The 72,089-nt window shown below is 45.0% G+C and overlaps 1 protein-coding gene across 1 annotated transcript; it reads right to left on the bottom strand.

Moving 5' to 3' along the window:
* Positions 1 to 17,664: 17,664 nt before the first annotated feature.
* On the bottom strand, positions 17,665 to 63,450 carry CMTM4 (CKLF like MARVEL transmembrane domain containing 4). The gene is made up of 4 exons (XM_089661411.1): positions 63,036 to 63,450; positions 38,536 to 38,712; positions 23,807 to 23,905; positions 17,665 to 18,487 (listed from the first exon to the last, which is right to left on the bottom strand). Exons 1-4 carry the CDS (start codon positions 63,201 to 63,203, stop codon positions 18,314 to 18,316), a joined length of 618 nt encoding a protein of 205 aa, XP_089517537.1. The 5' UTR covers positions 63,204 to 63,450; the 3' UTR covers positions 17,665 to 18,313.
* Between the last annotated feature and the right edge of the window lie 8,639 nt (positions 63,451 to 72,089).

Raw genomic sequence — 72,089 nt, 5'->3', positions numbered from 1 at the left:
TCCCCCACAATCTCAGCGAGTTGCAGCAATCGACCCACACACACACCAACCAAGATGGAGGCCGGTCCATTAACTCGCAGAATGATTTGGTATTTCTGACCCGATCCTGATGGATTCCAAATAATCCACTTTTATTAATATAGATGAAGACTAGAGGGAAATCTCCGGGTCTATGTGTACAATAATGGAGGCCGCCGATCATGTCTGGGGCCCATCACCAGGAAGGTGGCAATCGAAGAATATACTGTGATGGGAGCCGGGAGGCAGCCTGACCGCCATGGATTGTGATACGAGCGGCAGCAGGATAACAAGGACGATCCTTTGGAATCCATACAACTCACGTCAGATTTCCTAGGGGTGCTGTCACCCCCGAGCACAGGTCCCCCCCGGGATCCCACCCTCCAGGGGCTCTGAGCGCCCCACACTGAGCCCAGGAATGGTAAGTTTCCTCTCAACTACCTGATTTCTGCTCCTAATATATAGGACACAATCGGGAATTCCCGGTCCCGGCGCATGCGCAGTTCGATTGAGATTTTACCCGGCCGCAACTGCGCATGCGTGACTCCGTAAACACGCGCATGCGCAGTTCGATCGAGATTATCCCGGTCCCTACTGCGCATGCGTGAACCTACGCATGCGCAGTTCGATCGCGATTTCCCCGGTCCCTACTGCGCACGCGTGACCCCGTGCATGCGCAGTTCGATCGGGATTTTACCCGGTCGCTACTGCGCATGCGTGACCCCATGAACCCGCGCATGCGCAGTTTGATCGGGATTTCCCGGGCCCTACTGCGCATGCGTGACAGGGTTTTTCAATCGGGATTTTTCCGGTCCTTACACTGCTCTTTAGCAGCCCCTCGGCACCTATTAGAGATAAATTAATAGGAGAATGTGGATTCGTTGAAAGCAATCCTCCTCCACCTCTCACTTCCGTATAGAGATGACTGATGACCCGTCTGCTGGCACTCATTCAGTGTAAAGTGTAGGTACCGGCAGTCCTCACATTGTGTCCGGCCCAGTTCTGTCCCCCCTCTCCTACATAATCAGCATTTTTTGTCAGAAAACGACTTTGACCCCCAGATTATGTATATGTTTAGCGGAGGCCGTAGAGAATAGAATGGCGGCGTATTTCAGTCGCGATATTTGCGCAGCGCTTTTCACATGCAAATGTATGTAAAATATAAACTTTAATGAGTCTGAATGCAGAAAGCACAACAAGACACACAATTGTTAGGTGAGATCTCTATAGGAGCCCCACATCTGCCTTCTGGCCTCCAAAGCATCTCATCAATCCCAGATCACTTCAAGATGCTGTACAACAAACCGACCCCTCCGGTGACCCCATCCCCGCTCCTCCGGTGACCCAATCACCATCCCTCCGGTGACCCAATCCCCGCCCCTCCGGTGACCCAATCCCTGTCCCTCCGGTGACCCCATCCCTCCCGTGACCCAATCCCTGTCCCTCCGGCAACCCCATCCCTGCCCCTCCTGTGACCCCATCCCTCCCGTGACCCCATCCCTGCCCCTCTGGTGACCCAATCCCCGCCCCTCCGGTGACCCCATCCCTCCCGTGACCCCATCCCTCCAGTGACCCCATCCCCGCCCCTCCCATGACCCCATCCCTCCAATGACTGAATCCCCGTCCCTCACGTGACCCAGTGACCCAATCCCTGCCCCTCCAGTGTCTCAGGTCACACAGCGGGAGGAACATCAGATCCCCTCACTGAGTCCCAGGACAAGGATGGCGTCTGCTCACATCCTTACATAAAGATGGCGGTGGAGGAGGGGACCCCCCCATCCACCCCCACTTGTAATCCAGCGGCTCTATAGCCAATCAGATTACTTTTACAGTGAAGGGAATCTCTAAACCAATATCTGAATAGTGGGTGCAGTGGCAGTGGTGATGGAGATCTCGCCTTCCCATCCGCACACATCATATGGAAGTGGGGAACGTGCTTCACTTCACTCCCAGCAACGTGCTCGTGTAGACGGAAAGACAGAAACATTTGTTTCATTATATTGTATTTATTGCAATATGTTTTCATTTATTTCAGGTACTTTATTTACCCAGCACTTTACATATATTGTACATTCACATCAGTCCCTAACCCTCAAGGGGTGTACAATCTAAGGTCCCTAACTCACATTCATACATACACATACTAGGGCAATTTAGACAGTTAACCTACCTGCATGTCTTTGGAGAGTGAGAGGAAACTGGAGTACCCAGAGGAAACCCATGCCGACACAGGGAGAACATGCAAACTCCAGGCAGGTGCTGCCGTGGTTGGGATTTGAACCAACGACCCTAATACTGCCAGGCGGACGTACTAACCATTTAGCCACTGTGCTGCCCGTATTTCAAAGTCGAATTTCTTTTCGAATTCATTTTCAAATTTGGATCATTTGTTTTGTTATGATTTATTTTGGATTAGTTGAGATTAGTTACTATTGTGATTCAAAAAACAAATTGCACATGTCTCTCACCCTTTGTGAGCATGACTCTCCAAATATTGTGCCAACCCTTTTGGAGCCTGCATTAAAGAGCTTGAGACCTTCATATTCCATAACGCCTCACAATGCCCTCTGGAGCGTCCTCAGTGGAACACGTGGCCATATTGGATTAGGAAGTAAAGGTGCCAATGGAAAGAGAGTCTGGTCTTCATTTGTTTCGGGCCATCAGTTCTCCACTTTTTTTTTTTTTTTTTAAGTGGAGACAATTCAGGTACAGTTGCCATTACCAGAGAGCGGTAAAGCTCCGATTCCTCCATATCAAGTACTTACAATTCTGAATAACAGAGCTCAATCCAACGACCAGGAAACTGAGCATTGAAGGCATGAATATCATGTAGATATCTACAGTAATAATAGTGAGGGAAGGTGAATTTAGAACGTAAGGTGGGGAAGGGCCTTAGGAGATTTACTAAAACTGGGGAGTGCAAAATTTGGTGTAGATCTGCAAAGAAACCAATCGGCTTCCAGGTTTTATTGTCAAAGCCTAAAGTGTTACTAAACCCAGGACCCTGCATTCACTATATCTGGTCTCCCCGAACCCTGCATTCACTATATCCGGTCTCCCCGGACCCTGCATTCACTATATCTGGTCTCCCCGGACCCTGCATTCACTATATCCGGTCTCCCCGGACCCTGCATTCACTATATCCGGTCTCCCCAGACCCTGCATTCACTATATCCGGTCTCCCCGGACCCTGCATTCACTATATCCGGTCTCCCCGGACCCTGCATTCACTATATCTGGTCTCCCCGGACCCTGCATTCACTATATCCATGCTCCCCGGACCCCGCATTCACTTTATCTGGTCTCCCCGGACCCTGCATTCACTATATCTGGTCTCCCTGGACCCTGCATCCACTATATCTGGTCTCCACAGTACACACAACATGGAAATGCAATTATTTTAGTAAATATAAACTGATAAATACCTTTTCTCATCAGCTGTATTTAGCAGGCTAGTGACTTCTATCAGTAATATACAGAACAGGCAGGAGGGGCCATTCCCCCCACCCCGAAAAACAGACTTACTGGCCAGGTCACAAAAAATCAAACCTAAAAAATAAAACTAAAACGCAGCCACCACATCTAAGACTTGGTAAGCTACATAGTTTGATTTGTGGTTTAATACTGCTTTGGAAGCACATGTCTGGTGACAGCGTCTCTTTAAAGCCCAGCCCAATTACACTCATGTTCCCTGTACTTACCCCACTGCAGTGTTACACCTGAGTGGGCTTTTGCGTTGGTGTCGGATCTTTCTCAGGGTTGATGATGTCACCACCTCCATGACAATGTTCTGACCTGGCAACTGGGTATTTAAGCCCATGAACTCCATCATAGAATGGGCCCGCATGGTCCCCAAACCCCATAGCACCCGGTATATAGCATATACAGTGGGGAATATAATTATTTGCTCCTCTGCAGATTTTGTAAGTTTGCCCACTTACAAAGAAATGAAGGCTCTACATTTTTTTTATCATAGGTGTGTTTTAAATGATAGAGACAGAATATCGACTAACAATCCAGAAAAAAAAAAAAAAAAACACAATACAAAATGTTATAAATTGAGTTGCAGTTCAGTGGTTGGTAGGGGAACAAATACTTTTTTTTTTTTGCCAAACAATGATTCTGGCTCCCACAGACTGGCTATGATTAGTCCTGACAACTTAAAAAGGTGCTCCTAACAAGTGGTGTATTTAGATTTTGTGCTGCCCTAGGCAACATAAAAGTCGTCTGCCCCCACAGACACCGACCAACAACACCACCCCCTCCCCCTCTGCAGAGAGAGCCTGACATTGACCAACAACATCCCTGCCCCTCACCTGTGAGAGCCTTCCATTATCTCCCCCCAGCGATAGAAAGAAAGAGACACCCATCTTCACAGCTCCGGACATCCCCGGGAATGATAGTCAGGCTTTATGTACACCATCAAGCAACCCGCAGCCTCTCTTGGATCCCACCTGGTACCCATGGCGCGTTTTTCCCTTCTTCCATCCCTTCTTCTGGGGGGAAGTGCTGCCCCCATGAAAAATGCTGCCCTAGGCAAGTGCCTTGTTTGCCTCGTGGTAAATACACCCCTGCTCCTAACAACACATAATGTGTATCAAAGACACCGCTCCGCAGAATCTCTTTCTTTCAATCCAACCTCACCATCACCATAGACAAGACCAAAGAGCTGTCAAAGGACGTCATGTTTTGCTCGGGGATCAAATACTTATTTTACTCACTGAACTGCAACTCAGTTTATAACATTTGTATCGTGTTTATGGGCAAACTTACAAAATCTGCAAGGGATCGAATAATTATTTTCCACATTGTATAGCTCAGATGGAGCATCAAAGTGCCAGTCTCCTTGAACTATAGATAAACCAACTAGGACCATTTAAAAACCAAGACAGAAGTGTATTTGATCTTTTATTAACAGATTAAAAATCATCTCCATTGTACCGACACAGAAGAAACACGAACACCCAGTCTTCATAAAATTACAAGACATCAATGATTGACAAGTGCAGATTGATACAAAAGGCACACACGGTGAGACACTTACAAAGATTTTCCATTAGAAAACAGATCTACATGAGACGACGAGTACATCCAAGAGACAAGAACCTTCATATAAAAAGGCCGTACAAATAAAAATGGAAGGATTGTGTAGAAGCACCATGTCAAAAGCCGAGTGGCGAGGAATGTGTTCATCATGTTCCCGGGAGGAAGCTCTACACGTTTCCTATCAAGTCCGTATGTGACCGATCGTACAGCCGAACATAAAAGTAGCATGAAAGTCAGAGAATCAGGAAAATGGGAAAATAAAAGAACTCTGTAGACAAGTATAGATGAATCAGAGTGACTTGCGAGCCACAGGTGTGATAATTACTAGAGGATCGCAAACATGAAACACATAACTACAACTGTGTTGGAAATATCTACAAATATATGTTGCGCTCCTAAATACTTCTCAATAAATAATAATTAAATTATTACCATTAAATTAATTCAAATTGTGATACAAATAACTAAGAAAAGTGTATAAATACCAAAAAATATTTAAATTATTTCAACTAATCAATCTCCTCCAAATAAATATCAAAATAATTCCACATGAAATACTCCTCTAAAAAAAATTTTTTACTAAGTGCTCATAAATCATCTATTAGTGACATGATGTACTTACTAATACCCTCAATTACATTTATATTCATAATACCCTCATTTAATAGAATAAAAATAGTGAACCAACTAATAACCCTCAACTAAAACGCATTTAGATGATTCCCCCATAAAAAATAACCAAATGCTTCATAAATAATTAATAGTGATTAGTATGAATCCAAATATCATCAAAATAATAGTCCCATTGAATAAACAATTGTTTATATATAGTGGCTTGGTGCTTGTTGTTCTTCAATTTTTTTAGAGGAGTATTTCATGTGGAATTATTTTGATATTTATTTGGAGAAGATTGATTAGTTGAAATTATCTATTTAAATATTTTTTGGTATTTATACACTTTTATTAGTTATTTGTATCATAATTTGAATTAATTTAATGGTAATAATTTAATTATTATTTATTGAGAAGTATTTAGGAGCGCAACATATATTTGTAGAACTCTGTAGACAAGTTTTTGTTTGGAGCCAGTTTCCAAATATTATTATACAGGATTTATATAGCGCCAACAGTTTGCGCAGCGCTTTACAATGTAAATGTATAGATCTGTGATCTGTGCTGGCTTTACACTCGGGCTCCGTTCACACCTAGGTGGTTTGAATTGCAGACAGAATTGCAATTCTACCTGCGATTTCAAAAAGCTCTTCTAAAAAAATGACAAAACTCAACGCGAATTGCAGATGCCATTAATTTTAATGGAACCTAAAAATGCGCAATTGTTGGACTGGATTATATATTTAACATTATGGACACGGTAACACGGGGACCCAAAACTACAAAGAACGGAGTGGACAATTGCGTCAGGGAGAGCTCACTGTTGGAATATCCATGCCAGGGGCTGACTGAATCCAATAGGTTTCACCTAAACCCAACTTACCACTTTGGGGTGGGCGGATTCCTATAAAATATGGATATACACTTAGTTGATCCCATACAAAATATCTTACATAAGTGCAACAAGCCTAGGTTTATTTTCATGTAGGAAAGAACAATCAAGCATCTGCTAAAGAGAACCTGTCTCTATAGCCATCCTCTGCCATATCCGAGGCTCCCATCAGGAGTTAGAGGCTATCACTGATCTGGGCTCAGGAGAGGTGCTACTTCCAGGGCACAGCACACCCTTGCAGCATCACAGTGATCTACCTCTCCTAGAATCAGGGCCACTTCCAGGAGCCAGGCAATGGAAGGCAAAAATTATCTATAGTTTATCTAACAGGAATGTGAGGTTTGGGTGCAAAAGAAGTCTTATTTATTAAGTGCTTAATCCATGTGATTGGTTGTCTGTGTGGTCACATGACTGGCAAAAGTTCATCAGGAAGACATGTAGAATTTTTTCTTTCAAGACATAAAAGGGTGCATATAGGAGTAAAGGAGAATCGGGTCTAAAGCAGACCATACTTTTTTTTTTTTCGTTGAATGAAAAAAATTGATCCGATTCTCCCATCCAGACATTTGATGTGGATGGGGGAATCCTTTCTGCTCAATTATTGTATTTTAATAATGGGGGGACATTCACAATACACTGATCAGTGCTGGCTGGCGACACTGATCGATCGGGAAAAACCCGACAGGGTGGTTGTAGAGAAGCTGATTGGTAAATCGACTTCTGTACAACCAGTATGCCCACACATGGATCGACAGCTGTCTTGTTCAGCAGGGACCAGGCAAATTTTGATCAATGTATGAATGGCTTAAAGCTGAGATCCACCCAAAAGGGGAAGTTCCTCTTTAAGGACTGCTCCCCATTAAGGATTGGCACCTTTGAGGGGCGGGGGGGGCAGGCACCCCGAATTTGACAGGTACCCACTCCCACTTCTGGTCCAATCGGCTAGGTGATCGGAAACGGAAGGTGTCCTCCTTCCCTGTAGTCTTCTGGGACACGTGACAGGTCACAGAAGACTACAGGACCATTCACAAAGAGCAGCGCTGCTCGCGCATGCGTAGTGGGTACCCGGCTGAGCAGCCGCAAGCTATCACAGCCGGGTGCGCACACTAAAGATGCCAGCCTCCTGGAATACAGGACGGCGGTGAAATGGTCTGCGGAGGACACACCACGGGACCGAGGGACAGGTAAGTGGCTGTTTTTTTAAGTCAGCAGCTACAGTTTTTGTAGCTGCTGACTTTTATTTTTTGACAGGATGAGTGGAACTCCACTTTAAGTTAATGATACGACACCATTTTGAATTTTAAGTTGGGCCCGTATGGCAGATGGTCTAGATTTTTAAAGGGGACCTAAATTTAAAAAAAAGAAAAAAAATGTGAGCAGGCAGATTTTTGTTGTAGAAGATGCAGCCCTGGTTCACACTGATGCGGTACGGAATTTGCAGCATTTTCTGTGTGAATTCCACGCCGCATCAGAATTGCATGCGAAACGCTGCGGGTATGTATGTTAACATAACAAAAGGAGTCCGCAAAATGTGGTGCGATGTGCAGAATCGGATCGCTTAGGTGTGAATACCTATGCGATCCTATTCTAGTTCGGACCCAAAAAAGGGTTCTGCACCTTTTTTGTGCGGATGCGGTGCGATTAGAGCTATACAAAATGTATGGTTCCAATCGTACCGCACACAAATCGCATGTGATCTGCACAGGAATGCGGTGCGGTTCCTGTGCGAATCACATGTGATATACCGCACTGCATATATGTGAACCCAGGCTCATACTTAAACTCCTCTGCAATAAAACAAACTAACCCACCTGATCATAATCCTCTCCTTCCATGCACATACGCCGAAGTTGGGTCATTTTTTTCCCCAGCCAATCAAGATCAGAGACCTGGCACCCAAGCCAGAGATGGTATTTGAGCGCTTCGGTCCAAATATATAGGTATAGATCGTAGATCCTTTGGTCCAATTATACATATATTGCTTCGCCTTGCAAACCCGGAAATATGCAATAATCACTCCCTTTTTTTTTTACTTATTTTTTTATTTTTTTTTTACACCCAGCACAGAAATACTTCACTTACAACATACATGCACTTTACAATTAGGCTAGGTTCACACTAAAACGTGGTTCGGAAAACCCGCGATCTGTGCGAGTGTCCTGTGTATCATTCAAAAAACGCACTGCAGTTGTGCTCTGCAGCGGGTGTCAATGTGAAGTTAACAATACCCCAAACGCAGTGCGTTTGTCTGCGCCAGATTCCATGGTACCAAAGTGCCATGTAATCTGGCTGCAGTGCATTTCCAAAAGTAGCGCATGCGCACAGCGCTAAATCACATGTGAATTGCGCAGTGCGTTTCTGTGTGATTCATAGTGTTAACCGGGGCTTATGGAGAATTTGCTCCACTGTTACCTCTTTTAGGACGTATTCTGTTACTTTGTATTTGTAGTGTTCACATAGTTTGTAGTTTTTGCATAATGGTGGAATACATCCATTGCAGGTTTTATTACTCACATACAGGGGCGGACTGACTATTTGGAAACTCGGGCACTGCCTGAGGGCCCGGGGTCAGTAAAGGGCCCCATGAGATGCCCCTGGTACCTTTTTCATAGGCTTTATGGAGTTTGGGCAAGGACACAGGGGCCCCATGATCCCCTATTGCCCGGGGGCCCCATGAGTTGTCAGTCCACCCTTGCTCACATACGTTCTGATGGAATTTGAATGATTTCAATATATAATTAGACAGCACCCAGGGCATTTGTTTATATGAGAAATACATACACCAGGGCCATATACAGGTTTTATCCCAATTACATTGTACCTCTTGGAGAGCTCGCTCTAATCAAAGCAAATTTAAACCCAGAAGTAAAAATGTCATCTGTTGAGGTGCCTGCATTCAGCTTTATTTATGGTATTTTTTTCAGCTGTTAATCCTGAAAATACCACATTTCCTGTCCCTGGGTGGCTACACTCACCTACTCCAATGTGTCTATGGAGGCAGCCATTGTTGTCAAACAGGCTTGACTTCAAACATATCTTGCTTCATCACCATTACATGGGGTGGGGGCGATTAGTAGTTTACAGAAAATCGTTTGGAAGGAAGTCAACATTGTTTGATCACTTCACAGGGACAGTAACAAAAGACACTGCACTTCTGGCAAGATGAACAGGTATTTTCTGTACTTGCTGAAATGGTTTCTGCCTGATAAAAGAAAACGAATGCAGTTGCCACATCTAAGGACTGGAAAGCTGCAATATATTACATTTTTGTTTTGGGGTTTTGATACACATTGGGGGTTGATTTAGTAAAATTGGAGAGTGCAAAATCTGGTAGAGCTCTGCATAGAAACCAAATGGCTGCAAGATTTGTCAAAGCTTAAAGCGGTGCTCCACCTAAAAGGGGAAGTTCCGCTTTAAGCCTTTGTCCCCCGCTCCCCATTAAGGTTTGGCACCTTTGGGGAACGGGTACCTGAATTTGACAGATACCAGCTCCCACTTCTGCTGCGATCGCAAGCGGAAGTTGTCGTCCTCCCGTCCCCCACCCCCGTAATCTTCTGGGACACGTGACAGGTCCCAGAAGACTACGGGGCCATTCAAAAGTGCAGCACTTCTCGCACATGTGCAGTGGGCACCCGGCTGTGAAGCCGCAAGCTGTCACAGCCGGGTGCCCACACTAATGATGCCGGCGCCAGGGTTAGAAGACAGCCAGTGAAACCAGCGGTGGTGAGGACACCACTGGACCGAGGGACAGGTAAGTGGCTGTATTTTAAAAGTCAGCAGCTACAGTTTTTGTAGCTGCTGACTTTTATTTTTTTTGTAGTTTAGGTTTTCTTCTTATATTTTCTAATATTATTAGATTTGTTATCTGTATTTGTCATTGCTTAATTAAATGGTACACCTATAAATGTTTGAGAGACTTCTCTTTGCACATCTCAAATACAACCCCCTAAAAAAAAACAAAAAAAAAAAAAAACAATCATATAACCGTGATAAAACAAAAACGCATTACACAGAATACCGGACACCCTTTAAAGATATGACTGCAAACAGATGTACAGCTAAAAAATCAACACCTGATCTGTCACCCGCATGCCTACAGAGGAAGATGGCGGCATAACAACTGGACTGGACTGCAATCTTGGACCTTGCCTAGTTCTGGGCCACCTCCAGCCAAATGAAGAAGTACATTTTTGCTGAAGTCGCTCTTTTGAGTATACCAGTTGACATTACTAGAAGAGCTTCACTAATCATCCTGAAAATGGAGATGTCTGAAGAAAGGTCTAGTGTGAAAGAGAGGACTCCAAGAACAAAATTAAGTTATGTCCCAAGCATGCAAAAGCAATGGGAGGTCTGTAGTGTAGTTAAGCAATGGAAATTATGCCCCCTCATTCATAAAATGAGTCAGAATTCCATGAAAATGGAAATCCCCTTCTAGAGCTGGGCAAAGTTTACAGAAATGGTCCAGAGCGGAGATCTGCAGTAGCAATGGTGCTACACCATCCTTTCTGCTGTCAAGTATAGATGTCCCAACACAAAGACTAGATGTTCATGACCACCTTATACAACCTCTAATATACTACCAGAGTCATGAAGGAGGTTATGACAATGGTGTTCTTCCAGTCTGTCGTTGATTTACCTTCACACTGAAAGCAAATTGAACGTCAGCAGCAGTAAGACCGGCATGGGTCCTCTACCACCAAGGAGCTGTCCTATGGAGCCATCAACACGTGAAGCTCAGCAAAGGATCCCCATCAGAGTTCTGCCACCAAGGAGATGTCCTATGGAGCCATCAACATGTGAAGCTCAGCAAAGGATCCCCATCAGAGTTCTACCACCTAGGAGATGTCCTATGGAGCCATCAACACGTGAAGCTCAGCAAAGGGCGAATTTTAGGATCATAAAAGGTAGAATCAAACAACCTCCATCTCCAAAAAAGTAGGACAAGCCCTGCAATGCACTACAGTGTGGAAGATATATAAAAACTATACCAAATATAGGGGTTTACCTGTTAAAACTCAAGGGTTGTTCTCCCTCCAACTTTGTATGTCTAAGAGATTCCACCCTGAATGTTTCCACATAGTAGAGTGCATCTCTGTCCACCTCCTAATGCCAGAATGATAGTGTCACTGTCCTGTAGTTAGGTTCAAGGTAATGGTGTACTCTTCATGATGAAGACTCTCCCATTACTGGAACCCCCAAAAACATGCAAATTAGCACCTCTGTTTCCATACAAAATGTTTAACCCGAAACAATACCTGTAATAGAAAAGTGAACACTCAGCTTTCCTGCTGCTCACACTGCTGAACTCTGTTCCAACCCTGAGAAATCATCTAAAGCAGGGGTCTCTAAACTTTTCAGTATGAGGGCCACATTGTATATTCTACAAACAATTATGGGCCAAACTCACTCCTGATCAGAGTCCACTTTATACCAGAATCCCCATCAGAGCCCCCCTTACATCAGGGCCCCCATCAGTCCTGCCTTACATTAGGATCCCCATCAGAGCACCCCTTACATCAGGGCCCCCATCAGTCCTGCCTTACATTAGAGTCCTCCTTTACATCAAGGTCCCCATCAAAATCCCCCCTTACATCTGGGTCCCCATCAGTTCTGGCTTACATTAGTATCCCTATCAGAACCCCCCTTACATCAGGGCCCCCATCAATCCTGCCTTACATTAGGATCCCCATCAGGGCCCCCATCAGTCCTGCCTTACATGAGGATCCCCATCAGAGTCCTCCTATACATCAAGGTCCCCATCAAAATCCCCCCTTACATCTGGGTCCCCATCAGTTCTGGCTTACATTAGTATCCCTATCAGAGTCCTCCCTTACATCACGGCCCCCATCAGTCCTGCCTTACATTAGGATCCCCATAAGAGTTCTCCTTTACATCAAGGTCCCCATCAAAATCCCCCCTTACATCAGGGTCCCCTTCAGTCCCACCTTACATTACGATCCCCATCATAGTCCTCTCTTACACCAAGGTCCCATCAAAATCCCCCCTTACATCAGGGTCCCCATCAGTCCCGCCTTACATTAGGATCCCCATCAGAGCCCTCCCTTACACCAAGGTCCCCATCAAAATCCCCCCTTACGTCAGGGTCCCCATCAGTTCTGTCTTACATTAGTATCCCTATCAGAGTCCTCCCTTACATCAGGGTCCCCATCAAAATCCCCCCTTACATCAGGGTCCCCATCAGTCCTGCCTTACATTAGGATCCCTATCAGAGTACTCCCTTTTATCAAAGTCCCCATCAAAGCTCTCGCTTTCATCAGAAGCAGAGACCATAGGTAGCCTTTGCTGAGCTTAACCCTTAACCTGTGCACATTGAGGATAAATCACTTGACCCCATCTGCGGGCCAGATAAAATCTTGTAGTGGGCTGATGTGGCCCGTGGGTCATAGTTTGGAGACCCCTATTCTAAAGCCTTCAGGGAAACGGACACTTCAGGGAGTATCAATCTACATTTCACTAATTCCTCCTACTAATCTCCATGTCACTATTGTAACCTGTAATGGGCAGAGATCAGAGGAATTAATCAAGGAGACCTATGGGCCACCCAGGGGATCAACACTTTTGGAAGTGTTTTTTTTTTAAATGGAGATTTAAGTAGATTTCTCAGGATCGAGGCAGCAGCAATAGTGACTTTAGTCACTTTTTCTTGGTTTAAACATTTTTCTATTGTGACATGGTTGCCTTACAACCATAACTGGGTGTCAGGAATTCCCATCGCAATTCAAATTTGGTATAAACAATTAATGGCAACTGCTACAGACGTGTTCAATGGACATCCTTACACCATATGGTAATGAAAGTTAGGAACTGTCAGTCACTAACCACCTTCACCGTATCGAATTATGATCACAAATCACCTTCACCGTATCGAATTATGATCACAAATCACCTTCACCGTATCGAATTATGATCACAAATAGACGTCTACTGGCACATCACAGGTCAGTTTGTCACACAAATACTGGAATAGAAGATGGTGCAGATGTCACCTTGTCCTACACTGTAGACTGTATATTGTGCTACGCAATGAAGGAGACCAATGGTGGAGCAGGGATACCTATAAAGTACTGTGAGCTAAATACATTATATGATTGTTAGAATAAAAGACCCATATTGCTGTCCAAACAGAATAATCTGCATAATTTGAACCAGGCCTTGTTATTCACACATCAGCAGATTGGGCAGAAGCTCTCTTTAGCTTGCAATAAAAAAAAAAAAAAAAAAAAAAAAATGAACATAAGAACCCCTTTTAAAGTTTAAATCCCAGTTGTGGTTGGGATTAAGCCCGTGAACCATTCTGCAGGGGTAACACCCAATTACTAGATTTATATCTCTCCAAGAATAACACTGGAAGATTCACCTATGATTAGCACGAGTCTATAAAAAAAAAAAAAAAGACTCAAAGTCGGAGTTTTCCACTCATGTCCACAGCACAAATAGACCAAAATGTCTGTTTGGGAGGACTTGATAATCTATATGACCAGTAATGACCGAAGCAAATGGCAACATCATCCAGGGGTCCAACATAGCCCTTTGACTGTTCATAACATCACAAACATTAAAGTGGTGGAAATGGCAGAAGGTTTTCTACCTTTGTGCATTCTGTGCATGAAGGTAAACAACCTTCTATGTGCTGCCCCCCCCACCAATACCTACCCTATCTTAATCCAGTGATGTGCACAAGAGCCTCGGCTGTCCTGGGACTCCTTCTCCTTATTGGCTGAGACAGCAGCGGCTCTCACTGCTATCAATCACAGCCAGTAAACCAAATGAGGAGAGATCTGGGGCTGACTCTGTCCTATGGAAACATATATCCAGGCTCAAGCGTGAGCATGCACCAGTGCGCCCATAGCAAGCAGCCTGCTATTGGGAGCACTGATCAAAAGGGAGGAGCCAGGAGCGCCAGCAGGGGACACAAAAAAAAAAAAAAAAAAAAGAGGAATGGGGCTGCTCTGTGTAAAACCACTGCATAGAGCAGGTAAGAGTAACAGGTTTGTTTTTTTTAATCTGAACCTTTAATATCACTTTAAGGTACAATTAAAGGCTTATTTGTAACAGTCTAAACAAGTACCAGATCCAACACAAAAACCTCATAAAGTAAACAAAAAACTTCCTTTATCTGCCCTGGCTGAGCAAAATCCTGCTTCATTTGTATCTCACCTGCTCCCCCTCCTAGACACTGCAGCTCACAGTCAATCCAGAAAGTGGTGGGCAGGACTAGGGGTTCCGAATGACAAGTTACAAGCCGGTGAATCAGTGCTCTCTGCAACATCAATCATCCCACTGTAGTGCAAGCAGACACAGCCTCCATGAGAGTGACCATGCTGCTCTGAATTCAGGAGCAGTGCAGCATCGTTGCCACACCATCACAGGAAGCTGAATTAGGTGAACTTTACTGGCAGGATCAACAGGTGTTTGTGGGACTTTGCAGAGGGATTAAAAGAAAACTGTGCAAATGCACATGTAATTAAGTGCTTAACTGGCAGACCATAGTTCTACTTAACTCAGCTTATTCTAATTTACCTGCTATAGTCAGAATATACATTATTGTTAATGCCCAGTACCTATTAACAAAATTAAAATATTTTTCAAAACAAAATACTTGTATTGGTCCATTCTGTTATATACTCCATGTGTGTGATGTGATATTAGTTTGATCACCATGTTACAAAAGCAACACTACACATTAATGCCAATAGAATTCCATTTACACTGATTTTTAAAAAGGTAAAAAAAAACCTCAACAGAACCTTAAAAAAAAAAAAAAAACAACCCCTATCTATTATTACAGTGGGGGTCTGAGATCCATAGACATCTCCGGCCCACAGATAACTAGCCAAAGATAAACTGCCATATTTGACACCATTGTCAATGTTTAAAATCTTACAGTTTGTTTTCTTGAGACAGCGTCTACAATGGGTAGAAAAGCCTCTCCTACGCCAGCAGTAGAGATAGACCCTTGACATGTCAGACCTATAACACTGCAATGGGTAGAAAAGCCTCTCCTACGCCAGCAGTAGAGATGGACCCTTGACATGTCAGACCTATAACACTGCAATGGGTAGAAAAGCCAATCCTACGCCAGCAGTAGAGATGGACCCTTGACATGTCAGACCTATAACACTGCAATGGGTAGAAAAGCCTCTCCTACGCCAGCAGTAGAGATGGACCCTTGACATGTCAGACCTATAACACTGCAATGGGTAGAAAAGCCTCTCCTACGCCAGCAGTAGAGATGGACCCTTGACATGTCAGACCTATAACACTACAATATGCAAAAAAACTCATGCTCCCTGCTGATTGGAGAGCTCTAGTTCTTACTTCATCAGAAGTGTGGGATCAGCTGCAGAGAGACCACTGCTTCCACACAGAGAGCAAGGATCCTTCTCTGTAGCACGCTGGCAGGTGACAGGCTTTTCTAACCATTGTGGATAAGAAATGAGATAATGGTGCAGGACAGGTTAAAAAGAGAGCAGGTACCAATAAAACAATAAAGTCCTTGATAATGTGTATAGAAAGTCCAGTGGTGGATTGTAGCACCACACTAGTGATAGCGCCACACACAGACTGAAGTTATAACTGCGGATTGTGAGAAAGACAAGAAAGGGGGCGTCAGCTAAGTATCGTGCTCATCTCATATTTGCCATCTTCCCACTGGAGCCTGTGGTGAGAGATTACTGGGCTGGAGCCGCTCCTACAGACGGCTGCTGTAGGAACGCTGAGGACTGGAATCAGATGTATAGGAGGCTGCTTGGAACACACACGGTCAAAGACTGTGTCACGTCAGGGCGGATCTACAGTGGGGGGCGTGGCTAAGCTTTGTGGATCAAAAAAGACAAAATGAAAAAGTGAGCGCTCTCCCATCAGCAGCCAATGCACCAAAGGTAATCTCAGCAAAACCTTCAAAAATACACATAGATAAAAAGTGCGGCGCTAATACATGAACACATATATATCTCAGATGATCTGAAAAACACTGTGGTATATAGCACTAGACAGAGGAAATAACTAATAACTAATGCATCAGGTAAAATCGCTGGTAAATCAGGTAAAATGTCCAGACAAGTTGTCGCAGGATCCTACATAAAAGCTTAATCTGCCAGGATCAGATAGTAAAATTGCGCACTCACCGGACGCGCTATGGATAAGCGCATATGTTGTATGACCCCTGGAAATCCCTCATCTAGTGGGGAAGATGGATAACCATCCGGGAGCAGATAATCCTGATGTAATAGGCAGCTTCCAGATCCAGGAATCCCCTTAAGGCTGAATAGGTAAGGAACTCCCTCCGGTGGTGAAGATGAGTAATAGGATGTCCTAGAATTTATTAGCTCCTTGCTGTTCTTGTTTCCTTCACATGTGTGTTTCTCTGTGCTCACCTATTAGTTATTTCCTCTGTCTAGTGCTATATACCACAGTGTTTTTCAGATCATCTGAGATATATATGTGTTCATGTATTAGCGCCGCACTTTTTATCTATGTAAGCTTTGTGGATGGCTTGAGATGGGAGCTTGATGCTCCGAAACGCGTAGCCACACCCTCGCTGTAGATCTGCCTTGCTGTGACGTCATCCTTGGCCGTGTGCATTCCAAGATGGCTCCTGCGCATCCAGTTCTGGTCCTTAGCGTTCCTCAACCAGCTGGCAGCTGTAGAAGCGCCTCCAGCCCAGGGATCTCTCACCGCAGGCTACAGTGGGAACATGGCGAATAGTTACAGTGGATGAGTGATTTGTTTTACTTCCAATTGCCTTTTTTTTTTTTTTTTTTTAAATAAATTTGCTACTAACCACTACACTTAGCTGGCGCCCCCTTTCTTATCTTTCTCTAACCACTTTGGACACTGCCTAAAAAAATGAATTTCTTTTGATGCGTAAGGAATGTATTTAGTGGAATTAAAGTACAGTTGGGCTTTAGAGCGGCGGATAAGATTGTGCGTCACTCGATCTCGCTTTCATTTATGCAGACAGAGCAGAAAAACCAAGCTGTCAGCTGGGTTGGAAAACTCAGCTGGTGTGCAGAGGATGAAGGCAGTTGAACATAAAAGTAGGAATACAAATAATTACATGTAGCAGTTTAAAATATCTTTAGCAATTTTCAGCAAAATATTTATATAGAATAAATGGAACTTTTTACATCTGCCTGGAATACATCTTGAACCGTTCCAAAGTGTTCCAATCACGATTAGTCAATTTAGACTTATGAGCCTTCATTGCAGCAGAACTATTATCCGAATAGTACGAAAACTGATCTTTAAAAACTAACCAATGTTAAATTAAAAATGTTTACATGAAAATCAGTAAAATGTCATCATTAAATAATGCATGATTAAAACGTCCTAGGCGAGGATTTAAAAAAAAAAATTGTTGATTAATTTTATAGACAATAAAAATAACTTCATTTTCCTCCTTCTCTGGTTTAATGAACGTGCTGTGCAGCCCTTTATAAACCAAGACGACTGTCCCTTCATGAATCCTGTTTAGCAGACCTTCTGAAGCAAGGTATATCGACGACATACCGAGGAACTCCGCGGCTGTGCCACAAAAGGTTTGTCACCTACCTTCCCTTACAATATCAGGAATGCAAGACCTAGTCCAGGAATATGAACAGATGTCAAAGTTGGGAAACTTTTCCCATGCCTGCTGCCTTCTTACAAAACTGGGCCAATCCCAGGCCTTTGGTGAGAAGTTACTTGGTATTCATCGTTAAAATTCCCACTGGCCTTGCCCGCTCAAGCATCCAGACGTTGAATCTCAGGGCGGCAGTCTACGTCACGGGACTCGCTGCGTGCCCTCATGTAGTCGCTGGACTGGCGCATATTTTGGGACCGGCTGCCGAATCTCCATTTTCGCAGTGCCAGGTAGGTGTTGACAGAGTAAGAGAGGGTGGCTAAAAAGCCAAAAACCTATAAATAGACAGATAATCCTAAAATTACCGATTTAGATAACACAATATAAGATATATCATTTTATTTGAAAGAAAAAAAGCAAAGTACAGATGTTTGTCTTAGAAAAGATGTGTTTCCATTAACAATAGAAGAGACTTTTCACGATGGGCAAAGTGAAAAATGGCAGCATGTGCAATCCATCAGAAAAAATCCAGTCCACTGAGGAACACAGTTGTAATAATAATTTAGCAACCCATTTCTCCTGTAGGTGGCAGTATAACCCTAGATTATATATCATCAAGCTGTGTCCCTTAAAGGATAAATTCACCTTTTAACAAAAAATAATAAATACACTTTTTTTGCAGGTAAAAAAATGTGCATTTATTATTTTTTTGTTTTTGGAGCCTCTAAAGTATTGAACCAGCGATCAGCAGATAGCCGGTGCCAAGCAGGTATCCCCCTGACCTGTTAGTAGTATCTGCTTGCTTGTATGGGATGTGCAAGAAAGCAGATATACTGACAGGAAGGCTCAATGAACAACCATGGCGCTGTGTAAAAGAAAATAAAAAGCACCCCTGTTGTCATCCACACACACCTGAATGCAAATGCACACATAGGGTTTTGTTCATGTATGCAAACAGCGATTGCGCCACATGTGCGGTATTTGCCATGAACACTGGAATGGGAGCTATACAAATCTTGAGGCTTAACATGTTGGGTATCCATTTACTCGATACAGCCCCAACTTTTAAATTTTACTAAAAAAAATATATATATTATATTGTGTTCGTGTGCACTAAAACCCATTTTATTGAGTTTTTGCCTGAAAATATGCATTTGATACACAATTTTCACGCAATGTAAAGAAAAAAAAACTACAACCATGGACTTCATCAGGGCTTTTGCAGTTAGTAAATATATTACTTTTGGAGGAGTTAAAATAATTAAAAATTAAAGATTGCCCAGGTAAAAAATGGTTAAGTTAGCGCAGTGCTTCTCAAATAGTGGGGCGCGCCCCCCAGGGGGGGCGCGAGGCTCCGTCAAGGGGGGCGCGTTTGACCTCGGGGAACAAACCGTATTTTCCGGCGTATAAGACGACTTTTTGACCCTTGAAAATCTTCTCAAAAGTCGGGGGTCGTCTTATACGCTGGTATACGTTAGGGTGGAACTTTTTAGGCGGCGCGGTGCCGCCGCCGCCCCCCCCCCTTCCGACAGAAGGGACACTAAGTACAGGGGTGGGCAGAGGGCTGCTGTCTCTTACCTGGCTCCCACGATGATCCATCCAGGAAGCGCTGCTCCTTCCGTCACTCCGGCCACTCCCTCACTCCTGCCGCTCGGCTCCGCCTCCCCACCGGTGATTGGCCGCCAGAACTGTAGCTCAGGAAAGGTACACAGGCGGCCAATCACGGGCGAGGAGGCGGAGCCGAGCGGACCCGCGAAAATTGAGTGAGGGAAAAGCCAGTAAGTGTGCAGTGCAGAGGTGCTGCTGCAACCACATATGCTGGCTGCAGCAGCACCATACTGCAACAGGGGTCAGCAAGTGTCATTGGTGTCAGTGGGAGGAATAGTGCCGCATCATTGGTGTCACTGATACTAATGATGGGGTATTATTCCTCCCACTGACACCAACGATGGGGCACTATTCCTAAGTAAATGTTGGTGATCGGTTTGAATTCATTATTATTTATTGATTTTATGGATTTTTTCAGTATCATATGGTTTGACATGTCCAATCAAAAAATGTTTATAGTTTAATTAAGGATTTAATTTTTTTTGAATTTCTAATGCACTTTAAATCTTTTCTGCTACAGTTAATAAAGCTATTCTTTGTTGTAAATTGATCCACATTTCTTTCTTTTTTTATTCTCTTATACGTTAATAAGGATACAGTGTTATGCAGAGGTGTACTTATAACAATTTTATAGACAAATGATACTATTTACAGTCGCGTGGGGGGCGCAAAATGTTTTCTTCTTCCTAGGGGGGGCATGACAGAAAATAATTGAGAAGCACTGAGTTAGCGGATGACTGCACTTCCAGTAAACTCAAAAATGACTCCTTTATTCATACAAATCCAGGTAAAAACAAAAAAGAGGCCTCCAACACGTTTCACAACAAAAAGTGCTCAAAGTTTAATCCAATGGTTTCCCAATTCCCATACTTGAACTTCTACTGCAGGTGAGCTAAAACTGTGTTAGTAAGTGGAACTTTTGTCAGAAAATTAACCCCTTGGCGTTGGCGCCTTTAGCCCTCTAAGGGGTTTGTGACACTGAAAGTGGGGAAGGGTTTAGGGTCATGTGACCGCTGTGATTGGCTGTCACAGCGGTCACATGATTGGAAAGCTCCCAATCGCAAGTAGTGATTGGGACCTTTCCGTGAGGCGCCGGTAAATGTGCCGTGAGTACGCAGGGTGTGCACTCTTGGCACGTTTCTTTACATTGGGTACCAAATATGCAGCCTCTTGGTGTCAAGACCCAGCCGCTGAGAGGCCGCATACTTGCGTACTGTTGGCGCCAAGCAGTCAAGTTCTGCTAGATCCCTTCAGGCCCGCCCATTTTGCAGGTCTAGTTATGTAAAATATTACAAATAAGTGTCTATGCAGTTTAAAATCCAATAATACACTGTCTCACCCTGCTCTGCACATGCTCAGTTGCGCTCTATTTTTGGCACTGTGCCGAAAACCTAGAGGCCAATCTGAGACAGCCTAAAAATTTACTGCTGCTCGAGGGCTCTGGGCTTCAGCAAAATGGCAGTCGCTAGCAAGAAGTAACAGGAACAATGCTGGAGGCAATTTACAGCACACACTAATTTTGGTAGCAGAATTATTTTTAGCACGTTGCTATGGGTAAAATGCCACTTTAACAGCCTTGGGTAGCATTGGTCTAAGAAAAAAAACAAAATAAACCATTAGGGGGCAGCAGAGACCCTTGTATCTGGCGTATTACAATGGAGCTGTGTACGGATAAATCCAGAGGGGAGCGGATGTTTCAAGTAATTTCATACTTCTAGAGTCCACTTAACTGGTTAGAGGCAAGGTCTATGAATAGAAATAGGGGGGGTTGCTACTGGTGACCTACTTCTTAAAATGCTAATAGACTATTGTGCTGTTGCAACGGCTTTCATATGTTATGGCTCTCTAACCTGCAAAAACAAGCAGAATAATCAGTAGAAGCTGCAGAATTGTTCAGGTTCAGCAACACAAAAACGATCAAAGCCACTGGGTCAGCACAAGAGCCAGGCAACCAGCATTTTCAGAAGAAAAGGTCAGCAATGTCAGCCTTCATATTTTTCAGCATATTTTTTTTTTTTTTTTTTTAAGATGCTCCAGTTGTGCCATTTACAACATTCTGCATACATACAAAATTCTGGATGCTGGCATTTGTGCGGCACCACCCGCATAGATGTGAACCACGCCTTACTGCACATACAGACTGATTTTACTGTTGTGGATTTAGTAACACTTTTGGAGGTGACAGGGTCTCTTTAACTTGGCGGTCAATGGGAAGAATATCCCGTACACTGGAGGTCAATGGGAAGAATGTCCATTACACTGGAGGTCAATGGGAAGAATGTCCCTTACACTGGAGGTCAATGGGAAGAATGTCCCTTACACTGGAGGTCATTGGGACAGAATGTCCCTTACACTGGAGGTCAATGGGAAGAATGTCCCTTACACTGGAGGACAATGGGAAGAATGTCCCTTACACTGGAAAACAATGGGAAGAATGTCCCTTACACTGGAGGTCAATGGGAAGAATGTCCCTTACACTGGAGGTCAATGGGAAGAATGTCCCTTACACTGGAGGTCAATGGGAAGAATGTCCCTTACACTGGAGGTCAATGGGAAGAATGTCCATTACACTGAAGGTCAATGGGAAGAATGTCCCTTACACTGGAGGTCAATGGGTAGAATGTCCCTTACACTGGAGGTCAATGGGAAGAATGTCCCTTACATTGGAGGTCAAAGGGAAGAATGTCCCTTACACTGGAGGTCAATGGGAAGAATGTCCCTTACACTGGAGGTCAATGGGAAGAATGTCCCTTACACTGGAGGTCATTGGGACAGAATGTCCCTTACACTGGAGGTCAATGGGAAGAATGTCCCTTACACTGGAGGTCAATGGGAAGAATGTCCCTTACACTGGAGGTCAATGGGAAGAATGTCCCTTACATTGGAGGTCAAAGGGAAGAATGTCCCTTACACTGGAGGTCAATGGGAAGAATGTCCCTTACACTGGAGGTCAATGGGAAGAATGTCCCTTACACTGGAGGTCATTGGGACAGAATGTCCCTTACACTGGAGGTCAATGGGAAGAATGTCCCTTACACTGGAGGTCAATGGGAAGAATGTCCCTTACACTGGAGGTCAATGGGAAGAATGTCCCTTACACTGGAGGTCAATGGGAAGAATGTCCCTTACACTGGAGGTCAATGGGAAGAATGTCCCTTACACTGGAGGTCAATGGGAAGAATGTCCATTACACTGAAGGTCAATGGGAAGAATGTCCCTTACACTGGAGGTCAATGGGTAGAATGTCCCTTACACTGGAGGTCAATGGGTAGAATGTCCCTTACACTGGAGGTCAATGGGAAGAATGTCCCTTACACTGGAGGTCAATGGAAAGAATGTCCCTTACACTGGAGGTCAATGGGAAGAATGTCCCTTACACTGGAGGTCAATGGGAAGAATGTCCCTTACACTGGAGGTCAAAGGGAAGAATGTCCCTTACACTGGAGGTCAATGGGAAGAATGTCCCTTACACTGGAGGTCAATGGGAAGAATGTCCCTTACACTGGAGGTCAATGGGAAGAATGTCCATTACACTGGAGGTCAATGGGAAAAATGTCCATTACACTGGAGGTCAATGGGAAAAATGTCCATTACACTGGAGGTCAATGGGAAGAATGTCCCTTACACTGGAGGTCAATGGGAAGAATGTCCCTTACACTGGAGGTCAATGGGAAGAATGTCCCTTACACTGGAGGTCAATGGGAAGAATGTCCCTTACACTGGAGGTCAATGGGAAGAATGTCCCTTACACTGGAGGTCAAAAGGAAGAATGTCCCTTACACTGAAGGTCAATGGGAAGAATGTCCCTTACACTGGAGGTCAGTGGGACCTTAACTGGGCAATGCAACTCATTCAGGTCTACCCAAAAATGAAATCTTGTTTTTGGGTGATATGTATAATAATATTTGAATATAGCTATTAATACCACACAAGAAGACAAAACAGGGAAAAAAAAAAAAAAAGTTTTTTGGAGCGGGAGACCAGGCAGCAGAATCTGGGTTAAAGCCCACATTTACTGGAAAGACTTCAGAAAGCCGCGTTCTTACCGCTGCAGAAATTTCCGCCCCAGACTTGTGGTTCAGCGAGGCCAAAATTACAGAGGCAATGAAGAAAAAAAGAGCGCTGAGTCCGGTGTTTACCAGATCCTGAAAGACATAAACACACAACAATGAAAATGACAGGACGGCACATTCTTCTGCCCTACAATTCAAGCCCTCTGCAGCCAGGCTGTGGGCTCACGTGGCAGCTCAGAAGGACTCTGAAAACACACCGCCATCGCTGGCCTTTTCTTTTCAAAATTACCGTATATTTCCTTGGCTGTTAACCTCTCTGGCTTTATAAGTCACTGACCTGGAACAAATACGTAGATAAGAGGTTTTGACTTCACTTGCTGCATGCTTAATCAGGGTCAGTGACTCAAACAGATGTCAACTTATGAGCTTCCTGTTGTGTCAAGCACATTGAATTGCAAAACTAAATCTTTACAACGTCAGGAATTCCTCTCTAAAAAGTTGCCCACACCCAAAGCAAGTCTTCTTCACCAACAATTGGATTTCACAACATTCTTTGTTTTTGCAGAAATAGCCAACAGAACGAACAGAAAAAATGTGAATCAAAAAACTTAAAGGAACACTTTTTAATCTGAGTCTAGCACCAAGTTAATGAAACTCCTGGGATATTGATCTGGTCGGTGAAGGAGCAGAGGGGGTTGATAATCAGGTTCAGCTGCTTTGTGTTAATGAAATGAACAGGTGCACTAGGTAGGCAACAATGAGACGACCCCCAAAACAGGAATGGTTTTACAGGTGGAGGCCACTGACATTTTTTTTCCCTACTCATCTTTTCTGACTGTTTTTCACTATTTTTCATTTGGCTAGGGTCAGTAGCATGAGGCGATACCTGAACCCTACAGAGGTTGCACAGGCAGTCTAACTCCTCCAGGATGGCACATCAATACGTACCATTGCCAGAAGGTTTGCTGTGTCTCCCAGCACAGTCTCAAGAGCATGGAGGAGATTCCAGGAGACAGGCAGTTACTCTAGGAGAGCTGGACGGGGCTGTAGAAGGTCCTTAACCCATCAGCAGGATCGGTATCTGCTCCTTTGTGTAAGGAGGAAAAGGATGAGCACTGCCAGAGCCCTACAAAATGACCTCCAGCAGGCCACTGGTGTGAATGTCTCTGGCCAAACAATCAGAAACAGACATCATGAGGATGGCCTGAGGGCCCGTGTCCTCTACTGGGCCCTGTGCTCACTGCCTGGCACCATAGAGCTGGATTGGCATTTGCCATTGAACACCAGAATTGGCAGGTCCACCACTGGCACCCTGTGCTTTTCACAGATGAGAGCAGGGTCACCCTGAGCACATGTGACAGATGTGAAAGGGTCTGGAGAAGCCATGGAGAACATTCTGCTGCCTGTAACATCGTTCAGCATGACCGTTTTGGTGGTGGGTCAGTGATGGTCTGGGGAAGCATATCCATGGAGGGACGCACAGACCTCTACAGGCTAGACAATGGCACCCTGACTGCCATTAGGTATCGGGATGAAATCCTTGGACCCATTCTCAGACCCTTCACTGGTGCAGTGCATCCTGGGTTCCTCCTGGTGCAGGACAATGCCTGGCCTCATGTGGTGAGAGTATGCAGGCAGTTCCTGGAGGATGAAGGAATTGATAACACTGAATGGCCCCCACACTCGCCTGACCTAAATCCAATAGAACACTTCTGGGATATCATGTTTCGGTCCATCCAACTCCGCCAGGTTGCACCTCAGACTGTCCAGGAGCTCAGTGATGCCCTGGTCCAGATCTGGGAGGAAATCCCCCAGGACACCATCCGTCGTCTCATTAGGAGCCTCCCCCGACGTTGTCAGGCATACATACAAGCACATGGGGGCCATACAAACTACTGAGGACCATTCTGAGTTGCTGCAATGAAATTTCTGCAAAATGGACTCGCCTGCTGCATCATTTTTTCACTTTGATTTTCGGGGTGTCTTTGAATTCAGTCCTCTGTAGGTCGATCATTTTCATTTCCATCAAACAATGGGGCATCCTTATGTTCCTAACACATTACCCCGTCCATATCAGTATAGAGATCCAGCAGGAGATTCTTCCCCATTGAGATCTGATAGGTTTTCAAAGTGTTCCTTTCATTTTTTTGAGCAGAGTATATTGCAGCTTACCAATCATTAGATGTGATGGCTGCATTTGTTTTCTTTTAGGCTTTTCTCCCCTCGGTTTTCACCTGGTGACCTGGCCAATACCACTTCCTGTATTAGAGCGCCCCCACACTGGATGAAGGAGCAGAGGGGGCATCTTTGGACACCAGCATTGTCAGGGGGAGGGAAGTGTTTAATGTACTAGCAGATTTAGATACACTAATAAATGGAAACCAAACCCCAGCTAATAATAATAAGCAGTTATAGCAAACAGTTTTTTTTTCCTTTTGAGATAAAGGTTTTACATAAATAAAAGCTGATCATTGTAAGCACAACTGTCAGTAATAAATGGTTTGTCTGATCTTTGTAACGGATACAATCTGCTGGAGAGCTTTACTTTTGAAAAACAGCTTTACTGGCCAGATCACCAGATAGAAGAAATAAAAGGCAAAAAATAAAACTAATGCAGCCATTACATCTAAGAAGTGGTAAGCTGCAATATAATAAAAGGTTTGCTTTTGGGTTTAATACCACTTTACGCTTTGAAAGCAAAAAAAAAAAGGAGGAGGAGGAGAGAGCAGAGAGGTTACTTCATCAGTGTGCTACTGCTCCTTCATTTTCAAATGGCAGGCTGTGGGTGACCAAGTAGAATGGTATATTTTACACAACAGAATAGTGAGATCACCAACCTGAATGTGCTGCTTGGCAGGGCTGTGCAAGTTTCAGGTCTGGATGCACAGAGATACAAATTTTTCAACAGGTAAGACAGCTCCTATGTTGGTTATTTTACGGTTTGCCTGGAGTTCAGCCTCAACACACAATATAATACTGAATATCCTTGCATTAACCCAACTCACGGCTCTAGTTGTTTAACCTCTTCCCATCCGCCCGTAGTCTGCAGACAGGAGGCTTTGCCGATGTGCACTAACGTACCTGTAAGGCCTGCCTGCATTGGCAGCTCCTGCGCAGCTCACAGAGGGCGTAACTGGAAGCCTGGCGAATGGCATGCCCCCCGGACACAGTGGATCACATTACCTCTGTGTCCAGGCAATCACATGGTGTTTTACCATGTGATTGCTGTGTCCAATCACAGTAATCACATAGTAAACTCTAGAAAGTGAAACTAAAGATAGCTTCTCTCTGCTCTCAGTGTGAGAGCAGAGAGAAGCAACGCTGCAGTCTAAGTGCACAGCAGTTTATCAGGCTACTTGTACAATCACGGGCTGCAGTGCCAGCCACCCCAGTCTCTAAACAGTGCCCCTGTGTCCCTGATCATTTCCCCAGTGCAGGGACAAGAAACAATGCAGCCAGCCCTGTCACCTGTCCCAGTGCACACAAAAACACCCCCCTACCAATGTCCTGATCACCACCATACCAATGTCTTGATTACCGCCATACTCCACACCAGCACCCTGATAACTGCCATACTAACGCCCTGATCACCGCCGTGCCCCAATGCCGGCGCCCGGATCACCGCCGTGCCCCAATGCCGGCGCCCGGATCACCGCCGTGCCCCAATGCCGGCGCCCGGATCACCGCCGTGCCCCAATGCCGGCGCCCCGATCACCGCCGTGCCCCAATGCCGGCGCCCCGATCACCGCCGTGCCCCAATGCCGGCGCCCCGATCACCGCCGTGCCCCAATGCCGGCGCCCGGATCACCGCCGTGCCCCAATGCCGGCGCCCGGATCACCGCCGTGCCCCAATGCCGGCGCCCGGATCACCGCCGTGCCCCAATGCCGGCGCCCGGATCACCGCCGTGCCCCAATGCCGGCGCCCGGATCACCGCCGTGCCCCAATGCCGGCGTCCGGATCACCGCCGTGCCCCAATGCCGGCGTCCGGATCACCGCCGTGCCCCAATGCCGGCGCCCGGATCACCGCCGTGCCCCAATGCCGGCGCCCGGATCACCGCCGTGCCCCAATGCCGGCGTCCGGATCACCGCCGTGCCCCAATGCCGGCGTCCGGATCACCGCCGTGCCCCAATGCCGGCGTCCGGATCACCGCCGTGCCCCAATGCCGGCGTCCGGATCACCGCTGTGCCCCAATGCCGGCATCCGGATCACCGCCGTGCCCCAATACCGGCGTCCGGATCACCGCCGTGCCCCAATACCGGCGCCCTGATCACCGCCCTGCCCCAATACCGGCGCCCTGATCACCGCCATGCCCCAATACCGGCGCCCTGATCACCGCCGTGCCCCAATCATACAGGCATCCTGATCACTTCCCATGCCCCATACAGGCATCCTGATCACTTCCCATGCCCCATACCGGCATCCCGATCACTTCAAATGCCCCATACCGACATCCTGAGCACCCTAATATACAGCATCCTGTACACCGCCATACCTCATGCTAACATCCTTTATCACCGCCTTATCTCATACCAGTGCCCTGATCACCGCCACATGCCATACCAGTGCCCTGATCACCGCCATACCAGTGCCCTGATCACCGCCATACCAGTGCCCTGATCACCGCCACACGCCATACCAGTGCCCTGATCACCGCCACACGCCATACCAGTGCCCCGATCACCATCATACGCCATACCAGTGCTCTGGTCACCGTCATACACCCCATGCTGGCATCCTAATCAATGTCATACACCCCATGCCAGCATCCTGATCACTGCTATACACCCCATGCCAGCATCCTGATCACTGCCATACACCATACCATATAACAAAAAATAAAAAACCCAGCAATGATCCAATACCCCCAATAGAAAGCTCTATCTGTCTCAAAAAGAAATGATAATTTCATATGGGTACAGGATTGAGTCAAAGGGCCAAAGAGTGACAGTACTGAATGCTGAAAATTGGCCTGGACTGGAAGGGGGTGAAAGTGTCCGGACTTGAAGTGGTTAAAGGATTCCGCGTACATGAATCATTCCTTTGCACCACATTGGCCGACTTTTCACCAAGATGCTGTAAATGACTGCAGATGTACAGGTAATACTGGACAGCCTTTTGTCCCAGCCTGCATACAGCCGACCCAGGATTACTTAGCACTGCCCAAACAAACAATAAAATGTGTATTTAGGCACAGATGTCATGGGGCACACAGTCCATTTCCGCTGAATTTTATTGCAACAGTATGAAGAGAATAAGAGACCCGCCGAGAGTGAAAACAAGCTTAATGCACAAGACAGCCTTTTTCACACGTCATTAAACCCTCTGCTAGCAAAACTCAGTTTGCTGGGAGCTCCTGTGTAGATTTATTGGCAGCCAGACCTTCACGGCCATGTGTCTTCCATTACACTCACTACCAGAAGGGGACGATCCCCAGCAGGCCAACATCAATCCACCACTGGTATTTACAAGGAGCTCTGCAAAGATAAAAACATATGAGCTGACCCATGCAAAGGGAATACAGAAGGAAGAGTGTACCAATAAGGGTGGCATTAGCATGGGGTGTACAAAGGGAAGCTGCAGGCAGAATGGCCATGTGGGAGTGAAGAAGCCACAGATGTGTATCTGTCAATGAAAGTCATACGGTGTTAAATTTCTGAGTTGAGAAATATACAGCAGAACAAAAACAGACGAGTCAGCAGATTTCTCAAAGGCTTTGTGTGTCCCCCGATAACCTCCCAACTACAACCACCATTTACAGTTTCTGAGCTCCGCTACAAAACATGCCCCATACCGGCATCCTGATCAACAACATGCCCCATACCGGCATCCTGATCAACAACATGCCCCATACCGGCATCCTGATCAACAACATGCCCCATACCGGCATCCTGATCAACAACATGCCCCATACCGGCATCCTGATCAACAACATGCCCCATACCGGCATCCTGATCAACAACATGCCCCATACCGGGATCCTGATCACCGCCAAGCCCCAAACCGGCATCCTGATCACCGCCAAGCCCCATACCGGCATCCTGATCAACAATATGCCCCATACCGGCATCCTGATCAACAACATGCCCCATACCGGCATCTTGATCAACAACATGCCCCATACCGGCATCCTGATCACCGCCATGCCCCATACCGGCATCCTGATCACCGCCATGCCCCATACCGGCATCCTGATCACCGCCATGCCCCATACCGGCATCCTGATCACCGCCATGCCCCATACCGGCATCCTGATCACCGCCATGCCCCATACCGGCATCCTGATCACCGCCATGCCCCATACCGGCATCCTGATCACCGCCATGCCCCATACCGGCATCCTGATCACCGCCATGCCCCATACCGGCATCCTGATCACCGCCATGCCCCATACCGGCATCCTGATCAACAACATGCCCCATACCGGCATCCTGATCACCGCCATGCCCCACCCCGGCATCCTGATCACCGCTAAGCCCCATACCGGCATCCTGATCACCGCCATGCCCCATACCGGCATCCTGATCACCGCCAAGCCCCATACCGGCATCCTGATCACCGCCAAGCCCCATACCGGCATCCTGATCACCGCCATGCCCCATACCGGCATTCTGATCACCGCCATGCCCCATACCGGCATCCTGATCACCGCCATGCCCCAGACCGACATCCTGATCACCGCCATGCCCCAGACCGGCATCCTGATCACCGCCATGCCCCAGACCGGCATCCTGATCACCGCCATGCCCCATACCGGCATCCTGATCAACAACATGCCCCATACCGGCATCCTGATCAACAATATGCCCCATACCGGCATCCTGGTCAACAACATGCCCCATACCGGCATCCTGATCACCGCCATGCCCCATACCGCCATCCTGATCACTGCCATTACTTCATACCGGCATCCTGATCACCGCCATTGTCTCATACCGGCATCCTGATCAAAAACATGCCCCATACCGGCATCCTAATCACCACCATGCCCCATACCGGCATCCTAATCACCACCATACCCCATGCCAGCATCCTAATCACCACCATACCCCATGCCGGCATCCTAATCACCACCATGCCCCATACCGGCATCCTAATCACCACCATACCCCATGCCAGCATCCTAATCACCACCATACCCCATGCCGGCATCCTGATCACCACCATGCCCCATGCCGGCATCCTAATCACCACCATGCCCCATACCGGCATCCTGATCACCGCCATTGCCCCCCATACCGGCATCCTGATCTCCATGCATGCCTGTATACAGCTCATAGTTCATGCAGCAGAACGAAACAGACAAGTCAGCAGATTTCCAAAGGCTGTGCAAAATGCAGTGCGATTGGCTGAATCAGATTGTGTGGGTGTGAAGCCATGCGATCTGATTCCAGTGCAACAGATAAAAACAAAAAAAAAAAAAGTGCCTGCACCTTTTCCATGAGGGTGATTAATTTTGCTTGACGATTTATTAAAAATAATTGGGCTCAAATCACACTGCAAAGAATCACATGTGATTTGAACAGAAATGTGGTGCCATTCCAGTCTGAATTACATATTGTTTCCCTCATCGGTGGGAACCTAGACTAAAGCGTTTGCCTGGAAACAGTGCTGATATAAATATCTATCTATCTATCTATATATATATATATATATATAAGCCGGTTTACCTGCCACAGGTACTTCTGCTCATCCAGTCCTGAGATTTAGATAGCTCTGTTAGACAGCACAGCCTTCCTGACCTGGGTTTCCCTATTGCAGTTAGGGCCGGTTCACACTATGAATCACCAAGAACCTGCTGTTTCTGTGCGATTCACATGCAAGTGCAATGCAATTTCAGCACATTCATTTAAATGGTTTGAAATAGCACTGCAAAATTTTGCATGCATTACTTTAAAAAATGCAGAGCAACCGGATCGCATACTATTTCTGTACCATGTGATCTGGTGCAGGCAAATGCACTGCGTTTGCAACCTTCATTTGGTGTCATTACCGATGCAGTGATACCCGCTGAAGACTGTAAGTGCAGTGCGTTTTAAACACGATACGAGGAACATGCACAGAACGTGGGTTTTCATCACTGTGTTCTGGTGTAAGCTTGCCCTTTAACCCCTTTTGCTGCGTGGTCCATATGTCGTACAGACCTGACAGTGCGGGGTTTTGCTCACAATTTGGTGGCTACGCTGCTGCCAGACTGCTTCCACACACCCCCAGGTGCCAGCGTGACCAGTGGGCAGACGTGGGTGGAGGGGAGGGGGGAAAGCGGAGCTGTGACCCGGAAAGCGACGTGTATGACGTCACCCGTCACCTTCACGGCTAGCACAGCCAAGAAGCAATGTACTGCAATACGTTCTGCACTGCAATACATTGAGTGGAGCCCAGAGGAGACATGAAAGGTCTTTTAGACCCTGGATGTCTCATTAAAGAGAGCCGGTCATCAAAAATCATCACACAGGGGACATTTTGGCCCCTATGTGATGAAAAAAAAAAAAAAACTGTTACAAAAGTGAAAAAAATTGATTGCATACACGTTACATATCGCCGCACACGCCGGATTAAGAGCAATAATTCTAGCACCAGAGCTCCTCCATAACAATAAACTGATGACCTAGAGGGGGCTTATAACCCCTTGCCTACCAGGTACCTATACCCCCTTCCTGCCCAGGCCAATTTTCAGCTTTCAGCGCTGTCGCACTTTGAATAATTGCGCGGTCATACAACACTGTACCCATATTAAATTTTTATCATTTTTTTGAGACAGATAGAGCTTTATTTTGGTGGTATTTAATCACCTCTGGGTTTTTTATTTTTTGCTAAACAAACCAAAAACAACTGAAAATTAAAAAAAAAAAAAAGGTTTCTTAGTTTTTGTTATAAAATTTTGTAAATAAGTGATTTTTCTCCTTCAATGATGTTCACTAATGAGGCTGCAGGGATGGGCACTGATAGGCGGCACTGATGAGGAGGCACTGGTAGGTGGCACTGATGGGCATTGACAGGCATCATTGACGGGCACTGAAAGGCAGCACTCATATGGAACTGATAGGTGGCACTGACTGGCACTGTTAAGCGGCACTGATAGGTGGCACTGAAAGGCAGCTCAGATGGGCACTGATATGTGGCACTGATGGGCACTGGCAGGTGGCACTGCTTGGGCTTCACTGATCATCAGTGCCCTGATGATCAGTGTACATGTCTCCTCTGAGGAATGACAATTACCGGCTCTCCTCTCTCAGCGTGACAGCTGGTGAGGAGTGAAGTGCCGATAACCGGCACTTCCTTGTTTACATGCAATCAGCTGTGATTGGACATAGCTGATCACATGACCGAGCCGACATCTTCGGCTCTTTCCATTGATCGGTGATCCACTGTGTCCGAAGGACACAGAGCACCACTGATCGACGCGCTGCGTGCTCCTGGAGCCATGCACACGCGGTTAGAGTGGGAGGATGTCATATGACATCTTCCCAGAACGAGAGAACCGCCTTGTGCCCATCATTTCCTTATATGGAGGACGGGAGGCGGTTAAAGTGTCACCTATAGAAAATATAGGATACTGAAGTTTATCACCATTTCAAGGACACACACAAATTTAAGGTTTGACCTGTTGGGTATCTATTTATTCGGTGCAACCTCATCTTTTATATTTTACCAAAAATGTGGGTAATTTATTGCAATTGTGTGCCCTAAAATTCACTCTAGTGTGTTTTTTACTGAAATTTTGCGGTAATATTGTGTGACAGAAAAAGTTGGAGCTACCAATAGTTTATTCTCTAGGGTGTTTGCTTTTTTAAACGTGTGCAAAAAAATGCCAAAATGGCTCTGGCAGCAAAAAGGTTAATGTAGTATTAGATATTCAAAGTTTTTAGCTTGAACGTAGATTCGCACGGGCGTTTTGCCATGTTGCGAATCCCAGCGGTAGCAATCTAGCGATTCCTGCTGCTGGGTTTGACAGCTGTAAATGGCTAGCTGCAGCAGCCGAGTCCATACACTGTAATGACAGGTGGTCAGCGTCCACAGCTCTTCGTCGCTGTTCCCACAGGCAGCACCTACCTGTGGTGATTGCTGGCTTTGTGAACAGCCATAAAGAGCTGCAAATGCCAACATCCTGTCATTACAGTGTACGGTCTCAGCGACTGCAGCTAGTCACTCCCAGCAGCAGGAATCAGGGGAAAGCCGCACAGGAACGCAGCTCTCCTGCATTGCATTCTAGTGTGAAAGAGCTGTAAAAGCAATTCAAATATTTAGTGGCTGTCATTCACAGCACTGGATATTATTAAAAGAAAATCTAGTGCCTCTTACAAAAAATGTGCTCTGAATGGTGCCTAATGGAGTCCAAGACAGCAATAAAACTTCAAACAGAAGTAAAAAGTCTAATAGAAAAGAAATGAGAAAATTCCACAAAGTTAGTCCACAACTCAGCATGCATTTTATGGCTCATTCATAAAATGCAGGTTGTGGTGTACAGCCCGCAGTGCCCTACTTATAGTGGTTGTAATCCTCAGACATGAAATATGAACAAAGCATATCCTTCTATAGTGTGTACTTGTCTCAACACAGAGCACCAAGTGTCATTTCTGTCTGCTGCATCCTTCCTTTATCAGCATGAGTCACTTCTGACAAGTGTTCCTGACACCAAGAGAAAAATGGTGACAGGGGAGGGACCCCCAGTACACAGTCTGTAATTGACAGCCTTATCTCTGTTCCTGTGTGCTGTGCAGGGGTGGACTGACAACTAATGGGGCCCCCGGGCAATAGGGGATCATGGGGCCTCTGTGTCCTTGCCCAAACTCAAAAGAGCCTATGAAAAAGGTACCAGGGGCATCTCATGGGGCCCTCTACTGACCCTGGGCCCTCGAGCAGAGCCCGAGTTTCCAAATGGTCAGTCCGCCCCTGGTGCTGTGTGAAGGTGGGGAGAGGTGTCCCTTCCTTCCAATCAGCTTTCAGAGCTCCCCTCACTAAGCTCTGCAGTGTGGCATTTCAGAGTCCTGTCCCCTGCTTTCTGAACACTCAGACAAGCTGTATAAATTCTGCACTTTGAACAGCTGCAGAGAAGTGATGACTACAGATAAACAGGTACTACTTATGTAGGAGGATTTGTTTCATCTCTGTACATCACCTGAGGCCAAATCACTTCACTGGGTATATGGAAGGGTTTACAGCCCTCAAGAGGATTTACCCCCATTCCTGACCAGGCCATTCTTTGCGATACAGCGCTGCGTTACGCTAACTGACAATTGTGCGGTCATGCAACACTGTACATAAGTGAAAGTTATGTCCTTTTTTCTCCCACAAGTAGAGCTTTCTTTTGGAGGTATTTGATCACCTTTGCAGAGTTTTGTTTTTTTCTCGCTATAAACAAAAGAATACCGACAATTTTGAAGAAAAACAAAACCAAACAAAAAAACACACACTTTTTTTTGACTTGGTACTATAAAAACATAAAAATATAAATACAATAAAAATGTTAAAAAAAAATAAAACTTATTCATAAATTTGGCCCAAAATTGTATTCTGCTCCACGTCTTTTCTAAAAAAAAAATCCCAATACATGTAAATTAATTGGTTTATGTAAAAGTTATAGTGTTTACAAATGGCGGTATAGATACTGGGATGTTTATTTTTATTTTATACTAGCATTGGTGGCGATCAGTGACTTATAGTGGGTTTGCGGCAGGCGTTCTGACACTGGGGAGGAACTAACTGCCACAGACATCCCCAGTGACACTAATACAGTGATCAGTGCTAATAAAAAGCACTGACTGTACACTAATGGCACTGGGCAGGAAGGGGTTAACATCTGGGGCGATCAAAGGGTTAACTGTGTGCGTTTTACTGTTTGCTGTTTTACTTGGGAGACATGCTGTTTTGTATTTCTCTGCTGTGCAGAGAGATACAAAGCAGCATGTCCTTGCTGACAGGAGAGAGATCTGTGTTGTTTACACACAGGTCTCTCCCCTGTCAGCTTTACTTGGCAATCACAGAGTGCCGGCCAGGAAACACCGTCCGGGACTCGGTGATTGACATCCCCATCCGCTGTTAGCGACGCGCACCCCCTACCTGGAAATGCAAATCATATATATATATATATATATATACACACACACACATATATACACATACATACACATGATTTTGCGCAGCCCTGCCGCCCTGTAGCAGTACTTCTGCTATAGGGCAGAGGGCAAGTTTTAACAAAGAGGCTTTTTCGGTCATGTGATTAGGGTCCTGAGGCAAGGGGAATGCAATGCACATATGTGAAGCACACTGCTTTACTTTATAAATGTGTGGCGCCTTTTTTTTTTAACCTGGCCATGGTACCTGATAATGACCATTACTCTACTTCACGGGTGTCAAACTGATGGCTACAGATGTCGATCACTGGGTCCCAGCCAGAGATTTCCCGCCGGCACCCGGCAATCGTCGAGGAACAGTGATGGGAGAGACCTGTGTGTAAACAACACGGATCTCTCCCGTCAGCACTGACATGCTGCTATGTATTGCTCTACTACACGGGTGTCAAACTGGCGGCCCCCCAGCTGTTGCCAAACTACAAGTCCGATGAGGCATTGCAAGATTGACAGTTACAAGCATGACTCCCAAAGGCAGAGGCATGATGGGACTTGTAGTTTCGCAACAGCTGGAGGGCCGCCAGTTTGACACCCCTGTTCTACTTCATTAACCACTTGAGCTCCAGAGGATTTACCCCCCTTAATGACCACGCCTCTTTTTGCTACTCGGCGCTGCACTAATTCAACTGATAATTGCGCGGTCATGCAATGCTGCACCCAAATGAAATTTACGTCCTTTTTTTCACACAAATAGAGCTTTCTTTCGGTGTAATTTGATCACCTGTGCGCTTTTTATTTTTCACGCTATAAACAAAAAAAGGCCAAACATTTTGAAGAAAAACGATATTTTTTACTTTCAGCTATAAAAAATATATAGTAAACTCAAAGTTGGTTATAAATTTAGGCCAAAATGTATTCTGCTCCATGTTTTTGGTAAAAAAAATCCCAATAAGTGTATATTGATTGCTTTGTGTGGAAGTTATAGCGTCTACAAACTATGGTATAGATACTGCAATTTACGCCATTTTTCTGCTATACAGCGCTGCGCTAGTTTAACGGACAATTGCGCGGTCATGCAATACGGTACATAAATGAAATTTACATCCTTTTTTTCCCCACAAATTGAGCTTTCTTTCGGTGGTATTTGATCGCCTGTGCAGTTTTTATTTTTTGCGCTATAAAAAAAAAGGCTGACAATTTTGAGGGAAAAAAAACAATGTTTTGGACTTTTTGCTATAAAACATGTCCAGTAAAAAAAAAATGCAAAAATCAAATTTAGTCATAAATTTCTGCCAAAATGTATTCTGCGACATGTCTTTGCTAAAAAAAAACCCAATACGTGTAAATTAATTGGTTTACGTGAAAGTTATAGCGTTTACAAATGGCGGGAAAGATACTGGGATTTTTAGGGTTTTTTTATACTAATAATGGCGGCGATCAGCGAATTATGGCGGCAATCAGGGACTTATGGCAGCGACCAGCGACTTATGGCGGGACTGCGGCAGACATTCTGACATTGGGGGGTACTGACTTGGGGTCACTGACATCCCCAAAAACACTAATACAGTGATCAGTGCAAAAAAAAAAAAAAACACTGACACTGTACTAATGGGAATGGGGAGGAAGAGGTTAACTTTATTTTGCAGGGAAGGGTTATATGAGTGAGGGGAGTGTTTTACTAGGGGGCGGGGGTGTGTACTGGGCGGGACAAGGCTGAAAGAGAAACTGTTCTTTCTTGATCAGCTCATCCTCGAGCTGACAGGGAAGTGACAGACAGCACAGCTACTGCAGCTGTGCTGTCTGTCACTGTTTGCCGCCGATCGCCGGGAAACAGCCGCTAAGGACCGGCTGTGACCCGGCGACTCACATCTGCAGCGATGATCCGCGGGACAGATAGGGCGGCGGCGTGCCTCGCACACGCCCCCTATTTGTTTACAAAAAGTAAAGTTTTAAAATGTGGTTTTGCCTGCGAGTGCTGCCCTGCCGCCGTATATATACAGTGGCTGGGCGGCAAGTGGTTAAAAGGACTCCTGAGAGTAGCCCTGAAAAGAGAAGCAAAGCAGCTTACCAGTTCCGCTGTCCATCTTCCAGTATATATTCATTCACGTATTGAAATATCGTTTTTATCATATTGGTGTCTTTTAATATATGGAGCATGTTGATTCAGCTTTGCAGAGCTCAGTAACAATCGTGATACTGACAGCGGTGACATTTGCATTGGATCTGCTAGCAGGAACGTCTTGTTTACCTGCTCCTGTGACAGGTACACTCAGCAGACCATTCAGACTTCCAAGGACATGCCTTTCCCCTGATGACCTAATGGAAGGAGCATTGACAGGAGAGGAGGAGAGCCAACACAATGCGCACATCAGAACAAGTGCGAGTGACTGAGAGCCAATCTATTGGGCAGTCCAGCAATAACCTGAGCAGCTTCTAGTCTTTGTGACATTCAATGTATGACTACCATAGATAGTAGTAGAATTGGAAAGGGAAGGCAGAAAAGCTGCAATACTCCACTTTTCAGGGCTATCCTTCGTTTATAATGAATTTCTTGGACACAGGTGCACTTCAATGTGTATGCAAATCCTAATAATGCGAATATATCCTCATGCGCTGCCACCCCTCCCCCCCCCAAAAAAAAAAGTCTATGTGTCTGACTGTACACAGTGAACTGCGCAGACAGGAGACTCACCGTCAGAATCCAATTGATGTGAGGGACACGCTCATGGAGGGACAGGCTGAACATGAGCAGTAAAACGCCGGTCACCACAAACGCACTGCAGCTGACAAATTCAAAGAAATACAATCCTTCACATGGCGAGCACTCCATTATCGTCTCGATGCAGATAAATGCCAGCAGAGCCAGGAGCTGTCAACACAAAAACACATCACAAATCAAACAGACAGAAAACACAAACATAAGAAGGCAGCAACTTTGCAAATCGAAAATATTAATTACCGTATTTTTCGCTCCATAAAGACGCACTTTCCCCCCCCCCAAAAAAAGGGGGGGATATGTCAGTGCGTCTTATGGAGCGAATGTAAAGCGGGCGGTCCGGTATTTCTGCCACCACCATGTCAGAATATCGGGCCGGCCGCTCAGCTCTTCTCTCCTACAGGACCTTACCTGTTCCTCGCTCCAGCGCTGCAGTCTTCCCGCGGCGGCTTCAGTGACAGCCGGGTGCCCGCTGCGCATGCGCGAGAAGCGCCGCGCTTTGTGAATGGTCCGGTGTCTTCTGGCACACGACAGGTCCCAGAAGGCTCCGGGTCATTCACAAAGCGCAGCGCTTCTCGCGCATGCGCAGTGGGCACCTGGCTGTCACAGAAGCCGCCGCGGAAAGAAGAGGGAAGGACAACTCCGCAAAAGTGGGAGCAGGTAGCTGTCAAATTCAGGTACCCGCTCCCCCTCCCTCCCCAAACGTCCGCAGTCTCTGGTAATCTCCTTTACTGTCTGCAGTCTCTGGTCATCCCTTGCACTGTCTGCAGTCTCTGGTCATCTCCTGTACTGTGTCTGCAGTCTCTGGTCATCTCCTGTACTGTGTCTGCAGTCTCTGGTCATCTCCTGTACTGTGTCCGCAGTCTCTGGTCATCCCCTGTACTGTGTCCGCAGTCTCTGGTCATCCCCTGTACTGTGTCCGCAGTCTCTGGTCATCTCCTGTACTGTGTCCGCAGTCTCTGGTCATCCCCTGTACTGTGTCCGCAGTCTCTGGTCATCCCCTGTACTGTGTCCGCAGTCTCTGGTCATCTCCTGTACTGTGTCCGCAGTCTCTGGTCATCCCCTGTACTGTGTCCGCAGTCTCTGGTCATCCCCTGTACTGTGTCCGCAGTCTCTGGTCATCTCCTGTACTGTGTCTTGAAGAATGGAAAAAGATCGATGTTGCCGACTTGTTCATTCCATGCCTAGAAGACTTGGTGCTGTCCTTACAAATCATGGCGGTCATACAAAATACTAGATGTAGTAGTTTTTGTTGTGGGGTGGATTAATTTTTGCATCAACTAATTTGAGTAAAACTGAAGATTTTGTAATCGAAGTTATATTATTAACCTGTCATGTAATGCGCCAAAAAAATATGTTCTATAAAACTCAGTTTTGTCAAAATTTTGAAAATTGTTCTTGTGTTCATTGAGAGATAGTGATTAAAATCTTACTTTTCAATGACTCCCAACATAAAATTCCTACAGACATGAGAACCATGGCTTAAATATTCCCCGCCTTTTTTAAACCCAGAAAGTCTATCTTACCTTTAGTACTTTTTTTTTACCCCTTTCCGTCCTCCCCACCAAACCCAACGTCCCCTCCATCTTTTACCTGTTAGACTACTCAATCCTCTCAGGCATCTCATTTTACCACTCGCTCATAACCGTAGGTATGCATTTGTACTGCTTGCCTCTCGACAGTTCACGTCGATCCATTACTTTGATATCCTTGGTTATGATTTACTGTCATTTGATGTCATTGCCTCTGCAAGGGCTTAACAGCTTTTATGATTTTTCTACTTAAAAGCGGAGTTCCCCCAAAAGGGGAAGTTCCGCTTTAATGCTTTGTCCCCCGCTCCCCATTAAGGATTGGCACCTTTGGGGAGCGGGTACCTAAATTTGACAGGTACCAACTCCCACTTCCGCTGCAATCGCCTAGGCCAGGGGTAGGCAACCTGAGAGCCACAGGACTACAAGTTCCATCATGCCTCTGCAAGTCAGAGCTGTAACTTTCAGTTTTGTAATCTTTGCAATGCCTCATGGGAAATGTAGTTCCACAAAAGCTAGAGAGCCACAGTCAATCGGAAACGGAAGTTGTCCTCCCCCCCTCCCTCCCCATAGTCTTCTGGGACCTGTCACGTGATAGGTTCCAGAAGACTATGGGGCCATTCACAAAGCGCAGCGCTTCTCGCACATGCGCAGTGGTGAAGCCGCAAGCTGTCACAGCCGGGTGCAAACACTAATGATGCCGGCGCCAGGGAGAGAAGACGGTCGGTGAAACCAGTGGTGGTGAGGACACTGCTGGACCGAGGGACAGGTAAGTGGCTGTATTTTAAAAGTCAGCAGCTACAGTATTTATAGCTGCTGACTTTTAATTTTTTTTTCAGCTGGAACTCCGCTTTAACTCTGGTCCCTCCCGGCCCTTTAAGGGATTTCAGATGCTGGGAGGCGGGACAGGGTTTATAATCACGTGACCACGGTGACTGGCTGTCACAGCATCACATGATTGGAAAGCTACTTGCAATCGGGAGTGGTTAGGCATTGGTAACTTTGCTTACTTTTTGGTATGCATATATGTGGCCTCTCATGGTTAAAGGCCCATCCACTGAGATCCATCCCATCCATTGAGAAAAAAAATCCCATCTGGGCAAATTATGCACATTGCAAGGATTTTAACAAACTTTGATTCAGATTCCTACCTTCTATTATTCTGGTTTGTTTGTCTCTGTTCATGTGCAGAGTGAATCTGTATGGGAGTGGTTTTATAATTATAAATCAGCAGCTGCACCTGCAGGGTTCTAAATGAGGAAAGTGTCAGGGTCTGCATCCCTTTGAACATGCTTTCTTATTGGGAGCATCCCACCAAAAATGACATTTTTCTTGCAGGGGATGCCAAAAATGTGACTCATAAGTGCAGACTTCTGAGAAAATCAGTGAGCCAATCACACAAGCACCACATTTTCAGGGTGGTGTTCAGTACACCATCTGTGTACAGAATGCCTCCAGGTAGCCATATTGGATTGAATTTTACAGAAAATTACAGGGCTGCAGATTGAAAAGGAAAGGTAAATTTAATTAATATCATTAATCTCCTAGATTGTAAACTCAAAAGAGCAGGGCCCTCGATCCTCTCATGTTTTGCATTGTATTGTATTGTTAGGGCTCGTTCACACTAGGCTGTTTTGCCAACGCTTGCCAAACGCCCCTATAGCTTTTGGCAAGCGTTGGTCCGGCGTTTGCGGAGCATTATTAACGCTCGGCAAACGCTCCGCAAACGCCGCATGCGCGGTTTAGCGGCGGTTGCTAGGCGTTTGCCGAGCGTTAATAACGCCCCACAAACGCCTATAATGCAGTTTTGAGTGGTGTTACCGCTCCGCAAACGCCCCGCAACCGCGTCGCAACCGCACCGCAAACGCCGGCCGGGCATTTGCGGAGCGGCACCATAGACGAGAATAGGAGGCTTCAAAGCCTCCTGACTCGTCCAGAGGCGTCCGTTTTGCCGCGACGCAACGCAAACGCTCCCGTTAGAACAGCACCATGTGCTGTAATGTGCAGAATTGGCAGAGGCGTTTGGGAAGAGGTAAAAACGCTTCCCAAACGCCTCTCTGCCGCCTGCACACAAGGCTAGTGTGAACGTAGCCTTACTGTTCTGTCCCCCATTGTAATGTACAGCGCTGAGCGAACTATTGGCGCTTTATAAATACTGTATATTAATAATAATAATTTAATTACAATAGGACTTGAGTCACAATTGTATATGCTATATTTTTTTTTATTTGCTTTTTTCTTTTCTACGAATATGGAGTTAAATCCATAAAAAAAAAAACCCTTTAAAGAAAATCATTGAAAATCAAGGAAAAAAAGGGACACCTGTTTATTAGCTGAAGAAGGGGAATATATATATATATATTTATATATATATATAGATATATGTATATTTAGATTTTTATATATATATATATATATATATATATATATATATATATATATATATATATATATATATAAAATTAAAAAAAGAAACAAAACACGAGTCCATCAGCTACTTCTTGTAAATGATATACGATTTCACTATAAGATCTGGCTTCCTGAGGAGCTGCCATCGCAGAGAATTAAAGCTCCCAGATGACGGAAGTGACAAGTTAATATTTCCCGTCCTGAGTGTCAGGAAAATTAATCAGAGCCTGGAGAAGGCAGCCTTCCTCCTCAACGTCTCCGAACTCCTCCAGCGGATCGGAAAATCTCGCAGTGTAAAATAATGTACTGTGTCCGCACAGACCTCTGATGGCTGTATAAAATGTCAGACGACAGACGTCAAGGAAGCTTCTGACCGAGCTCGGTTGTTTTGTTTCACGTTACAACTGACATGGAAATTTTAACATATTTACGTCCTAGTGAGTTTCAGGCAAATTATTCTATTCCCGGAGGAAGTATAACGAAGATTACAAAAACGCAAAGAATATGTGCATGTTCCAAATGTCTTAGCTACTGACTATAGGCAGATAAAATCAAGCAAGTTGCACAATATCATACTTTTCCTCACTCTTGCTGTCTTCTGGCCATACTTTATTATTATTATTATTATACAGTATTTATAAAGCGCCAATAGTTCGCTCAGCGCTGTACATTACAAAGGGGGACAGAACATGTGACAGAACAATACCAATACAATGCAGAACATGAGGGGATTGAGGGCCCTGCTCTTTCGACGTTATACAATGTTCTTATTCTACCTTCAACTATGAAGTACAAGGGCCTGTCTGATTGCATACATAGAAAAGTGTTCATATTTGACCTCATATTACATGGTTTTAGTAAATCTACAGGAAAATTGTGTAATGTAAGGCTAGCTTACGTTATTTACTATAAAGTCTGTTGATAGTTCCAGTTTCTACACATTTGCATCCCTTTGAAGCAGGGTGGATTAAAAAAAAAAAAAAACTATTAAAATCAATTTTATTTTTTTTTCTATGAGGCTGCATAACCCCTGACCCTCTATCTGGACAGTGCTGATTGGCCCTGTACTGATCACATGCACCTTCCAAACAAATAACAAAAAAAAAAAAAAAAAAAAAAAAATCGAGCAATACACACCAAACTGAGCATGTGCAGAGTGACTTCTAGAGATCTGTGCTATTAGATGAATTGGGGACAGTAGAAGGGGAGGTTGAGAGAAGACAGGATCAAGCAGCCTTTTTACACAATGCAGAGGGTTAACCCCTTAGGTGCCGCAGTGCGTATAACAAACATGCTTTACTGCATATACAGACCGATTTTACTGTTGTGGGTTTAGTAACACTTTAAAGAATAAATTCCAGGCATGAATATTTTTACATAGCTATAGTGGCCATCTTGGACCATATACACCATACCTGTGGAATACCTCTTGAAGCTGGAAAACACTTTAGTAGACACAACTACTCCAGTGATCTCTACTAGCTTTCCCGGTCCCCTGCCGAGCTGCATGCCCGGTCCCTTGCCGAGTCCCCTGCCGAGCTGCTTGCCCGGTCCCCTGCCGAGCTGCTTGCCCGGTCCCCTGCCGAGCTGCTTGCCCGGTCCCCTGCCGAGCTGCTTGCCCGGTCCCCGGCCGAGCTGCTTGCCCGGTCCCCGGCCGAGCTGCTTGCCCGGTCCCCGGCCGAGCTGTTTGCCCGGGCCCCTGCCGAGCTGCTTGCCCGGTCCCCGGCCGAGCTGTTTGCCCGGGCCCATGCCGAGCTGCTTGCCCCGTCCCATGCCGAGCTGCTTGCCCCGTCCCATGCCGAGCTGCTTGCCCCGTCCCATGCCGAGCTGCTTGCCCCGTCCCATGCCGAGCTGCTTGCCCTGCTGTATTTTGAATACAGGAGGTCACCCGTTTCGCACAGGAACCATTTACAGATGGCTTTCCATTTTCTCAGTGAATGCAAAGCGTTCTCTGATTGGACGAGGTGGGGCACTGATGCAACACTCTCCACCTCGTCCAATCAGAGAATGCTTTGCAAGTTTGCATTCATTGAGAAAATGCAAAGTATTCTCTGGTAGGCAAGTGGATATACAGAAAAAGGCATCCCTTTCATTGGAATCCCGTGAGGAAGGGGTGCTCAGGCTGGCGGGGTCTCCACTAGTACTCAAAGATTCAAAGGGATAAAGAGCCGGCAACTCCGTATCATCCAATTGTAGAATTATTTATTAATAATAAACCTGTGTGTGAGGAGAGACAATCTGCTCCAGGAGTGGCTGGGCCAGACCCGGGGAACAAATCAATCAACGGAGAGCGCTGAGGGGGGGACGAGCACCGCCAACTGCATACAAGGTGGCAGGGAACAGCCGGGCAGGTTGCCAGTGGTATTCCTGTGCAAGCCATGAAACGTTCAAGACTACCAAGTAGTAGTGAAGATTCGGAGGACAATGCTAGCTCTTTGTGAGCCTAACCATCCACAGAGCCATTTAAAGAGAAAGCTAGATGTGATGTTACCCATGGAGGATCCAGAGGGGAACCGTGACCAGGCTGTACATACCATAAGAGGATTTGGCTGACCTGATGAGACAGTTGTGTTCTCAAATGCGTGATGATATTGCGCATCTGGTGAGTGCGCAATTTTTCTATTACCAGATATACCACTTATGAATTGGAGATAGGAGTTTGGACCATCTATCTTGAGATCTCTTGAAGGATCCCCAAGTTCATTATTTGGACTATTAACTTTATTAGCACCTTAGCCACCTTGATTGGCTCTCCCCAGATTCATACACACTGGATCACTTATTGGACTTTTGTACATGATCAATACACAAGCACATCTGTCACTTTATATTTCATGATTTATTTATGGTCAACAATAGCACTATTGGCACTTTATTATCTATATTATTGGCAATTGATTTTGAACGATTCAGCATTTGTTGTTTATGTAGCACTTTATTTCTATTTTGGATCTCAGCGCTGCACCCACTTTATTATTATTGACTTATGAGGTTTTTTGGTACGTTTTGGTGTCACAGCAGCTTCACTGTAGCGCTCACTTTGCTGTTCTTGTTCTTAGAAGTATTTATTGGTTACAGGGCGAGTGCCATTAACCATTATACAAGTGCCCTCTGAACTACCTCACCACCCTTCACTGATCAAATATCTAGAGGCAATGCAAGTGATGGAGCTCAGAGGCACTTACATTTTCCCTGCTTTGTAGTCCTGGTGTCTGGGCTTTCAGTCCCACAACCGTGTGCCCAGCAATGAAGAATACTGGTCACCCAGGCGTATGCAACAAGCTAGGCTTTGCCTGAATGTCATTCTGTATAGTGCAGCATAATGTGCGAGTAGAGTCTTCAAGAATTTCAAGATCTAAACCAGGGGTGTCAAACTGGCGGCCCTCCAGCTGTTGCCAAACTACAAGTCCCATCATGCCTCTGCCTTTGGGAGTCATGCTTGTAACTGTCAATCTTGCAATGCCTCATGGGACTTGTAGTTTGGCAACAGCTGGAGGGCCACAAGTTTGACACCCGTGATCTAAATACTGCAAGCCCTGGGCATGCTGCAGTGCCAAAATACAACTTGTGTCTCATCAGATCAGGAGGTCGCTGATGGGGGTTACAGTATCCTGGAAGACCCCTTAACCCCTTCATGGCTGAGGGTAAAACAAATCTGAATACCCAAGCACAATTTTGCAACGTTGACATGTGTTAGTAAAACTGTACATATCATCACAACTACTTTGTACATCCAGGTGGATTATACCTTGTTTTTTTCAGAACAAATTGGGCTTTCATTTGGTGGTAAATGATAATGGATATCTCCTGATTTTTTTTTTTTATTATTATTAAAGGAAAACTGTCCCAAAATAGATTTTTTTTTTTTTTACTATCTATCTATATATTTTTTATTTTGTTTTTTTATTTTTTTTTTTAAATTTAGCTGTGTGTTTCTCGTTACCACCATAACCTACCACCAAAGAGCAACCCAAAATAAATTTTCCAGCTCTTGATGATCGTAGTGATACTATATATGTGTATGTTGTTTGTACCTGTAGTACAGCCCAGAAACAATTTTGCGCATTTTGTTTTTACCTAAAACACACTGACACTAATACCAATTAAAAAAAAAAAAATCCTGACCTTTGACCCTGACCCAAACACTCCCCTTGGCACTGAACTAGATCAAACTTTGATCTAGGTATTTTTTCTTTATTTTGTAATATTCTTTTTTTTTTCTTTTAACAAACTTTTTTTTCTCTATGCCAGGAGTTAGAAAGATACAAAGTATCTCTCTCCTCCATTCACAGAGAGAAAAACAAACAAACAAAACAAGCGGGGGTGGGCTATACAGTAACTGATCACTATGATAGCCAATCGGAGACTATCACAGTGATCATGTGACCTGGAATTGGCTGTCTCGGGTCCCAAGCGTTAGAACGGGACCCAGGGCTCTCAGTGACACCCCGGTCTTTGAGCTGGGAGCAGAAAGACAGGTACGCAAATATGCGGCCCCACGGAAAAAAGCCCAGTTCTGTAAAGCCGCATATTTGTGTGACGTCGGCACAAAGGGGTTAAAGTGAACCTGGTACAACCCAGATAACCCAAACTGAGCATGCCTTGTTTGTAAACTGTATGTCAAAATGTAGACTAGACTCAGAAATATATGCAGATAAAAAGTATAACTAAATGCTATTCAGCGAAACATGTCAGGGCGGAGCTTGGACAGTGACGTCATCGCGCACAGCCATGGTCCAGAGCAGCGTGCGATTCCTGTACAGTTTGTTACTGGATCCCCCGGTCGCCGCTGCGTTAAAACACCGGGCCGGCCGCTCAGCTCTTCTGTGCAGCAGAACCTGCTCCTCGGTCCTACCTGTTCCTCATCACCTCATGATCTTCAGTGTGGGCACCCAGCTGTGACAGTTTGCAGCTTCACAGCCAGGTGTCCACTGCACATGCGAGACAAGCACTGCGCTTTGCGAATGGCCCCGTAGTCTTCTGGGACCTGTCACGGTCGCAGAAGACTAAGGGGAGAGAGGCGATCGCAGCAGAAGTGAGAGCAGGTACCTGTCAAATTCGGGTACCAGCCCCCCAGCTCCCCAAACGTCCGCAGTCTCCGGTCATCTCCTGTACTACGTCCGCAGTCTCCGGTCATCTCCTGTACTACGTCTGCAGTCTCCGGTCATCTCCTGTACTACGTCCGCAGTCTCTGGTCATCTCCTGTACTACGTCCGCAGTCTCCGGTCACCTCCTGTACTACATCTGCAGTCTCTGGTCATCTCCTGTACTACATCCGCAGTCTCTGGTCATCTCCTGTACTGTGTCCGCAGTCTCTAGTCATCTCCTGTACTACGTGCGCAGTCTCTGCTCATCTCCTGTACTACGTCCTCAGTCTCTAGTCATCTCCTGTACTATGTCTGCAGTCTCTGGTCATCTCCTATACTACGTCCTCAGTCTCTGGCCATCTCCTGTACTGGGTCCGCAGTTTCTGGTCATCCCCTGTACTATGTCTGCAGTCTCTGGTCATCTCCTATACTACGTCCGCAGTCTCTGGTCATCTCCTATACTACGTCCGCAGTCTCTGGTCATCTCCTGTACTACGTCCTCAGTCTCTGGTCATCCCCTGTACTACGTCCTCAGTCTCTGGTCATCTCCTGTACTACGTCCTCAGTCTCTGGTCATCTCCTGTAATATGTCTGCAGTCCATTGGTTCAGAATATTTTTTTTCTTGTTTTCCTAATTTTTCTGGCCAGAAAAAAAATTTGAAAAAATAAAAAAACCAAAATGCTACTATTTTTTTTTTCTACAAGCACTGTAAAAACACTTCTAAAACTCTACTATAAGCCGGCACAAAAGCGCTATTATCAGCATTTTTCATCCAGCTGTTTTTCCAGCAGGTTTTAAAAAAACTGCTATTGTGCATGGAGCCTTAAATATCTCTTCAGCTGCCTGTATCATTGGATCACTTGGCTGTGTCATTCCTCCAAAGGGAAATGTAAATTGTCTGAAATTGTGATGGGTTTACTGTAAGCCAACAGTATATGGTATGAGGAAGACCAACAAAAACAGCATTTCTATTGCAAATGGAGATGTCACGAGTTCAGTCTGCCCAACAAAATGTATTTTTAGCTTCGGTAAACATTTCCAGCCGCTTCAGACTAACTACTCGACTGGAGACAGGAAAAGAGCGCAGAGCGCTTATAATTTACAAGCAGTAGGATGCAGACTTCTGTATAGACAGGAGCGTCGGGACAATTCCTTAGTACAACTACAGGTGTGATCTCAGGAAGCTGCCATACCAGATTTGCAAAACACCAGTAGGCTGTATATCCAAGCAAAGGGCAACTCCACACACCAAAACAACATCCACTGCCAATGTTACCCGGAATCGAATGCAGAAGACGTACAGTAAAATTTCCTGTGAATAAGGCTGCATACTGCTACTACTAAAATCCATCTAAATCAGGCTCTAAAACATTAATACTAAAGAGAAACCAAATTAAAAAATCATGCCCCTGACAACATCTGGTGATGACGAAACGCGTAGGTTGAAGTCACAGTGTTTGACGTGATTACCAAGGTGGATTTAATTTAAATCAAGTTGATTTAAATCACTAGCGAAAGGCTCAATTTAAATAATCATTTTTAAAGAGCAACTGTCATCTCTGTCCAGCAGCGGCTCCTCCTCTCACCCGCTGTTGACTCACCAACAGTCCCATTCACTTTAATGGAATGGCTGGTATGCGGTAGTGACACAACAAAGTGAGGGACATGGTTGCAGCAGGTGAGTTGATGCCCACTGACAGGCACTGCCATGATGGATCTAAAATGACAGGTACTCTTTAAATGTAAGGAATCCAACTCATTCTTGCTGGTAGTTAGGCTCTTTAATATTTGCAAACCAAATGAAGGTTTCCTTTTTAGAATAAGAAGTGGTCAGGTTAGAAAAACAGAAATATCAGGACCGATTTTAGGTTAATCCCACATAGTTGGAGAAATACTCAAATTCTTATATTGCATGTTTTTTCTCATGGTTTACCGTGAAATTGTGTGAATGCATCAATGCAGTGCATGTTCTCAGCTTGCAGAGCTTGAATTCATTGAACAAGTTTACCAAAAATGTGAATATTGCAGAATATACATCCTTATGCTACATAAGAAAAACTCCATTTCATGCTGAATACATTAAAATATTAATGCATCTTAACCGCTTTCCCTCCGCCCTATAGCAGATATACTGCTACAGGGTGCCAGGACTGCGCAAAATCACACACACACACAATATATATCTATCGATCTCTCTCTCTCATATATATATATATATATATATATATATATATATATCTCTATCTATCTATCTATATATATATATATATATCTCTATCTACAGTGGGGATCGAAAGTTTGGGCACCCCAGCTAAAAATTTGTCTTAATGTGCATAAAGAAGCCAAGGAAAGATGGAAAAATCTCCAAAAGGCATCAAATTACAGATTAGACATTCTTATAATATGTCAACAAAAGTTAGATTTTATTTCCATCATTTACACTTTCAAAATAACAGAAAACAAAAAAATGGCGTATGCAAAAGTTTGGGCACCCTGCAGAATTTATGGCATGCACTGCCCCCTTTGCCAAGCTGAGACCTGCCAGTGTCATGGATTGTTCTCAATCATCGTCTGGGAAGACCAGGTGATGTCAATCTCAAAGGTTTTAAATGCCCAGACTCATCTGACCTTGCCCCAACAATCAGCACCATGGGTTCTTCTAAGCAGTTGTCTAGAAAACTGAAACTGAAAATAGTTGACGCTCACAAAGCTGGAGAAGGCTATAAGAAGATAGCAAAGCGTTTTCAGATGTCAATATCCTCTGTTCGGAATGTAATTAAGAAATGGCAGTCATCAGGAACAGTGGAAGTTAAAGCAAGATCTGGAAGACCAAGAAAAATATCAGACAGAACAGCTCGCAGGATTGTGAGAAAAACAATTCAAAACCCACGTTTGACTGCACGATCCCTCCAGAAAGATCTGGCAGACACTGGAGTTGTGGTACACTATTCCACTATAAAGAGATACTTGTACAAATATGGTCTTCATGGAAGAGTCATCAGAAGAAAACCTCTACTACGTCCTCACCAAAAAAATCATTGTTTGAACTTTGCAAATGAACATATAGACAAGCCTGATGCATTTTGGAAACAAGTTCTGTGGACCGATGAGTTTAAAATTGAACTTTTTGGCCGGAATGAGCAAAGGTACGTTTGGAGAAGAAGGGGCACAGAATTTAATGAAAAGAACCTCTGTCCAACTGTTAAGCATGGGGTTGGATCAATCATGCTTTGGGGTTGTGTTGCAGCCAGTGGCACAGGGAACATCTCACGAGTAGAAGGAAAAATGGATTCAATAAAATTTCAGCAAATTTTGGATGGTAACTTGATGCCATCTGTGAAAAAGCTGAAGTTAAAGAGAGGATGGCTTCTACAAATGGATAATGATCCTAAACACACCTCGAAATCCACGGGGGATTACATCAAGAGGCGTAAACTGAAGGTTTTGCCATGGCCTTCACAATCTCCTGACCTCAACATAATTGAAAATCTATGGATAGACCTTAAAAGAGCAGTGCGTGACAGACAGCCCAGAAATCTCAAAGAACTAGAAGACTTTTGTAAGGAAGAATGGGGAAAGATACCTCAAACAAGAATTGAAAGACTCTTGGCTGGCTACAAAAAGCATTTACAAGCTGTGATACTTGCCAAAGGGGGCAGTACAAGATATTAACTCTGCAGGGTGCCCAAACTTTTGCAGACGCCATTTTTTTGTTTTCTGTTATTTTGAAAGTGTAAATGATGGAAATAAAATCTAACTTTTGTTGACATATTATAAGAATGTCTAATCTGTAATTTGATGCCTTTTGGAGATTTTTCCATCTTTCCTTGGCTTCTTTATGCACATTAATACAAATTTTTAGCTGGGGTGCCCAAACTTTCGATCCCCACTGTATGCATCTCTATTTTTTTTTTTTTTTAAATTTTCACAGCTCTCACTGTGAAGAAACCTTTCTGTGTTTGGAGATTACTTTTCTTTTCCTCCAGATGTATAGAGTGCCCCCTTGTCCTCTGTGATGACCTCAGGGTGAATAACTCTACACCAAGTTCACTATATAGGTGCTCAAGCTGTGGCCCTCCAGCTGTTGCAGAACTACAAGTCCCATGATGCATTGCAAGGCTGACATTTACAAGCATGACTCCCAAAGGCAGAGGTTTGATGGGACTTGTAGTTCCCCAACAGCTGCAGGGCCACAGGTTGAGCACCCATGTATGAGATGGCCTTGCTTTCTCTCGAAAGTATGTCATCTTGGGAAGAGATTTGGCCCATTAGATATTGGATCTGGAAGGAGGATGCATTCACAAAGAACTGATTGATGGCTCTGATCCGGCTTAAAGATGCGCAATTTGACCATTTTTAAAAAGGTGGTAACATTTTTCTGGTAAGAAGCTGTATTATTGGGGCGACGGTGGAGGATACTTCTGTTGTCTCATCATACAAACACCATCACCTACGGACCCAAGAGCAATTGCATGGACTTATGTCACCGATTTGTCCGGCTGGGTTTACACTGACTTACCCCACCTTACCTTCACACCTAAGCGGTTTGCAGAAATGCAGTACAGTCCAGTTAACATGATTTCCTATGGGATATGTTCACCTTTACACAGTTTCACCCGGTGCGTTTATTGGAAAGGCTCATGGACTTTTTTGAAATGTTGCGTTTTTGGTTCTATAGACATTAATGGAAACGCTGCAGAAAAGCGTGTATTGTGTTTTTGATGCGTTTTAAATCTGCCTAGCAACAATAAAAAAAAAAAAAACCACGAAAAAAAACAAAAATGCATCAAAAACTTAACGCAGAAATAGCTCAAACGCAACCTGCATAGGTGTGAACCTAGCCTTATCCTGGGTTTATACACTCTTCGACATCTTTTGAATGCAAAAAATTTAGCATTTTGGTTCTATAGACTTCAACGGAAACGCTGCAGAAAAGTGTGTATTGTGTTTTTGATGCGTTTTAAATCTGCCTAGCAACAATAAAAATAAAAAATAAAAAAAAAACCCGAACTAAAAAACACCAAAAAAAAAAGCATCAAAAACGCAATGGAAAACGCAATGCAGAAACGGCTCAAAACGCAACCTGCATAGGTGTGAACCTAGCCTCATACTGGGTTTATACATTCTTCGATATCTTCATGGTGGGGTCGATCTGTGTTCGCTTGTATTGTTATGTAGTTACACTGCTACTACTGCTCCCGACATCCAAGTAGGTTCTCAACATGCTGCAATAAACACGCTCATGCACTCAACCCAGCCCAAGTTTCTGGAGCCAGCAATACGCCCATTGAGTGAATTTGCCAATGGATTCTAAAATGAGATACGGTATATAATTGCCAAAGACTGGAAATACAGTGCAGCCTAAAACCAATGTATGGTAAATCTAAGCTGTACCCACAGATTGCTGAAAGTGGAACTTCACTCGGTCAACATTGACTAGAATTAATCCTTATGCTGCTGGCATTAGTAAATAGAAGTATATTATACAGTATATATTGGTTTTAAACTTTTTTTTTTTTTTTGAACACATTTCAGTTACTTCCTGGTTTCCATGCCTAGGCAAATGATGTCACACATAACAGGAGGGGAAGGAGGAGGGGTTTTCAGGAGGGGCTTTCTCAGCTAAGCACACCCACCTGCCTGCATGCTGAGTTAAAGGCAGAGAGATCACGGGAAAAAAATGTTACATAAATAATCTGCCCTTACTTAAAGCGGAGTTCCACCCAAAAGGGGAAGTTCCGCTTTAATGCTTGGCACCTTTGGGGAGCGGGTACCCGAATTTGACAGGTACCCGCTGTAGCAATTGTGCATACAGAGATGGATGAGGTCATCCATCTTGCTAAGAATCCTCTATCTTGTATCTCTCTCTCCTCCAAATCCCCCCTCCCTCTCTGTTGAGTGACACGTGGTCCCTGGATGCCGAGTTCAAAAGGCATCAAGGCCCAGCTGGAGAGCTTCATGGTTATAAACCCCAGTTAGCCTGGCCCCAGTATGTCTGTGAGACTCTTGCTGGGAAAAGGATCGCAAAGCCATAAACCAGTCCTTCACTGGGCTTCAAAGACATTCCAGCTAGCTGTAAAACAGACTCACATTTAAAAATCCACTTTTCCATATAATTTTATATCTGGAGATATGAAAGACTTACAAGGAAACCAGCCATATATTCAGATCAGTCACTTTAATACAAGTCAGTTGATATCTTACACCCCCCAGTTGAAGTCTACAGGAGAGCAGAAAGCCGTATAGTTCTAGCTGAAATATTGAACTATGTCATGTTTAATATCTAGACGTTCAGCAGATGATTCTGCATATTAATCTACTCGTGGATAGAATGTTACATGTACCCAAGGAAGGTTATTGCCCTGGTATCAACTTGTGAGGGATTTTGGTTCTAGTCTGAGTCCCCCGCCTACAACACCCTCCCCAAATGAGGCGATTGGTTCTGTGCTTCAAGGAGACACCCTGCTGAGTTCCTAGAAAAAGGCTGTTATGCTTGGAGTTGAGTGAGGTTGAAGAATTCTCCCTTTTAACATCGGAACCAACTTTGGGAGAACGGTACCCTTTTGCTCTGACACTTGAACGCTGCTTAAACCAAACAAGTATTCTACCTCTCTAAACTTCTGTTATCTCTTTGCTGTGATTAATGATCTCTGTGTATATATATATGCTACATCTTTTTCTGTAAATATTTTTATTGCACCCTTTTGACCTTCTTAGTAATAAATCTTATTATCTGAAAGTGTTGAACTGTTTCTAAAGTTCTTTAATACAAAACTAAGAATCCCTGTCTCTGAAGAGCACTACTGTGTGTTTTTAAACCTCTATATATATCTGCCTGCGGTGACAGTGGTATACAGACGATTATTCAAACATCATAGTGTTATTGCTAATATTGCCGCGTTTCCTCTTTCTCTGTACAAAAAAGGAGGTGGTGGCAATGTGAAGGGTTAATTGCATAATTAACCTGACCCAGTAACAATCGCTCTCAGGCTGCAGGTACACAGATTGTGGCCCATTAGCTGGAAAATCTTTGTGCAGGGTGCAGCTGGGCGTGGCATTGTTACTCACATGACAGCGCGGTTTTTAGATTGGCTAGTACTTCAGTCACGAGTTTGGTGAGAAGGGCTGGGGTCTGATGCCGTGATCGTCACACCCGCTCCCACTTCCGCTGCGACCACCTAGGCGATCGGAAATAGAAGTTGTCCTTCCCGTCTTCAAGGACCCAGAAGACTACCGGGCCATTCACAAAGCGCAAAGCTTCTCGCGCATGCACAGTTGGCACCCGGCTGTGAAGTCACTGATAGAAGTCACAAGACTGCTACATACTGCTGATGAGAAAAAGGTATTTAGCAGTTTGTATTTACTAAAATAATTGCATTTCCATGTTGTGTGTACTGTGGGAGACCAGATATGGTGACTGCAGGGTCCGGGGAGACCAGATATAGTGACTGCAGGGTCCGGGGAGACCAGATATAGTGACTGCAGGGTCCGGGGAGACCAGATATAGTGACTGCAGGGTCCGGGGAGACCGGATATAGTGAATGCGGGGTCCGGGGAGACCGGATATAGTGACTGCAGGGTCCGGGGAGACCGGATATAGTGACTGCAGGGTCCGGGGAGACCGGATATAGTGAATGCAGGGTCCGGGGAGACCAGATATAGTGAATGTGGGGTCCGGGGAGACCGGATATAGTGAATGCAAGGCCCTGGGTTTAGGAACACTAACACTGCAGACCATCTTTCCTTTTCCGCATTTATTTGTGCTTTCCATGTAATAATATAGGAGGTGTGATATTAGGAAACGGAATGGTTTCTCTGCAGCAAGAAATAGTTTAAGATTTTTCTGACTCCAAAGTATACAGATGAGGGCGATTGCTGCCTGTTCAAATTTCAGCAACATATAAATGTCTGTGACATACCGGCTGCTTTCATACTATAAATACAGAATACTTTTAATGTTGAGTGCACATTAAAAATTCTGCTTGCAAAAAAAATAAATAAATAAATAAATAAAAAAATGTAGGATTAGTAGGCAACACCCATTGCTCCCAGGTGCCAAACTACATCCACATTTCAGTGTAAGGCTGTATATGCCTGTCTGCATGAACTCATATATATATATATAAAGGGGGTCGTTGAGCTCTAGTCCAGTGACTTTGCTGATCTGTTGGCTGAAAGCAGAGGAAAGCATTTCCTCAGTCCCCTCTACCCCATACTTCTACATTTTAACTTTGAAAAAACTGAGAGGCTGCAGGGGGCTGATCTGTGTCAGACATAGATGCTGACCATGGAGGATGCCTGAACAAAGATGGTTAAGTCCTTCTGGAGAGAAATGCAGGTAAAAGCATGGTCAGAGGGAGTACTGCGATCTCTGAGAAGCAGTAAGTGGAAAAAAACTTTGTATGCATACACTTAACGTAATACAAAAAAAAAAAAAAAAATCTGATGACAGGTCCACTTTAAAGTGGAGTTGTTTTTCTTCACGCCACAGAGGGGAAGAGGATGGCGAGTTCCCTCAGATGGATCCAGCAGTACATTCCTCAGTCTGAGCTGCTCTTCCCTTCGCTCAACCACAAGACCATTTATTCCTGGAACGGTTTCCTCCTCCAGCTGCTGGAGACATCTGAGGCTGATGTGTCCGTATATCAGGACTGCAGCACTGGTTTCCTGTCACCACAGTCATGGCCGCTGACTCGGTGGCAGCACCTCTGACATTCCGGCTCACAAATTTCCATGGAAGATAAAACGGATGATTGATGCAGCAATACGCCCGCTACCAGAGTAACCGCTTCGTGTTCCAATGCTGCAGGACTTTGGCGGGATGAAGGTTTGGCTCTTGGCAGGAATCCCGGCACACACCTGTCTTGTGGCTGTGCGGGGACATTGACCTGACACACACCCGGACTGAGATACTACTTACAATGCAGGAAGGACTCCTCCCTAGTGAGAACCATTACCAATTACTCAGCTTTACCCAAGTTTCAGTAGAAATGAAGCAGATCCAAACTAGTGCTGTGCATCATAAACAACAACTGCCCTTCTTTGTTTTTAATTAAACACTAGTGATGCACCGATATTTGGGCTGCCATAAATAGGGTTAATCGGCATTTTGCCATTTTTAAAAAAAAAAAAAAAAAAGAAGAAAAGAAAAGAAAAAAAAGGGAGAAGATGCCAATAACTGACGAATGCAAAATAATTGGACGAATGCAAAATCCCGCCCCATTGACTCCAAAGCAAAATCCCGCCCCATTGACTCCAATGCAAATTGCCCGCCCCATTGACTCCAATGCAAATTGCCCGCCCCATTGACTCCAATGCAAATTGCCCGCCCCATTGACTCCAATGCAAATTGCCCGCCCCATTGACTCCAATGCAAATTGCCCGCCCCATTGACTCCAATGTTAAATCCCGCCCCATTGACTCCAATGTTAAATCCCGCCCCATTGACTCCAATGTTAAAATAGTCCCTTTGACTCTAATGCAAAATCCCACCCCATTGACTCCAATGCAAAATCCCACCCCATTGACTCCAATGCAAAATCCCACCCCATTGACTCCAATGCAAAATCCCACCCCATTGACTCCAATGCAAAATCCCACCCCATTGACTCCAATGCAAAATACCACCCCATTGACTCCAATGCAAAATACCACCCCATTGACTCCAATGCAAAATACCACCCCATTGACTCCAATGCAAAATACCACCCCATTGACTCCAATGCAAAATACCACCCCATTGACTCCAATGCAAAATCCCACCATACAGGGGATCGGTTCCAGTAATTGCTTTCCCACTGATCACCCTCCCTGCCCACATCCGCTTCACCCGGGCCCCCCTGCTGGCTTGGCCCCTGTACAAGTGGGGGGGGGGTAGCAGGAAGCCATCCCCACAAGAACACAGCGCTTAATGCTAGCAGCTATGGCCTCTGGCAATGTTCACATGCTAGTCGATCAGATGGTACAGTTAGGCTCCATGCACTCTAGCACTTTTTTTTAAGCTCCTAGAAGCTGTTATCAGCATTTTTTCTGCTCCTAGAACCTAAAGAGTGTTATCTTATGTGTCCATGCACACTACTTTAGGCTATTCGTGTCCTTTCACACGGGCATTACAATTTCTTCATCCGTTCAGTCATTTTTTTTTGTTAGAAAATCAGATGAAAAAACGATCCGGACTTCAGTTTTATATCAGTTATATACATCTATTTTCGAATGAATTTCTAATTTTTGGAACAATTAGAATTCGAATCAGTCAAAAATTCATTGACCAATCTGATTATTTCAAGGATAGCTGGTTGCTAAGAAGCAGCCCTGCAAGCCGGCCACCGCATCCATAACAACCAATGAGGAGTCAGCTGACAGCTGATTGTAAAAAAAAAAAAAAAAAAAAAAAAATTCATTACCAGCAATCGAAAAAAATTATGAAAAAAACATTGTGGGGGTACCTTCTTTCCGTGTGCAGCAGGCACCCCAGCCCCCCCCCAAATTCTTACCTGAGCCCCCCTCCAATCCAGCGATGTTCACAAAAGCCTGGGCTGTATGGGGACTCCTCCCTCCTCGCTGCTGTCAATCACAGCCACTAAGCCAATGAGGAGAGAGCAGGGGTGGGTGGGGCCAATCCACAGCTCTATGTGTCTTATGGACGCAAAGAGCAGCAGCTCGAGAGCGAGCACATAGAGGTACCCCCAAGGCAAGCAGCTTTCCCTGGGGGCACCGTTAGAGGGGAAGGAGGCAGAGCACCAGCAGGGGACCCGAAAAAAAGAATTGGGGCAGCTGTTTGCAAAACTACTGCACAGAGCCGGTAAGTATAACATATTTGTTATTTGAAAAAAAAAAAGAAGAAAAAAGAAAAATAAAGGAAGCTTTAGTATCACTTTAAAGATGTGTGTGAAGAAAATAAAACCTGGAAATTGATATTTTGTGGTTTGGGTGTCTACCTTCACTTCCTGCGCTGGTGACCACAGTGAGAAAGTCAGGTGATAGCAACACAATGGAGACAGAGGAAAAAAACCCCAAAACCACACACACAATCTTAACAGCAGCTATACAATGGGGAAAATGTATCAAAACTGGAGCAGCAACCAATCAGTGAATGTCTTCAGTTTGTGAAGGAAAGCTTTGAACATGAAAGCTAGACACTGATTGGTTGCCATGCAAAAATGCTCCAGATTCTGGATTCTCCACTTTTGATAAATTCTCCTTGTTGTCTACAAGTCGGCCTTTTCACATTCACTAAACATATTTCATGTAAATAGAGGGAAGTGCCAATTTTTACACCGAAGGGAAAGCCGCCACACAATGAGTTATATTTGTCTGGCTTCATAATGGGCTTTTATCTGTCAGTTGATTTAAAATACAATGCTCATTGCTGGCCAGCTCTTTATTCACAAAAATTTCTACTACAAAACAACAAAAATAATATGCACAGAAGGCAGAAATGTGCCAACAAAACATAGGAAAACAGGAAGATAATGAATCACATCTGATATAGTAAACGGGAGGGGGGGGGGCATAAATGACAGAGTGTATTTAACTCTGTCATTTCAAAATTCAGGCATTTCTCGCCTACATGTAACAATCATCATTTATTTGCTAGGGGGAAAAAAAAAAATTACCCCCAAACATTTTTTTTTTAGCAGAGACCCTAGAGAACAAAATAGCAGTTTATAAATTCAGCACTGTAGAGAAGAGAAGACAGCAGATAAACAGGTACAACTTATGTAGGAGGATTTGTTTCATCTCTGTATATCACTTCACTGGATATATGTAAGGGTTTACAATGACTTTAATGGTCTGCCTCTGCACATATACATACATAGAGGCCTGAGGTATGTGCTGAAAGTGCGCTCAGTGCATGTTTCCAGCACAATGACTGGCCTGTTACTGACAGAGCCAATCACAGCTCTTTTAGACCCCTGGTGTCCAATTAAAGAGAACCTGCCATCACAAAAGGGGACTTTTTGTGCCTTATGTAATGCAAAAGAAAAAAAAATAGTTACAATTCCACCCAAACACTTCCCCCCCCCCCAAAAAAAAAAAAGAAACACCGCACACACACAAAAAACTTTGAGGCCCCCCCCCATATTAAAGTAAAAGCATGTGTTGGGGTGCCTATGCATGAATATTATTATTATTATACAGTATTTATAAAGCGCCAATAGTTCGCTCAGCGCTGTACATTACAAAGGGGGACAGAACATGTGACAGAACAATACCAACACAATGCAAAACATGAGGGGATCGAGGGCCCTGCTCTTTGGAGCTTACAATCTAGGAGGGAAGGGATGGTGGTACAGGAGGAGATAGCTGTGGGGGATGGAGTGGTAGGAAGAGTACATCAGTTATGAATGAACACAGTGAGTAATCAGTACCGATCACTCATTGCGTTCATTCAGGAAAGAAATGGCAATTACTGAAACAGATCCTCTGTATGGCTCTCTCTACAGCAGCTGAAAGCTAGCGGGAGGGAGAGGAGAAGAAGCCGGCTTTCAGCTGCTGCTGAGAAAGCCATACAGGGGATTGGTTCCAGTAATCTCCCCCTATACTGTGCTGATCACTCACTGCCCACATCCAATTCACCTATATGCTGGCCGGGGCCCCATAAAGGAGGACTAGTGGTACCCCTTTATTCACGGTTTAGAACCCACATATGCAAGCCTGACAAGGAGCAGTCACCTGTATGGACCAATACTCTCCGGCCCAGGAATCTCTGATGTATACAAGCGGCCCTGGACGATTGGCCCATACAGGTGACAGCTACTTGATGGACTAGAACATGTGAGTTTGCGTCCTATTCTGAATACATGCAAGCTCATCATTAACCACAATATATATATATAATCACTTCTGCAAGTCTACAGACGGTTTTACCCTTTCGCTGCCAGAGCTGTTTTTTAATTCTTTTGCACACATTTTAAAAACTTATTTTAGGCCTGAAGATTAGTTAAAACCCTCAAACATTATATATTTTCTAAAAGCAAAGACCCTAGAGAATAAAATTGCAGTAGTACCAAGTTTTTTTAAAAGGGATATAAAATTTATACAACGGTTTATCAAGTGCAATATTTCAGTAGAAAATACATTAAAGTTAACTTTAAAAAAACGAAGGTTAAAAAACGTCTGTTTAGCTGCGTCTGCATAACACGTTTATGCGCGTTTTCAATTAGAAGCGTTTTTGAAAGATAAGCACAGGAGAAGCTCCCAAATGCCCAGAATGCACTGCAAAGTGGTAAATTATTAACTATTTCAAACTGTTTCAGAGAAATACAGAGAGTGGAAGCAGAGACAGCAGTAAGTGTTGAGATTAGCTTAGGTGTGAGTTGCTCATTAACATTTCTTTTGTTTTCAAGAGTGGGAAAGGTGTCTGGTGGAGGGAGTCATTAAGGTCACCTGGCAGGGGGTCTTCATGAGGAATTTGAGGTGTGAATGGTCATTAACATATCTTTTGTTTCCAAGGGGGGGGGGAGAGGTCTGAGGTGTGAATTGGTCATTACCATGTGTGACAAGCTTGGTAGGAACATCCTGTATTCAGTGTTTTGTCCATCTGAGTACCTTAAAAATGCTTTGCATGCATTTGTTATGATGAAGAAAGGCTCTGGACAGCATCGGGAACTGGAAGAGTTAAAAAAAATTCTCAAACACAAATGCTTATAAATGTGATTTGCCGAATTTACAAGCATTTTGCGTTGATAAAATCGACTGCTGAATGCAAGTTTTCTGCGTTCAAAAAAACGACTGTAAACTCAACTGCCTGTAAATGATGATGTGTACATGGACACATAGGAAAACATTAGGGTGAGTTCAGGGGCTGCTGAAAAAAACGCTGAACGGCTCCTAAACGTGAGTTTATCAGCTGCAGTGTACATGAGCCCTAAATGTCCACAATTAGGCAGCTTGTAATGAGAGCAGGAGAGGACTCTGAATAGATCAAGGAAGGGAGAAAACAAGCGCCATCTGAGTGTAGTATTATAAAACCCAATAGCAGTGACAATGGAGGAATGATCTTAGGTCAATAGGGATGGTGGTCAGTAATGGTCCCGGGCCACAGCAGATGGGAGCTGTGAACCAGCTGGCAGGTAGTTCTGGAGGCTTCCTGGTCGGCGTGGAACGCAGCACGAAGGGCAGAAGGGACGTCAACATCCGGAACTGACGATCAAAGATGGCGACGCGTTGCAGAGTATGCGCTCCCTCTTTGGCAAGAAGGAGGAGCGCATTCTGATCCTGCTGATCTGACCAGTACTTTCCAAATCACGGACCTGGAACAAGCATGCAGTCAGTGAATTCAGAACGCCTTTTTCCTTACTTGCAGCCAGGCAGGGACTCAGGAAGTGTTGCAGCCATTAGATCAATTTGACGGCCAGGCAAATAGCATTTCCAGGATGTGAGGTCTGCAGAAGCAGCCTCTGTGTTTCCCTCGGCACAGATTCCCTTATACTCCACATTCCAGGGGACCAAGCAGAGACGTGGTGGGGTGATCTCAAAACGGTCATCCCCGGGAGTCATCAAAAGTCACTTAGGATTCCATCTAGAAACATCCGGATAATATACTGGAAAGACGATACAGGTGGGCTGACCCTTCAATAAGTAAATGCAATAAAAAAAACCAAAAAAAACAAAAAATCTGCCAAGATATTTCAAGCAAAATATGAAATGCAGATCCCCTGCGTTGTGCAGACATCCCCTCATCCACATCCAGATCCAATTATTTACCACCCCCAAGTCTCCATCATTACTTCCCCACCACTCATTCATTCTCCCAGATCCCCAACACTGAACACCTCATGACCCCAATAATTTACCAACCAACCCCCGCCCCTACCCCCACTTCCCGACCCCAATCACTCACTCATTCTCCCAGATCCCCAACATTAAACACCTCATGATACCCATCATTCACCCCCCACTGACCTCCATCACTCACTCATTCCCCCAGATCCCCAACACTGAACACCTCATGACCCCAATAATTCACCAACCAACCCCTGCCCCCCACTCCCCGACCTCCATTCCCCGCCCCCCATCACTCACTCATTCCCCCAGATCCCCAACACTAAACATCTCATGATCCCCATCATTCACAAACCAAACCCTGCCCCCCTCCCCACTCCCCAACCCCAGTCACTCACTCATTCCCCCAGATCCCCAACACTAAACACCCCATGATCCCCATCATTCACCAACCAACCCCTGCCCCCACCCCAACCACTCACTCATTCCCCCAGATCCCCAACACTAAACACCCCATGACCCCCATCATTCACCTCCCCCCTCCCAGACCCCCATCACTCACTCCCCCAGATCCCCAACATTAAACACCCCATGATCACCATCATTCACCTCCCCCCTCCCAGACCCCCATCACTCACTCATTCCCCCAGATCCCCAACATAAAACACCCCATGACCCCATCATTTACCTCCAAACCCCCATGCCCAGCCCCCCATCACTCACCACTTGGCTGCATTTCAGGACCCCACAGAGGGAGCGGATGTAGTCCATGTCACACTGGAGACCCCGCCAGCCCTGGTTCTGTCTGACGGGCTCCGTGGTGGGCTGGTAAGGACTGCTGGTCCCTGACACCATGGAGGCGGTGGAAGCTTCTCCTTCAAACCCATCCATGTCTTCTGCCTAAACAAAGACACCTGGGGCCCCAGAGGAGAAAACACCGCTCACAGCAGGGGGCCACAATTCCCACACTGCATTGCAAAGGGAAGAACCATGAATGTCTGGGGGAATCACTCTCCGGGGAATAGAATGGAGAGCATGGAGGAGACACTCCGCTCTGTGATGACACTTCTATGGAAGACGATGTCCAATCCCCGGAGAAGGATGGGAAGGGTCCGCTTCCTGCGGCCAGCAGGGGCAGTCAGTGTGGACGGTGATCAGAGTCCTCCAGGCTGAGCACAGATCCCGGGGGGAAGAGGACGGCAGAGGAGAGAGCAGTGCTGTGTGCAGGCCTCGTGCAACCAGATCCTTCCGGGTAGCGGGGTCAGGCTGGGGTTGCTAGGCAACACTTTCCACAGGACAACCTCCTTTCCCAGACTAAGAAGTGCCCAGGGAAGCCGTGATTCTGTATGTGACCGGAGGAGGGAGGGAACAAGGGACCGGAGGATGAAAAACCGTGCAAAATTACTAAAAAAAAAAAAAATTATATACAAAATGGTACAATAATCATCCATTCGCTGATCTCCTCCAGCTGGAATAAACGCAGATGTGAGCGTCATTTCTGGTTTCTGGTGTCACTTTTCCTGGGAAGAAGCGAATGGTCTTAAAAAAAAACAAAAAAAAACAAATCCTGCGATCTCATTAAAGAGAACCTGTCCTAAAACTATTATATCACAAATGGGACTTTTTGTCAGCGAGATGATCCACAAAACAGAGGTGAATAGAGGAATCTTCCCCACTGAGACAATGTATAGTGACAGCAGGACTCCTCCGCTCTCAGAATGAATTGGCTGCAGTTGCTGATTGAGAAACGTTTTTCCAGCATTCCCATTTGGCACAATCGAACAGGGATGGCGAAACCTGGATCGATTTGTTTGGTCCCTGCTGAATTTCAATCCATCTTTGGCCACCTTAAGCCCGGGTTCACACTGATGCGCTGCGGAATTCGCAGCGATTTCTGAGCGAATACCACACTGCGTCATAATCGCACTCAGCTCATGTGTGATGTGTGGAATCGGATCACATGGGTGTGAATACCTATATGATCCGATTCTAGTGCGGACAAAAAAAAAAAAAGGGTCCTGCACCTTTTTGTCTCAAATCGCAACGCACAGAATTCACATGCGATATGCCGCAATATGCGGCATCGGAGAAGTGTGAACCCAGGCTTAGACAAAACAGACTTGACAAAAGCAAGTTTTCAGCAATACAGAAAGTATTGAGGTACAGTCATTTCCACTAAGATCAGGGGAACGTCTGAGAATATCAGCCACAGAGCACCATTGCCATCCGGTATTTCCCAATCCTAAAGCCGAGCTCCTCCCAAAAGGGAATGTTCCACTTTAAAGTGTTCCTAAACCCGGGACCCTGCGTCCCCTGTATCCGGCCTCCCCGGACCCTGTATCTGGCCTCCCCGGACCCTGCGTCCCCTGTAGCCGGCCTCCCCGGACCCTGTATCTGGCCTCCCCGGACCCTGCATCCCCTGTAGCCGGCCTCCCCGGACCCTGTATCTGGCCTCCCCGGACCCTGCGTCCCCTGTAGCCGGCCTCCCCGGACCCTGCGTCCCCTGTAGCCGGCCTCCCCGGACCCTGCGTCCCCTGTATCCGGCCTCCCCGGACCCTGCGTCCCCTCTATCCGGCCTCCCCGGACCCTGCGTCCCCTCTATCCGGCCTCCCCGGACCCTGCGTCCCCTCTATCCGGCCTCCCCGGACCCTGCGTCCCCTCTATCCGGCCTCCCCGGACCCTGCGTCCCCTGTATCCGGCCTCCCCGGACCCTGCGTCCCCTGTATCCGGCCTCCCCGGACCCTGCGTCCCCTGTATCCGGCCTCCCCGGACCCTGCGTCCCCTGTATCCGGCCTCCCACAGTACACACAACATGGAAATGCAAATATTTTAGTAAACATAAAACTGCTAAATACCCTTGCAAAAAACTTCAAAACCCAATATATTTCCTGAAAGCAGAAAGCCTAGAGAATAAAATAGTGGTAGTTGCAATTTTTCATGTCACACAATATTACTGCAAAAGTCCAGGAAACGCTAAATTTCAGTAATAAAAAAAAACTAAAGTTATTTTTAAAGCACAAAAATGCAACAAATTAGCCAACTGTTTGGTAAAATATAAAAGATGAGGTTGTACCGAGTATAGAGTTTTAGACTTTAATTCCAGGTCTGTTTGCTAACAAAAACCATGCCCTTAGCCACACCCCTCTGACGCATTTCACCCTAACTGGGCTTCGGTCCCTTTCACACGAGGCGGACTCTGTTTTGATCAGTGGGGATCTGTCTGCTGATCAGAGTAGAGCGGGCAGATGACAGGTCCGTGTCCGCTCACCTTATGAAGACTGCTGTGGCTGCACAGAGAGGCGCATGAGTTGTAGGAGGAGTTCTGTCCCCCTCTCTGCTGCTGGCTGCAGAGGTGCCCTGATCTGCAACTAACCCGGATGACAGTTTGCTTGATAAATGACCCTATGGTCCACAGATATGTTTACCAGGTACTCAAGGGCCAAAAACAGATGGTTCAAACCAGCCGATTTTCAAGCCCGTGTGTACAGCTCCCTATCCTGCTGGAAAACCAGCACCCGATCAGTGCCTGCAGCCAATGGCTGCGAGTGCTGATCAGTTTGTCCTGGCTGGGATTGAGGGGGCACAACTGCACCATACCAATCCCATAAAGACATTGCCTATTTCTTGTGTCCGGGATGTCCTGGAGCTGCACATTACAGAACATTCAGCGAATGATATCTCTTCCTCGCAAGACCTCCTACTCTCTAGCTCCCTTGTCTCCTCCTCCCATGCTCGTCTCCAGGACTTCCCCAGAGCATCCCCCATCCTCTGGAACTCTCTACCCCAATTTATCAGACTATCGCCTACTCTGCTCACTTTTAGGCCATCTCTGAAAACCAGGGAAGCCTATCCTGCCCTCAGCTAACAATGGAATCTTCTACTCCTCCTACCAGTCCCTCCCCCACAGTTACTACCTTTTGTACCACTAGCCCCTCCCTCTTAGATTGTAAGCTCCAAGGAGCAGGACCCTCCTATCCCTCTTGTATTGAACTGTATTGTTGCTGTATTGTCTCCCGTTATGTTGTAAAGTGCTGAGCAAACTGTTGGCGCTATATAAATCCTGTATAATAATAATAATCTTCACGAGCGCTACTTTAGCAAGAAGCTGCGTACAACCATCAATGAGTGTCTATATGCAGCTCTAGGGCATATTGGACTTCGCAGTGTCTTCGCACTGCAAGGGAACCGCACCCATGTGCATGGCGCTTTGCAGCTAAACCCAAGGTATGGATTTTATTGCATAGTTACATTAGTCCAGCTTGCACCGATGCCATACCTGTGTGCAAGTGAAGAATCAGTGCAGAAGCGGGTCACTTGCTCAGCAGGGGTGCCATTTATAGAACATCTTAATTTTTTCTCAGTGAATGCAAGGCGTTCTCTGATTGGACCAGGTGGAGTTTGTGACATCACTGCCCCACCTCATCCAATCACAGAGCACCAAGCTGGACCAATGTAACTATCCAATAAAATCCATACCTGGAGTTCAGCTTTAAATATTTGATACTACCATACCTGTAACCAAACCATAACAACAGATGAGCTCTGGAGAGGGTAATTCTGGGGCCCATCATTCCTGTTCCCAATAAAAACGTGCCCTCAGTATAGAAGTAGAAGAGGTGTTTATGAGATGGAATGGTTTCTCTGCAGAAAGAGATGCTTTAAGATTTTTCTGACTCCAAAATACACAGAGGAGGGTGACCGCTGCCTGTTCACATCTCAGCAACACGTACATGTATGTGACATTGGCTGCTTTCATACTATAAACGCAGAATACGTATAATAATGAGCGCAGAATAAAGATTCTCTTCACCAAAAAAATTGTTTTTCAGGATTGGAAGGCAATTCCCATTGCTTGCAGGTACATAAATACACATTTCACATTATAGGGCTGTATATGTCCATCTGCGTGAACCATAAAAAAAAAAAAAAAAAAAAAAAAAAAAAAAAGGGGGAGGAGTCATTGAGCTTCAATCCGGTGACTTTGCACAGGATGAGCTAATGCTGATCTGTTGTCTGCAGGCAAAGGAAGGCATTTCCTCAGTCTCCTCTCCCCTAGTGATCAGACTTCTACATTTTAACTTTGTTGAAAGTGAGAAGGGGCTGATCTGTGTCAGACATAAATGCTGACCATGGATGATGCCTGAACAAAGATGGCTCAGTCCTTGTGGAGAAAAAAAAAAAAAAAAAAAAAAAAGGGGGGGGGGGGAGGAGTCATTGAGCTTCTATCCTGTGACTTTGCACAGGATGAGATAATGCTGATCTGTTGTCTGCAGGCAAAGGAAGGCATTTCCTCAGTCTCCTCTCCCCTAGTGATCAGACTTCTGCATTTTAACTTTGTTGAAAGTGAGCAGGGGCTGATCTGTGTCAGACATAAATGCTGACCATGGATGATGCCTGAACAAAGATGCCTCAGTCCTTCTGGAGAAAAAAAAAACACACACAACACAGAGATTGTCAAGGGAAGTACCATGATCTCTATGAGAGGTAGTACACTTACATTTAAAAAAAGAAATAAAAATCTGATCACTTTAAAGTGGAGTTGTTTTTCTTTTCTCCACACAGGAGAAGGATGGCGAGTTCCCTCAGATGGATCCAGCAGTACATTCCTCAGTCTGAGCTGCTCTTCCCTTCGCTCAACCACAAGACCATTTATTCCTGGAACGGTTTCCTCCTCCAGCTGCTGGAGACATCTGAGGCTGATGTGTCCGTATATCAGGACTGCAGCACTGGTTTCCTGTCACCACAGTCATGGCCGCTGACTCGGTGGCAGCACCTCTGACATTCCGGCTAACAAACTTCCATGAAAGATAAAACAGATGATTGATGCAGCAACACGCCCGCTACCAGAGTAACCGCTTCGTGTTCCAATGCTGCAGGACTTTGGCGGGATGAAGGTTTGGCTCTTGGCAGGAATCCCGGCACACACCTGTCTTGTGGCTGTGCGGGGACATTGACCTGACACACACCCGGACTGAGATACTACTTACAATGCGGGAAGGACTCCTCCCTAGTGAGAACCATTACCGATTACTCAGCTTTACCCAAGTTTCAGTAGAAATAAAGCATACCCAGGGGCGGACTGACCATAAGGAAACTCAGGCACTGCCCGAGGGCCCGGCGTCAGTAGGGGGCCCCATGAGATGCCCCTGGTACCTTTTTCATAGGCTTTTTTGAGTTTGGGCAAGGACACGGGCCCCATGATCCCCTATTGCCCGGGGGCCCCATGAGTTGTCAGTCCGCCCCTGAGCATATCCAAACTAGTGCTGTGCATCATGAACATCAACTGCCCTTTTTAAATTAAATATGGATTTCACATTTTCAATATCCTTTGATGAATCTCATTGCTGCTCCTTACAGCCACTTCCTATCACCCGGCACCGAAGCCCATACACCAGAGTAACAAGGCACAGCTGGGAGTCTCAGAGAGAACGTTGTCACCCTGTAACAGGAAGTGCCTGAAAGAACGTTGCAGTGCCATTAAGACTCCATGCATACAGTGTATTTTATTAAGCTCAAAAAAATGCTGGATAAACACTGGTAATAGTGTTTTTAGGAGCATTTTTACAATACATGTAGGGAAAAAAAAAAAAACTAGAAGAAAGCTTTGGGAGTGTTTTAGTAGCTTTTAACATTTTTTTTTCTCCCGGAAAACCGCTCCCACTAACCCTACAGAAATGATCTTTTTCTGCTCCTAAACGACAAAGCTTGAAAATACTCTACTAGCCAAAAATAGTGTGTATGGACATGTAGAAAATGCCGAGAACAGCTTCTAGGAGCTAAAAAAAAAAAAAAAAAAAAACACAAAATACAAAAACAAAACAAAAAAAAAACAAAAAAACCTAGTGTACATGGAACCTAAGGCCTCATGCACAATGGATGTTATAAAAGAAACACCAGTAGCATTAGTTGTAGGATGCCGCGAGTTTTATTGCATTTTTTAGCAGAACTATACTCCCACAAAAGCTTGAAGCCCAAAAATGCTCAAACACTGGATAGTTGTGTTTTTCAGCATAAGGGTCCTTTCACACGGGCGTTCCATTTTTTGTAATTTCAGTTGTGTTTTTCTTTTCCCCAAAATCGGAGCTAAACGGATCAAGACTTCACTTTTTACCTCCATTTTCATATCCATTTACATCCAATTTTTTTTAGATGGTTTTCATCCAGTCCGTTTTTTGTGGGTTTTTTTTTTTTTTTTTTAAAACGGAAGAAAAATAAGTTTTTTTCCCGTTCAAAAAAACGGCTGTTAACGGATGTGGACATTAACGGATGTAAACAGATGATCATCCGTTTACATCCGCTAGTCCATAGAAATACATGGGTGCCCGTTTTTCATCCGTAAACAGATGAAAAAACGGACATATGGAGCGCCCGTGTGAAAGGACCCATAGAGCGTTTTTACAGCTGAAAAACTCCTCTTTAAACTAAGTAGTTCTGGGTTTTTGTTTCCAGCCTGAAAACGCCCCCTGCCAAAAAATGCTGGTAAAAGCCTATGTGTGCATGGATACCTAAGACAACATGCTGGGCAGTTTACTGGCTCTAGGAAAAAAAAAAAAAAACGCCGGGGCGCCCAAAACAGCAGTTGTAAATTTAAAAAAAAGGCCCAGTGTGCATGAGGCCAATTTCTGAAGGAGCACAAAACACAGTACCAGGCACAGTACATGGTGTGCGGTTTAAAAAAAAAAAAAAGTGCATGTCCAAAATGTAGCGCTTTATGGTGTGCTGCAAGCCCATTTAAAAAGTGATGTGATCTGATCTCACTATGTTGAAGGCATAGGAGGTTAAAATAGAACATCTAAAAAAAAAACAAAAAAAAAAAACACAAACAAAAAAAATAAAAACAATCAAAAAAACAATAAAAACAAAAAAAAACCAATAAAAACAAAAAAAAACCAATAAAAACAAAAAAAACAAACAAAAAAATTTAAAAAAAACCCCAATAAAAACAATAAAAAAAACCAATAAAAACCTGACATATCTTTATAATTTGAACATTTATAACAGAAGACGCTCAGACAGAACAGGTACTAAACAGCTGTTGAAGGGTTAGAAATAGTGAAATCAAGGGCAGCAGGAAGCCACATGGGGGTCCATAGCTGGGGGTACGCAATCATGGCTGCTGTCAGGACTCGGAGAACACGGCCCCCATACATGAAGGAATTTGCTCTCTATATAAGCTCAGGTTATTTTCTTCAGATTCTCTGCATCCAGGGAACGGCAGGATTATAGACAGGCTCTTCCTTATCACACATGACCAGGAAGGTACACACCACCATGTGATGACTTTCTCATAGGAATGACCTTACAGAAAGGCGTGGTGTTGGCACAGACATGACAAATACGAACAAAAAATGCAACCAAAGAGCAACATTAGCGCTCACCAGCAACAACACAAAACACAACAGAGGAAATCGTAAATTGCAGCACAGTAGATAAATAGCAGAACACTTTTACAGCTGTGAAAAGTGATTATTTCAATTACACATGGATGGATTCTTTACAAAACTGCCCACAAAGACATAATACTGATCTCTGAAACAGCCCACAAACCGACTACTAGAACTTCAATAAAATTGGTGAATGCAATTTCCCACCCCTAAATTGATAAAAAAAAAAAAAGGAATAGTAACAAAGCCATACTTACCTGCTCTATGCAGTGGTTTTGCACAAAGCAGCCCTGATCCTCCTCTTCTCAGTTCCCCCTGCCTGCGCTCCTGGCCCCTCCCTCCTGCCTAGTGCCCCCAGAGCAAGCAGCTTACTATGGGGGCACCCAAGCAGGCTTGCTCCTGAGCTGCTGCTCTGCGTGTCCATTCACACACAGAGCTGCCCCACTTCTCTCCTCATTGGCTGTGAGTGACATTGCCATTGGCATCTCTGTCTCAGCCATTTGAAAAAGAGATTTTCCAGAGAGCCAAAGCTCCAGTGCACATTGCAGGGTTGCAGTGGGGACAAGGAAAGCGCTGGGGGGGGGGGGGGGGGGCTGCTGCACAAAGAAGGTTTTTTACCTTCATGCATAGAATGAACGAAGGTTAAAAAAAAAAGAAAACATGAGTCTTTACAACCACTTTAGGCTGCCCATAGATGGATCAAAACTCAGCTGGTCCCTGCTGAATCCGCTGAATTTTGATCCATCCATGGACAGCCTAAGGCGGTTGTAAAGACTCATGTTTTTTGTTTTTTTTACCTTCGTTCAAACAAAAAAAAAAAAAAAAAAAACACGAGTCTTTACAACCACCTTAAGCAGGCCATAGACTTGGAGAAAATTTTTTTTAGAAAATTGTAAAAAAAAAAAAAAAAAAAAAAAAAAAAAAAAAAAAAAATCGGTCAGTCGGCCGACGTTACTACTAATTTAAAAAAAAGTCGGCTGGTTTTCGTCCCGTCTACGGCCGTCAATTAATATAATAGCAGTGTCCCTGCTTAGAGACTCGCTATTATATTTGACAGAAGAAAAAGATTATGCAGAAGAAAAAGAAACATATCTATTTGTACTTGAATAGAAACATCTGTATCCGAAATGGATACAAATAGATACAATGTTGCAACTTTTTCTTCTTCTTCTCCTGCTAAATCTATTTCTTCTTCTCCTGCAAAATCGATTTCTTCATATTCAATTAATTTGAAAATCGGCAAAAAGAACGGCCGATTTGACCATAATTACAGCGAAAATTGGCCAAACGACCAAATCGTCCAACAATTTTCCAGCAGGGCTGATTTTCTAAATGTCTAAAAATTACGAAAAACGGCCAACAGATTTCCCCACTAACAATCCGAATATCGGCC

This window comes from Staurois parvus, unplaced genomic scaffold, assembly GCF_062004578.1.
Source record: "Staurois parvus isolate SC_StPar_1 unplaced genomic scaffold, SC_StPar_1.0 ptg001334l, whole genome shotgun sequence".
NCBI lineage: Eukaryota > Metazoa > Chordata > Amphibia > Anura > Ranidae > Staurois > Staurois parvus.
This window is presented reverse-complemented; position numbering and strand designations above follow the sequence as displayed.

Coding starts and splice junctions, on each gene's coding strand:
- CMTM4 (XM_089661411.1), bottom strand. CDS start 63,203: ATGGATGGGTTTGAAGGAGAAGCTTCCACCGCCTCCATGGTGTCAGGG. Junction 38,713..63,035: donor TCCTGAAATGCAGCCAAGTG/GTGAGTGATGGG, acceptor TTGTGTTGACAG/CTCCTGGCTCTGCTGGCATT. Junction 23,906..38,535: donor ACATCAATTGGATTCTGACG/GTGAGTCTCCTG, acceptor TATGTCTTTCAG/GATCTGGTAAACACCGGACT.